This window comes from Oncorhynchus keta, chromosome 11 (assembly GCF_023373465.1).
Source record: "Oncorhynchus keta strain PuntledgeMale-10-30-2019 chromosome 11, Oket_V2, whole genome shotgun sequence".
NCBI classification, from domain to species: domain Eukaryota; kingdom Metazoa; phylum Chordata; class Actinopteri; order Salmoniformes; family Salmonidae; genus Oncorhynchus; species Oncorhynchus keta.
The window spans coordinates 46477084-46549093 of NC_068431.1; the positions used below are offsets into that span (position 1 = coordinate 46477084).

At 42.7% G+C, this 72010-nt stretch overlaps 3 protein-coding genes and 1 pseudogene across 5 annotated transcripts; 3 read left to right on the forward strand and 1 right to left on the reverse strand.

Annotated features, from left to right (window-relative positions):
• The first annotated feature begins 2307 nt into the window (after positions 1-2307).
• On the forward strand, positions 2308-17876 carry LOC118390386 (stress-induced-phosphoprotein 1-like). Of its 2 annotated transcripts, none has more exons than XM_035780881.2 (14): positions 2308-2578; positions 3570-3779; positions 3883-4024; positions 4145-4286; positions 4517-4682; positions 5002-5128; positions 5702-5804; positions 6068-6188; positions 6317-6413; positions 10610-10734; positions 10899-10935; positions 12596-12699; positions 16813-16988; positions 17123-17876. In XM_035780881.2, the coding sequence occupies exons 1-14, from the start codon at positions 2570-2572 to the stop codon at positions 17193-17195; spliced, it is 1632 nt and encodes a 543-aa protein (XP_035636774.1). In that variant the 5' UTR covers positions 2308-2569; the 3' UTR covers positions 17196-17876. The 2 variants fall into 2 exon arrangements, with proteins under 2 accessions (XP_035636774.1, XP_035636773.1); XM_035780880.2 differs by lacking the exon at positions 2308-2578 and adding an exon at positions 2829-2873.
• A 5057-nt stretch (positions 17877-22933) lies between these two features.
• LOC127906234 (fermitin family homolog 3-like) lies at positions 22934-31512 on the forward strand (annotated as a pseudogene).
• Positions 31513-41385: 9873 nt separating this feature from the next.
• On the forward strand, positions 41386-50036 carry LOC118390387 (histone acetyltransferase KAT5-like). Of its 2 annotated transcripts, XM_035780882.1 has the most exons (15): positions 41386-41463; positions 41571-41637; positions 42038-42106; positions 42262-42524; positions 44741-44809; positions 45189-45371; positions 45482-45562; positions 46339-46404; positions 46659-46907; positions 47054-47143; positions 47241-47381; positions 47543-47636; positions 48447-48606; positions 48706-48787; positions 48894-50036. In XM_035780882.1, exons 1-15 carry the CDS (start codon positions 41440-41442, stop codon positions 49026-49028), a joined length of 1773 nt encoding a protein of 590 aa, XP_035636775.1. In that variant the 5' UTR covers positions 41386-41439; the 3' UTR covers positions 49029-50036. The 2 variants fall into 2 exon arrangements, with proteins under 2 accessions (XP_035636775.1, XP_035636776.1); XM_035780883.2 differs by lacking the exon at positions 46339-46404 and having other exon boundaries at positions 41425-41463.
• Positions 50037-58569: 8533 nt separating this feature from the next.
• LOC118390388 (insulinoma-associated protein 1a-like) lies at positions 58570-60448 on the reverse strand. The gene has a single exon (XM_035780884.2). The coding sequence runs from the start codon at positions 60257-60259 to the stop codon at positions 59000-59002; it is 1260 nt and encodes a 419-aa protein (XP_035636777.1). The 5' UTR covers positions 60260-60448; the 3' UTR covers positions 58570-58999.
• Positions 60449-72010: the final 11562 nt, after the last annotated feature.

A 72010-nucleotide genomic window follows, 5' to 3' on the forward strand; every position in this document is an offset into this window, starting at 1 on the left:
AACCGAAGAGAATTCTCTTGGGAGATAATATGGTCAGCATAAGATTGTGTGGTATTCTAGGTCGGGTGAACAAAAGGACTTGAGTTCCTGCATGCTATCACAATAACACCATGAGTCATTAACCATGAAACATACACGCCCACCCTTCTATTTATTTCTGTTTGCGCGATGAACTGAGAACCCAACTGGCTGGTCGGACTCAGATAGTATATCCCGAAAGAGCCATGTTTCCATGAAACAGAGACTGAACATTGGCGAGTATTATACTTGGAAGTGGTGGGTAGTGTGCACGCCTCTAAGTCGGACTAGAAATCCCCTCCAAGTACCTCTCCTCCATAGTTCTTCCCAGCTGTACGTAATAATACCCCAAAAAATCTGGACTAATAATGTAAGAAATAATACATAAAAACTAAATTTTGCAAAGTTTCCTAAGAGCTATATGCACAGCAGCCCTCTGTCAGCACCATTTTCAGTCAACATGTCTCATGTTGACTGTTCCCTTGCCAGTTGGTCAGCGCAAGATCTAGGTACTCATCCTGGATATCCATCTGGCCCTGCAGCCTTGTGAATGTTGACCTGTTTATAGGTCTTATTAACATTGGCTACAGAGTGTGAAATAATACAGTCGTCCAGATCAGGTGGTGCCCTCATGCATGGTTCGTCAGAGGGCATGGCAGGATTTCTTATAAGCGTCCGGATTAGAGTCCCACTCCTTGAAAGTGGCAGCTCTAGCCTTTAGCTCAGTACAGATGTTGCCTGTAATCCTTGGCTTCTGGTTGGGATATGTACGTATGGTCACTGTGGGGACGACGTCGTCGATGCACTTATTGAGGAAGCAGGTGATGGATGTGGTATACTCCTCAATGCCATCGGAAGAATCCCGGAACATATTCCCAGTGGTGGGAAACGTAACAAATTGTGATACTTAAGTAAAAGTATAGAGACCATAATTAATAGAAAGTCACCCAGTAAAATACTACTTGAATAAAAGTCTAAAAGTATTTGGTTCTAAATATACTTATTATCAAATGTAAAAGTATAAATCACTTCAAATTCCTTATGTTAAGCAAACCAGATGACACCATTTATTGTTTTTAAAATTTACGGATAGCGAGGGGCACACCCAAACATAGACAAATTATGCATTTGTGTTTATTGAGCCCAGCAGATCAGAGGCTGACCACGTGTTCACTTGATAAGTGCATGAATTTTACAATTATCCTGTCCTGTTAAGCATTCAAAATGTAACGAGTACTTTGGGTGTCAGGGAAAATGTATGAAGTAAAAAGTACATTATTTTCAAGGAATGTAGTGAAGTAAAATTAAAAGTGTTCAAAAAAATTAAAGTACAGATACCCCAAAAAACGACATAAGTAGTACTTGAAATGATTTACTTTACACCACTGCATATTCCAATCTGTGCTAGCAAAACAGTCCTGTAGTCTGACCACTTCCGTATTGAGCGAGACACTGGTACTTCCTGCTTTAGATTGTCCTTGTAAACAGGAGTCAGGATAGAATTCTGGTCAGATTTGCCTCTGTGTGTGAAGTAAAGGTGGTCTGGAGTTTTTTTTCCTCTGGTTGCACATGTGACATGCTCGTAGAAATTAGATAAAACGAATTGAAGTTTTCCTGCATCACATGTACATGCCATTTTTTATTATATACTCAGGGCTTTCTAAGAGGAGATTTGGCTCTAAATTATTTTGTCCATTTGTCATTACAGGACAACTGACAACATATCACACTCAACTGATTATTGATAAGAACAACCAGTGTTTAGCAATACGTTTAGATATAATTATCTAGAAATGATTAGGATATTAACCCGTTTAGGGAATATTAAAAAACACCAGAAAGCAAACGTGTGCCCTATTTCACCTCCCTCCTATCCGGCACAACTAGTGAAGAGGTTCTAGATCCCTAAATAAAATATCAATAGAAAACATCTAGTGAACAGTCGTTAATGTGATTTTTCTATTGTTATTATTTGTTCACTTTAGTTTATTTTAGTAAATACTTTAACACTTATGCACAATTGGCCCAGCGTCATCCGGGTTTGCCGGGGTAAGCCGTCATTGTAAATAAAAATGAGTTCTTAACTGACTTGCCTGGTTAAATAAAAAATAAAAACCTACAGAGCCTTCTAGAACAAGGTAACTTGACGCTTGTTTTACTCGTCGCACTCAACGCGAACTAGCCTCTGGTTTGCTGAGATTTCCTCGATTCACTCAACTAAACCAATCACACATCGTAACGCAATATTCCAGAAATATATGGGAAAGCAATAGCGTTACAATGCATACCAGAGTGATCATAAGGTTAGTGTATGAGCACAGTTTGGTTCTCAACCTCATCTTCATAAACACTTTAATATTGATACATTTTCTAATACACAGCTACATACCATATAAATAAGACGAACCAATTAGAAGAAACTGAGACTGTTGGATTTAAACAAGTAAAAATTATATTGCATAGAATCTGGCAACCAAGATTCATATTCTGCAGGGGGTGGAGCTCTCATCCTGTCGTCTCACAGTAGTTTCTGGAACCTCATGGTTACAACATGGAGAAAGTGAGTATCTAGCAATTATCAATGTTATGGTCAAACTATTTTCTCTGCGAGATTTACAGTATTGTCGCACCGTTTATAACGATATTGGTGATCAATAAGGGGTGTTTAACTTATTTTACGATTGACAAAGCAGTAGCTAGATATTTTACTATGCGGACTCAAGTGCTATTGTTAGCTGGCTAACCGGTAATGTTTCTATATTATTAGCTGGCTATACAACCGAGTTCAATTGTATCTACAATCGAATCTAATTTAGACGGCAAATATGTTTTGTCCACAGCGAGTGTCATTTACAGTGAGTATAACCAAACAGTTTAGCCAGCCGATTAGATAGTTAGCTAACTAACGTTACTGATAGCTTATGTATGTACCTAGCTAATATAACGTTAACTAGCTAACGTAGGCCTGTTCTGTCGCTCCGGTGCAGCCACGATGACCATGCTCTGAAATTGCTATCATTACTGCTAGCTAGGTAGCTCGCTAATTCAAGTTTACTAACGTTATCACGATTATATATCAAGCTAGCTAGGGTACTGGTTAGCGAGCAAGAGGACATGGCTGACAAATTAACCAGCTAGCTAACAGTTCGCGTTGCGCATGAGTACAAGACCGTCAAATCGCATTTACTAGCTAGCTATCAAATAGCAGTTCACCTCAGGAAATCATCTTTCAAATGTGCGTTAACCTACATGGTTTAGCTGAAACATGGCTAATGTGCATCATGGTAAAGGATAGGTTTCTGCGTTCATCGTCATGGCATATAAGTGTCAGGAACAGGTGACTGGCTTGGGACGGGTTAAACCTTACAGCTAGTTCCTACAGGCCTTGTCTGCTTTAGGAATCAGATTGGTGTTTACAGATCTCAAATAGGCCCAAACTAGATTACGTTTTTTTTCACTAAGCTGACAAGTAAAGAAGTACTATTATACCAGGCAATATGTTTACAATTTTGCTAAAGTGAATTTATCAAAGTCCCTTTTTCCACTCACAGGTGTCACAGTTGAAAGATCAGGGCAACAAGGCACTGAGTGCAGGGAAAATCGACGAGGCCATACGCTGCTACACCGAAGCATTGGCCCTCGACCCCTCAAACCACGTCCTTTTCAGCAATCGCTCGGCTGCCCATGCCAAGAATGGTAACTACGAGAGCGCTCTGGAGGACGCCTGCCAGACCATCAAGATTAAACCTGACTGGGGAAAGGTGAGACGACATCACAGCAGTTGTCCAGAGAGGGCGTCGTAGATTTGCACTAGCTGTTGTCAAAAGTGACATGCCTCCATTACCATGATCTTTGCTTGCACAGGGGTACTCGAGGAAAGCAGCAGCCCAGGAGTTCCTTGGAAGGTTTGAGGATGCTAAAGCGACTTACCAAGAGGGATTCAGACAAGAACCCACTAATCAGCAGCTCAAGGAGGGACTGCAGAACATAGAAGCCCGGCTAGCAGGTAGAAACATTTGAACGTCACACTCCCTCACATGATTATGACGAAAGCACAATGGGATCTTGTTTGCACACCATTCTTTATTTGGCCTGTGGTGGATTTCACCTCATCTTGCCTCACCAGAAAAAAAGATGATGAACCCCTTTGCCATGCCCAACATGTTTGCGAAGCTGGAGAGTGACTCTCGAACCCATGCCCTGATGAAAGATCCAGAGTACAGAGCGCTACTGGAGCGGCTGAGGGATAAACCGTCTGAGCTTGGCTCGTGAGTGTTCCCATGGATACCACTGGTCTTGTTGCACTACATCTGTACATTTAGAAATATACTGCATACTTTGATGCAGTCCCCTTCCTAATGCAAAATTAATTCAGCACAAAGATCATGCCAGACTGTCTGACTAGTAATATGCCCCAGAACACTAAATTCATTTGTAGCTCCTATTACTTTTCTGTGATCTGAATCAAATACTCTTTGCCTCGTCCCTCTTCCTGTAGGAAGCTCCAGGACCCGAGAGTAATGACCACCCTGTCAGTCCTACTGGGGTTAGACTTGGCAGGCATGGATGAAGACGACGAGCCCACTCCACCCCCTCCTCCCAAACCCAAAGAGACTCAGCCACCTCCTCCCAAGGAGGAAGACTTACCTGAGAACAAGAGACAGGTAAGTAGATGTACCAGGGGTATTCAACTTCTACCCTACAAGTTCTGGAGCCTGCTGCTTTTCTGGTCTACCAAATAATTAATTGCACACACCTGGTGTCCCAGGTCTAAAGCAGTCCCTGATTAGAGTAACAATTTTTTTTTTTAAATCTAGTGCAACTGGCTTCGGGGTCCAGAGTTTGAGGGCTATAGACCTTCAGTCTGGGGGAAATAGTCATTCATGCATGCATCTCCTCTCTGCACACAGACTGACTTGCAGTATTTATTGCCCTCTCAGCACTTTGTCTTTTACAGCTTAAATGTCCATTCTGCTTTCACAGGCTCTGAAGGAGAAGGACCTGGGGAACGAGGCATACAAGAAGAAAGACTTTGCCACTGCACTGAAACATTATGAAGAAGCCCTCACGCACGACCCAACCAACATGACGTATATTTCAAACCAAGCAGGTATAGAATCATCACTACACAGGCCGAGACGATAGTGTGCAAGTGAATTCTAGAATCTTCTACAACTCGCTCTAGCTGCCGCCTTAGACTCAAATATGGTTTTAGGTGAGGCGTTAATATTTCATGACTTGCTGTACTTACCATTTTAACTATCCACAGTGATGCATTTCTGAAGTCTGTATAGTTAAGTCATTTTATCCATGATATAACTAATTAGCTGTGGAATTATTTGGCTTAATCAGAATTGTGATTAACTGAGTGAACATTTCTACCCCTTAATCCGGGGTAAATGTATTTCCATGTGATCAAGGGCAGATAAAATGATTAAATGTTATGCTGCTTTATGTGAATCCTCAGCAAGTGATTTTGCAGAATAGTTGTCTGGTTTATACGAATAATTATTGTCAAAAGGCTAAACGGTACTCAATAACTTTCCAAGTGAGAGCTTTTCCTACCATGGCACCATCATACAGTCAATGTAATGCCATATGATTGTTTTTGTAATCTTTAAAATCAGATTGATAATGAATTAGTTGCATTGGTTTCTAAAGTGTCTCTCTGTGTCCATCCTAGCTGTGTTCTTTGAGAAGGCAGAGTATGAGAAGTGTAGGGAGCTGTGTGACAAGGCCATCGAGGTGGGCAGAGAGAACCGGGAGGACTACAGACAGATTGCCAAGTGAGTTCCTTCTCAATTCACTGAAAGTAATTATACATGCGAGTCACCCTCTAGGTTATAAACTGCTAGGTGTCTGCTGGGGACAAACAATCATGGGATGAGGGAAGATGAGGTCTCCTGAATAAGCAGCCAATTAAGTCGTATTCACCATTGCCGGGTAATGGTGGGCTCTGCTACAAACCAGGGAAATGTAAATGTCAGCATGAGTCATCCAGCTTTCCAGCAATGCTTAATGTCTCTTTATCCCCATCCTCCTCTCTCAGGGCCTTGGCTAGGATTGGCAACTCGTACTTCAAGCAGGAGAAATACAAAGAAGCAGTCCAATTTTACAACAAGAGTCTGACAGAGCATCGCACTCCTGATGTCCTTAAGAAGTGCCAGCAGGTACAGAACGTGTTGCCCGTATTGAATGAGGGTTGACGGGATGTATTGTTCTGGGGTAGATGACCAATCCGACCAATCGTTGCTCACTAGCCCCTCACTGTCTCACTATCCCATCGTTGTGTCTGCAGGCGGAGAAGGTATTGAAGGAACAGGAGAAGCTGGCCTACATCAACCCAGAGCAGGCCTTGGAAGAGAAGAACAAGGGCAACGAGTCCTTCCAGAAAGGTGTGTTTTGAGCTACATTGGTTGAAAGTATGTCATTCCTATTGGTGCGCTCTAGTTGTCTGCATACCATTTTAGATTATCAACGAGCAGTTGTGCAGAGCTGCGAAGTCTCACGCATTGGCCGTGACACACGTTTGACCGTTCTCATGTCACCTCTATCGCACGCATTGGAAAGTACTGCTTTTTTATTTGTCTAATTAGTCCGTTGTATATAGTGCGTTTAACTTTTCAACTGTGCTCTAAATCGTTGCATCCGTTCCTGCAATTTAACATCACGAGCGGATCCTCTCATTGTCCCCTCTTGCCACAGCATTGTGAACCGCTGCACATTGAATAATATGATCGGTCTAGTTGTGTAAGGGATCATTGGGATTGGACGCGTACGTTTTAAAGAAACGCCCCTCAAGATTAGAGTGGAGTTTAATGGAGAAAATAAACGTTCTCTGCTGAGTTTATAAAACTGGAAAAGGGGCAGCACGGTAGCGCTGTTTTATGTACAATGTTGTCAACAATATGAGGTTGCTGTAATTCCCGTCCCTATTGCAGAATGCAGCCTTTTGACAGCATGTACTAAATAAAGCCTGTTTAATTCTCATTTACATTAGTCCCCTCGTTTCGAGATGGGCTTTTAGACTGTGACAATGAAAAGGCAGCAAACAGACCTACAGTATGTTTTAGCAGGGAAGTTTGGCAGAGTGACCTGTTTTGGAACTATGAAAATAATTTTGTCAAACATTGTGAACCCAAAAGTGTAAGTCTGATTATAGAGGGATAAATGGACAAATAATTTGGTTGGGTGTAGGGGAAGATTATTAATCTTGTCTTCAGGAGATTTATTTATACTGAACAACAACATGAACGCAACAATTTCAGTTAAAAGTTCATAAGGAAATCAGTCAATTGAAATAAATCCATTAGGCCCTAATCTATGGATTTCATATGACTGGGCAGGGGCGCAGCCAAACCCACATACTGAGGAGCCAGGCCCAGCCAGTCAGAATGACTTCATCCCCACAACAGGGCATTTTTACAAACAAATACTTGTGTCATCAGCTGTCTGGGTAGCTAAGATATAGGGTCATTATTGTTGTCAGCAAGAACACTTCCCCACACTTGTCTTATTATTCCACTACCCAATTTTGCCAGTGTAATCACATTTGAAATCAGATATGCCGACTTAATGTTCAAAGTATTCTGAATACACCTGACCTGTGGTTAAAATTATAAAAAAATAAAAAAAAGGAAGCGTCCTCTCATTGTCAACTGCATTTCTTTTCAGCAAACTTGACGTGTAAATATTTGTATGAAGATTCAACAACTGAGACAAACTTGACATGTGACTAACATAAATGGAATAATGTGTCCCTGGACAAAGGAGGGGGAAAAAGTAACAGTCAGCATCTGGTGTGGCCACCAGCTGCATTAACTACTGTAGTGTATCTCCTCGTGGACTGCACCAGATTTGCCCGTTCTTGCTCTGAGATGTTACCCCTCTCTTCCACCAAGGCACCTGCAAATTCCTGGATATTTCTGGTGGAAATGGCCCTAGCCCTCACCCTCCGATCCAACAGGTCCCAGACGTGCTCAATGGGATTGAGATCGATTTCCGGGCTCTTCACTGGACATGGCAGAACACTGACATTCCTGTCTTGCAGGAAATCACGCACAGAACGAGCAATATGGCTGGTGGCATTGTCATGCTGGGGGGGGTCATGTCAGGATGAGCCTGCAGGAAAGGTAACACATGAGGGAGGAGGATGTCTTCCCTGTAACACACAGCGTTGAGATTGCCTGCAATGACAACAAGCTCAGTCCGATGATGCTTTGATGCACCGTCCCAAACCATGGTGGACCCTCCACCTCCAAATCGATCCCGCTCCAGAGTATAGGCCTCGGTGTAACGATAAACGCGAATCTGACCATCACCCCTGATGAGACAAAACCGCGACTCATCAGTGAAGAGCACTTTGTGCTAGTCCTGTCTGGTCCAGCGGTGGGTTTGTGCCCACAGGTGACATTGTTGCCAGTGATGTCTGGTGAGGACCTGCCTTACAACAGACCTACAAGCACTCAGTCTAGCCTCTCAGCCTATTGTGGACAGTCTTAGCACTGATGGAGGGATTGTGCGTTCCTGGTGTAACTCTGGCAGTTGTTCTTGCCATCCTGTACTTGTCCCGAAGGTGTGCTGTTCGGATGTACCGATCCTGTGCAGGTGTTGTTACACGTGGTCTGCCACTGCAAGGACGATCAGCTGTCCGCCCTGTCTCCCTGTAGTGCTGTCCTATGCGTCTCACCGTACGGACATGGCAATTTATTGCCCTGGCCACATCTGCAGTCCCCATGCCTCCTTGCAGCATGCTCTAAGGCAGAGACGCAGGGACCCTAGGCATCTTTCTTTTGGTGTTTTTCCAGAGTCAGTAGAAAGGCCTCTTTAGTGTCCTAAGTTTTCATAACTGTGACCTTAATTGCCTACTGTCTGTAAGCTGTTACTGTCTTAACCACGGTTCCACAGGTGCATGTTCATTAATTGTTTCTGGTTCATTGAACAAGCATGGGAAACAGTGTTTAAACCCTTTACAATGAAGATCTGTGGTTATTTGAAGTTTTTATATATATATATATACATATATACATATATACTGCTCAAAAAAACAAAGGGAACACTAAAATAACACATCCTAGATCTGAATGAATTAAATATTCTTATTAAATACTTTGTTCTTTACATAGTTGAATGTGCTGACAACAAAATCACGCAAAAATTATCAATGGAAATCAAATTTATCAACCCATGGAGTTCTGGATTTGGAGTCACACTCAAAATTTAAGTGGAAAACCACACTACAGGCTGATCCAACTTTGATGTAATGTCCTTAAAACAAGTCAAAATGAGGCTCAGTAGTGTGTGTGTGTGTGTGGCCTCCACGTGCCTGTATGACCTCCCTACAACGCCTGGGCATACTCCTGATGAGGTGACGGATGGTCTCCTGAGGGATCTCCTCCCAGACCTGGACTAAAGCGTCCGCCAACTCCTGGAGAGTCTGGTGCAACGTGGCATTGGTGGATGGAGCGAGACATGATGTCCCAGATGTGCTCAATTGGATTCAGGTCTGGGGAATGGGCGGGCCAGTCCATAGCATCAATGCCTTCCTCTTGCAGGAACTGCTGACACTCCAGCCACATGAGGTCCAGCATTGTCTTGCTTTAGGAGGAACCCAAGGCCAACCGCACCAGCATATGGTCTCACAAGGGGTCTGAGGATCTCATCTCGGTACCTAATGGCAGTCAGGCTACCTCTGGCGAGCACATGGAGGGCTGTGCCAGTGGCGAATTTGCCAATCTTGGTGTTCTCTGGCAAATTCCACCTGTGGACGTCGGGCCCTCATACCACCCTCATGGAGTCTGTTTCTGACCGTTTGAACAGACACATGCACGTTTGTGGCCTGCTGGAGGTAATTTTGCAGGGCTCTGGCAGTGCTCCTCCTGCTCCTCCTTGCACAAAGGCGGAGGTAGCGGTCCTGCTGCTGGGTTGTTTCCCTCCTACGGCCTCCTCCACGTCTCCTGATGTACTGGCCTGTCTCCTGGTAGCGCCTCCATGCTCTGGACACTACGCTGACAGACACAGCAAACCTTCTTACCACAGCTCGCATTGATGTTCCATCCTGGATGAGCTGCACTACCCGAGCCAATTGTGTGGGTTGTAGACTCCGTCCCATGCTACCACTAGAGTGAAAGCACCGCCAGCATTCAAAAGTGACAAACATCAGCCAGGAAGCATAGGAACTGAGAAGTGGTCTATTGTCACCACCTGCAGAACCACTCCTTTATTGGGTCTTGCTAATTGCCTATAATTTCCACCTGTTGTCTATTCCATTTGCACAACAGCATGTGAAATTTATTGTCAATCAGTGTTGCTTCCTAAGTGGACAGTTTTTGAGCAATGTATATATATTAATTACACACCCTGGTCATGGGCCTAAGCCATGTCAAAATATATAGAATTGCAGGAAATTTGCTTTAACACAGTAAAATATTCTGGTCTTGGGGTTGTGCCAGGGGGTAATGAAATTCACATAGCAAATCTCACTCTGAACTTTCTTCAAATGTTGGCAGCCCTGAGTTGTGCGTGTGATCCAAAGATTCCCTGGTAGTGTGAGGATATCTGACATGATGCGTTTATCCTCTCTGTTCTACAGGAGACTATCCTTCAGCCATGAGACATTACTCAGAGGCCATCAAGAGGAACCCCAATGACGCCAAGCTCTTCAGCAACAGAGCTGCCTGCTACACGAAGCTGCTGGAGTTCCAGCTTGCCCTGAAGGTACAGCACACTTCACTACAGTCGTGCCATGCATGTATGAGCTTCATCCTCTCCATTACTCATTTATAAACACCAGCTTGATTATCGTATTATATGTTATATCCACTGTAGTACTTCATCAATCAAAAAGGACTGACTGATATTTCCTTTCTCCTATCTTTTAGGATTGCGAGGACTGTATCAAACTTGACCCTGCCTTCAGTATGTATTGAGCTTTGAAACGGCTTTATATTTGTGTTAAAGATGTGTTATTAAGGTTTTGTCGACTTTATGCCAGTAGTTTTGAAAGTACCACTCAAGACCCAAAAAGAGTCTCTGAAAATTGTGAATTTTGTGTAACACGTCATGGCTCTCTAGCCCTGCTGGTGTGTGCACAATGAGATGTTTTGGGCCCACCCCACAACCTCATTGGACAATACTCGGCAACTTTTTAAATTTTTTTTATTTTTATTTTATTTGACCCTTTTTTCCTCCCAGATTTCGTGGTATCCGATTGTTTTAGTAGCTACTATCTTGTCTCATCGCTACAACTCCCGTACGGTTGAAAGGTTGAAAGTCATGCGTCCTCCGATACACAGCGCGTCGCCAACCCGGAAGCCAGCCGCACCAATGTGTCAGAGGAAACACAGTGCACCTGGTTAGCGTGCACTGCGCCCGGCCCGCCACAGGAGTCACTGGTGCACGATGAGACAAGGATATCCCTACCGGCCAAGCCCTCCCTAACCCAGACGACGCTAGGCCAATTGTGCGTCGCCCCACGGACCTCCCGGTCGCGGCCGGTTGCGACAGCCTGGGCGCGAACCCAAGGTCTCTGATGGCACAGCTGGCGCTGCAGTACAGCGCCCTTAACCATTGCGCAACCTGGAAGGTCTCATACTCGGCCAACTTTAACCTTGCATCCTCATTGGGCATGATTCCATCAGGTTAGGTTGATGTAGGGTACTAGCCAGCGAACGAGTGAGGTGACTGGGAGTTAATAATGATAATGTAATTTTGTAGGCTACATTGGAAAAGTTATAGGCTACTTCTATGTTTGCATCAAATACCCTACTCTCTGCAAGTCCGGTAGCCTATATATTGTAGATAAGCCTTAGGCTACATGATGGACAGCTGGAGTAATCGATAGCTGCAGTGTGTTTTGGACTATCATTGGATAGCCGTTTGGTGTTGATAAACTCACAAAGGACAAATGCAATTATTGATTTGGGTTATTGACATTACAGGAAACACTTCTATAGCCAATGCTTGTGTGGCGCGAATAAAAATGTGTGTTGCGAACGGGTTCTCTAAATGGATGGAAGTAAGCAAAATCCTTAGCACCCAAATTCATCAAGACACATCAGTGATACCATTTAGGAAGCCAGATTGTGACCAATACTTCTGATCGGGTTGAAATGATCTTCTAATGTATTTGCTGCTGAAATGCCAACTCATCTGTAGCCTACATATTTGCTGGTCCAAAAAGCATATTTTTTTTGAGTGGGCTACTTTGTTTGCGGATCAATGCATTGACAGATAAGTGACGTTAACTGTCAAGTTCTACTATATCTAACTGTTAATTTGTGATGCGTTCAACTTTGGATGCCTTCATATAGTTATATTAATTTATTCTCGCTTTGAGTTGATTTCAAACCTTGATAATACCTCCTTTTTTTCATCACTTTTACTTTGCACATACAGGTCCCATAGCTTTTCTAATAGCAGGCCTATTTACATTTTGCTCTTACTTGATTTTGGGCATCAGGAGACTGAAAGCAATAGGCTGTGTCTTGAGTACTTGAATGCTGACGTGCAGTTGTTTTGAACTGCATCGAACGGGGGCCCTTTAAAAGCATAGACCTCTTAACTTCTCTCTCCACAGTAAAGGGATACACACGGAAGGCAGCAGCTTTGGAGGCCATGAAAGATTTCACTAAAGCGATGGTTGCCTACGAGAAGGCTCTGGAGCTTGACTCTACCTCCAAGGTACAGTATGACAGATTTATATTGGTACACTAGCAGGATCTCCTTTACTCTATTTGAACAAACATAACGCAACGGTAAATCTAATAGGTCCGGGGGGGTGTGTCAGAAATATTTTAGTAGTTTTCACAGCCAGTTATTATGAGCACAATCGCTGTTGGTGGTGCTGCGAAAGAGCTGGGTTCTGATGAAAAACAAGTTGTAGGTGTGACGAGGGCTTGGCCACTCACTGGCCAATCAAGGTGTTCCATGGCTTAATACTGCATGTGCTCGTCTCAAGTTCTGTAGATTGTTGACGGGCTTTATGTTGTCATCAATTTCAAATCGTCTGCGGGCACGGAATTTTCTCGTCCACTGTGGACTGATATGACAGTTTATTTAATAGCGTAGGCTACAGTAACAGGTAATTAAAATAAAAAACATCCAGTGTTGGGATCCCTACTGGCTGTAAGCGAACAAGTAATGCGCGTTTGGAGCAATACTAGTGGCTGTATCCAAGGCTCAGCCAATCGTTCACATAACAGAATGCAGAGCAGCACCCGACTTGAAGAAAGAAGAGACAACTAATTTACTAGTTGCAGCATAAGTGCGCGCTAACTCACTTTTGTTTATCACGCTGGTCTGTACACTTGACCTTAATTTTAGCGCCCAAAAAACGTAATACTTCCAGATCAACTGTAATATCAATACCATTGTAAAGCACAATTTCTCCCCTTTCCAACAAAATCAATGACGAGACCTTCATGATACCCATCTCTACATGATTCAAGAAGGCAATGAGCTCCGTCGGGTCTTTTTAAAAATGGCGGGTGGGAAAGCTAATGCGTGATAGTGAGAAGGAGAGATGTCGTGTGGGAAAATGGCCTTTTTTCACTCGATCTGTCCAACTTATCACCTTATCGCCTCTAAAATGTAAATAAAACACTATAAAGAGTTTATATAATGTGTCATTACATACCTATTAAGGTTTGTGTCAAATTTGAATCGGGTGTTTAGGGCAGTGCTAAAGTGATCTTCAGAAGTAAACAGCGGCTTTTGAGTCATGATAGCTTGCAGTGATGACGCAAAAAATGACTAGGTATCCCACCTTACCCCCGTCACTGTCCATTTCTTGTTTTTAAATGGTGAGAGAAGTGCTACACCTGGTGGAGAGAGGCTGTAAGCAGAATTAGTTGCTTTATGCATGCTGTATGTTACGATGTAACGTACCGCGTCAGTTTACACTATAGAGCCATTACCATGTCAGTCAACGCTTGAATAGAAACCTAGTTCACACCCCAGATTTTGATGTCAACACAGTCGCTACAGTCCCATTCGTTTTCTTTTGCAGCCTCGTTTGAATGTCGCGGTTGCGCACATTTGTACGGAATGGGGTTAGCGTACGTTACGTCATGAGCTGTAACTGAAAAACAACTGGCATTTGGAAAGTTTGAGGTGAGGGAGAAAGTATGGTGGAACAAGTATTAGCATTGTTAAGTATCTTGCTAGCTTGATTGAATTATCCGTTAGCTAGCCAGAGTAATGTTGAGCAACATTAGCCAATTTAACGGATCAAATAATTGAGTTTATGGTGTGAAATTAGCTTGCTAATAAAGTCAGGTGGCTCAGATGAGCTAACATTAGTAACCTAACCAATTCGCTATAGTATTAATTGGTATACGACTCCTTGCCGGTCCTCGAGTTCTAACTCGTTAGTTGCTTACTGGACCCTGGCAATCTGTGTGAAACTAGCTAACGAACTAACCCACTATCTGTTATGGGGTAGCCCCCCCCCCCCTCTCTTTTTTTTTCTTCTCCAATTTTTGCCTAAAATTACATACCCAAATCTAACTGCATGTAGCTCAGGCCCTGAAGCAAGGATATGCGTATTATTGGTACCATTTGAAAGGAAGTGAAGTTTGTGGAAATGTGAATTGAATGTAGGAGAATATAACACAATAGATCTGGTACCACCATCTTTGAAATGCAACAAAGGTCCCTATTCTAACCATCACTCTGGTTGTAATTCCAATGGTGTGAAGTCACCCAGGTACATTTGGGCAAATCGTGAAGGAGACATTTGCATTTATATAAAACAATTCTGCAAGAATATTGTCAAATCTGTAAACTTTGATTTGGCTTTTCCAGTATTAGTAGCCATATTATAAGTTCAACTTTTGCAAAACAACCCGTTTTCATAACTCTGAATATTCTTATAATTTTTGTCCAAAAGGAAAAGGCATGCTGTCGCACATGGTTAGCAGCTACATTTTCCAGATACTCCCGTAAAGCCCAGCTCATTGGCTATCTAGATTGCATTGTTTGACCCCGATTGGAGCTTATTTGACAAAGTCAGAGTCGATCAAGTGAAGAGCGCCCTCGTCAACGGTGTGCAATGAAGGCATCGCTCTCTGACCAAATGTGATGTCCTATAGGATATACTACACCCCCGATGATATAATGAAGTCTGGTTACATTCTAGGTTCTCTGAGGAATACATACGAATGTGATTTGACTGGTTGAAACAACGTTTAGGTTTAGATTTTCACCGATTCCTTTCTTTGCAAATTGAACGAGTGGAAATACAAAATCGATCGTGCATGCTATATGGACCTTTTTTGGGATATGAAAAGTTATTTTATCTAACAAAACGACACTTCATGTTATCTCTGGGACCCTTTGGAGGATAAATCAGAGCAAGATTTCAGAATATAAGTACACATTTCACCTTCAGAGGTGAATTTATCAAACCTATCGCTGTGGGAAAAGTATTTTGATGTTCGGAGCTCTCCTCAAACGATAGCATGCCATTTTTTTTTTTCACAGTAAAAGCTTCTGTAAATTGGACAGTGCAGTTATATTATCAAGAATTTAAGCTTTCAGCTGATATAAGACACTTAAATGTTTTCCCTCAACAGTATGTGGTTAAGCTGGATGCCACTAGAGTTGAAAAGAACACCACACACTTCCCTCTTTCCCTCTTCTTCAATACAGTGGATAAAAGGGGTATGCCAGGTGTACTCTCTGCCTGAAAGAGATCTATTATGCTGACAAAGGGTATCATGCTCTGCTGGGACATTGTACAGTAGAACACATGTCCACAGGCAGAAAGTGTATAATGTGCAGTGTAGCCCAAAGACATAGTTTTTGTTATGTTGAACTTGACCGTAACACGTGTGAGTGAGGGGGGGATTATAATTTTGTAAATCTCTGACCTTTATTTTTGCACACATGTAGCCTTGTGCACTTGATCAATGTCTACTATATAGTGGCCACTATAATAGAGCAAAAATAGAATGCCTGTTTCATTCTATTCTACTTTAAAATGTTTTTATCCCAATTGCAATATTTAGTTGTGTGTGGTCACAAGCGTTCTATTATAAAGGCTATCATGACTAACTGCAATAATGTATTGTTTTTTTTCTCAAGACTTGAGTGTCATTTGCAGTAAGGTCTAGGAAACAAATAACATCGGGTTGTTTTCTTTGCATTTTTTTAGCTGTGAGTTGGGTTCACATTAACCACTTTTTATTTTACACACATGTAGATCATATTCTTTGTTTAATTAGTTAAACCTGCATATCCCCATAGCAGGGATATTTTTTGCACGTTTCAGTGCAAAAAAAAAGTGTCGCTTTTTTTGGGCCCTCAGCAGTTTACATCCCTGTCTATTCCATGTGCGCCGCGGCTGGATAGGCTGCGCTTCTGTTGTCAAAATCCATGCGTTACCTCAAAGACCAGCTTTCGGTTGGTCTTAAATACCCCCACCAGTGCATGCTGAAATTGGTACTTTGGTGCATGATTTGTAAGGACACGCTGTAGATATTTCCACCCCTCCCACCTCAGCGCAAGCGAGCTCATTATAAAACAAGTAAAAACAAATCCTGGCACTAGGGTTTGAAATTAGGAGCGCTGGCTTTAACTGGTTGAAAATTGCAAACCATCGTGCGTTTGACAATTGCGCCGACTTAACGCTGAAAGTATAGCCCTAGAAATATCTATTAAATATGACTCCATGGCTTTTAGTTATTCTACCTTTTTTGTTTGTTGTTGGTGTCACTGACCAAGCTGAGGCTAACCGCTGAGGCTAACCGCTGAGGCTAACTGTTGAACTATCTGGCTCCATTCTGGGTACAGGAGGCCACAGAGGGCATTCAGCGCTGCCTGATGAGCCAGCACGTGAGGAACGACGACAGTCCAGAGGATGTGAAGAGGAGGGCCATGGCTGACCCGGAAGTGCAGCAGATCATGAGTGACCCAGCCATGCGCATGATCCTGGAGCAGATGCAGAAGGATCCACAGGCACTCAGCGAGTAAGCGGGCCAGCTCTATGCATCATCACACGCATATGTACACACTCACTACACAGTATACAACACATGCACCATAATCACACACTAATTGGCTTTTTAAAATTGGTTTTCCCTCCCTTATTTCTCCCTCTCAGTCACCTTAAGAATCCAGGCATTGCTCAGAAGATCCAGAAACTGATAGATGTGGGACTTATAGCCATCCGGTGATGAGTAAGGAGAGAACAGGCCCAGACCCATGAAGAACAGCAAGACCACAGTGGATCAAGATTCCGTTCCCTCCAGTTCTAACACCCCCTCCCACCCTCAAAATTATACTGTACGCCATCTTCCCGACACTTCAACCAACAAAGGGTATCATTTTTACTTTGTCCATCTTATGGCCTTTAATGAAATTGTACTTAATCTATTCCTCATCATAGAACTTTCTGAAAGAAATAATTGAATTAGGAAAAGGTATCAAAGCCCTGTTGAAGTAGCTGAAGACAAGGCTAGAGCTTTGTTTGGTACGATGATACTGCAGCTAATAACAAAAATACTTCAGCTAAATAAGTTATGCTCTAATTTGTGGTCTCTTTTGGGTGTTCAAAGAATGTCACGGTGCAATATGACTGCTTCGTTTTTCACTTCCTTTGCGTATTTAAAACTGCTGGTTCCTGCTTGGATCAGATAGCCAGTCAATATCTATGTAGGGTGCCTGACTATGATGCCCCCCGGGATATCTTTCATAACTTGAGGTCAATGTAGTTTTGCTACCGGTGTACAGAGACGGGCTTACAATCTCACATTACTGTGCTTTCCAGATCTTTAGAATTAAATGTTGTTCGGTCTTGTAAGTACTGATCTTGGGATCAGGTGTTCAAACTGGATTAAAGGTGATTGAACGTTGAATCTCTTCTCCCTTCATTAAACCCCTTTGACTGACAATACAGAGCTGGGAAAAGTAGCCTCTGTAGTTGAGTGTTTTGTATAAAAGCTCTTCTACTTCACATGGTGCACAAAATGGCTGCCAGCCAACAACCGCAGGACACCGTTTCCTGAAGGTCTGCGATGTCATACCCATAGATGTTTTGTCTTGTTTCAAAGAGTAATGGGGGGAGGATTGTGTTTAAAATATATGTACTGTTCCCTTCAAGCTTTTATTTTTTTCATTTCAGCGTCTCACCAAAGCCATTGGTCTGCTGGAGTTCATGACACTGGATGCCACTAAATTGAACTAGAGTAGAAATATGGGAGATTTTATCATATTTTAGTCCTATGATTACACAACTCGCCCATTCTCAGAAGTGGCACTCTCACACATGATGTTAGTCACACACAAAGTTAGTCACATGGTGTACAAGTGAAATTAATCCTGTTATGCAAAATGTATCTCAATGTAAACTCAGCAAAAAAAGAAACGTCCCCTTTTCAGGACCCTGTCTTTCAAAGAATTTGTCAAATTCCAAGTAACTTCACAGATCTTCATTGTAAAGGGTTTAAACACTGTTTGTCATGCTTATTCAATGACCCATAAACAATTAATGAACATGCACCTGTGGAACGGTTGTTAAGACACTAACAGCTTACAGACAGACGGTAGTCAAGGTCACAGTTATGAAAACTTAGGATGCTATAAAGAGGCCTTTCTACTGACTCTGAAAAACACCAAAATAAAGATGTCCAGGGTCCCTGCTTGAATGTGCCTTAGGCATGCTGCAAGGGGGAATGAGGACTGCATATGTGACCAGAGCAATAAATTGCAATGTCCGTACTGTGGGACGCCTAAGACAGCGCTACAGGAAGACAGGACAGACAGCTGATCATCCTTGCAGTGGCAGACCACGTGTAACAACACCTGCACAGGATCCGTACATCTGAACATCACACCTGTGGGACAGGTACAGGATGGCAACAATTGCCCAAGTTACATCAGGAACTCATAATCCCTCCATCAGTGCTCAGACTGTCTGCAATAGGCTGAGAGAGGCTGGACTGACAGCTTGTATGCCTGTTGTAATTCAGGTCCTAACCAGACATCACAGGCAACAACGTTGCCTATGAGCACAAACCCACCTTTGCTGGACCAGACAGGACTGGCAAAAAGTGCTCTACTGACATGTCGCAGTTTTGTCTCACCAGGGGGTGATGATCAGATTTGTGTTTATCATCGATGGAATGATTGTTACACTGAGGCCTGTACTTTGAAGCACGATCGATTTGGAGGTGAAGGGTCCGTCATGGTCTGGGGCGGTGTGTCACAGCATCATCGGACTGAGCTTGTTGTCATTGCAGGCAATCTCAACGCTGTGCGTTACAGGGAAGACATCCTCCCTCTTGTTACCTTTCCTGCAGGCTCATCCTGACATGACCCTCCAGCATGACAATGCCACCAGCCATACTGCTCGTTCTGTGCGTGATTTCCTGCAAGACAGGAATGTCAGTGTTCTGCCATGGCCAACGAAGAGCCCGGATCTCAATCCCATTGAGCAACATGCCTGTTGGATCGGAGGGTGAGGGCTAGGGCCATTCCCCCCAGAAATATCCAGGAATTTGCAGGTGCCTTGGTGGAAGAGGGGGTAACATCTCATCGAAAGAACGGGCAAATCTGGCGCAGTCCATGAGGAGATACACTACAGTAGTTAATGCAGCTGGTGGCCACACCAGATACTGACTGTTACTTTTGATTTTGACCCCCCTTTGTTTATGTCTCAGTTGTTGAATCTTATGTTCATACAAATATTTACACATGTTAAGTTTGCTGAAAATAAACGCAGTTGACAGTGAGAGGACGTTTATATCTATATTGACCCGTGTCTGTGGTTATGCATCCTTCTGCTTCTATTTTCTTCCTTTCCAAACTGGGAAAAACCTTCATCAAGCATGTTCCACTTTTGCTAATCAGTATGGCTTTTTTGTACTGCTTGGTTAAAAAAAAGTTACCGTTCTTTCTAAATGTACGGGAAAGTATTTCCCTAATGCCCTGAAAACAAACCTTGCATCTCATGATTAACCTGTAATTGACCACTAGAGGGTCTTCCTCAGGAGTGTCTAAACTCCGCCGACCCATTAAGACTATAATTTTTTCCAGTAGTTTTGTAAGTAGTGCTCGAGTCAAAAACGTGTCCCTGAACATTGTGTGCTACGTCATCCATTTCGTATGATATGTTACGTCCTGCATAAAATATGTTACAATTTCCAATTCGTACAATATTTTAAATGTATAAGCGCTTAAGATCCTGGATTGCATCTTTAACCATCCATTTTTTTCTCTCCAATTTTTATTGTAGAATATATATTTTTTAGATGGCAATTAATCAAGTTGTTCTTATAACTATCCCAATACCAATATGTGTTTACACATATGGAAAATGATTATTGCATGTTTGTCAAAACAATAGTTGCTCAGCAACAGTATCTGATAACTCCCCCTTTAAAACAACCACCTACAGCCCTGATGGTATGTGAAAGAGGAACAGTCCTCTATCTCTTGACATTTTACACAGGATATGACCGCAGCCACTAAGACCGAGAGGGAGATAGACAGACAGGAGGAAGTGACCAAGATATTTCACAAGCTGCAATGACCACCCAACAGTGGTAGAGACTGAGGGCACCTGGTGTTTGACTCTAAAGAACATTTGGTTTGGGACTACAACTAGGTAAGGGAACAACAATGTCCTCCCGGGGCAGAGACTATAGAGATACTCTATGAAAATGGAGATAGACAGGGTGATGTTGAGGCACAGGCCAGTAATAGAATTGCCCAAACTGAATAGTGGCTTACTGGTGTAACGTTTTATGATAATCAAATCAAATGTATTTATATAGCCCTTCGTACATCAGCTGATATCTCAAAGTGCTGTACAGAAACCCAGCCTAAAACCCCAAACAGCAAGCAATGCAGGTGCAGCAATGCAGAAGCATGGTGGCTAGGAAAAACTCCCTAGAAAGGCCTAAACCTAGGAAGAAACCTAGAGAGGAACCAGGCTATGTGGGGTGGCCAGTCCTCTTCTGGCTGTGCCGGGTGGAGATTATAACAGAACATGGCCAAGATGTTCAAATGTTCATAAATGACCAGCATGGTCCAATAATAATAAGGCAGAACAGTTGAAACTGGAGCAGCAGCACGGCCAGGTGGACTGGGGACAGCAAGGAGTCATCATGTCAGGTAGTCCTGAGGCATGGTCCTAGGGCTCAGGTCCTCCGAGAGAAAGAGAGAACACACTTAAATTCACACAGGACACTGAATAGGACAGGAGAAGTACTCCAGATATAACAAACTGACCCTAGCCCCCCGACACATAAACTACTGCAGCATAAATACTGGAGGCTGAGACAGGAGGGGTCAGGAGACACTGTGGCCCCATCCGAGGACACCCCCGGACAGGGCCAAACAGGAAGGATATAACCTCACCCACTTTGCCAAAGCACAGCCCCCACTTAAATGGCCCCCACTTAAATTCACACAGGACACCGAATAGGACAGGAGAGGGATATCTTCAACCACCAACTTACCATCCTGAGACAAGGCTGAATATAGCCCACAAAGATCTCCGCCATGGCACAACCCAAAGGGGGGGGGGGCGCCAACCCAGACAGGATGATCACATCATTGACTCAACCCACTCAGGTGACGCACCCCTCCCAGGGACGGTATGAGAGAGCCCCAGTAAGCCAGTGACTCAGCCCCTGTAATAGGGTTAGAGGCAGAGAATCCCAGGGGAAAGAGGGGAACCGGCCAGGCAGAGACAGCAAGGGCGGTTCGCTGCTCCAGAGCCTTTCCATTCACCTTCCCACTCCTGGGCCAGACTACACTCAATCATATGACCCACTGAAGAGATGAGTCTTCAGTAAAGACTTAAAGGTTGAGACTGAGTTTGAGTCTCTGACATGGGTAGGCAGACCGTTCCATAAAAATGGAGCTCTATAGGAGAAAGCCCTGCCTCCAGCTGTTTGCTTAGAAATTCTAGGGACAATTAGGAGGCCTGCGTCTTGTGACCGTACCGTACTTGTAGGTATGTACGGCAGGACCAAATCAGAGAGATAGGTAGGAGCAAGCCCATGTAATGCTTTGTAGGTTAGCAGTAAAACCTTGAAATCAGCCCTTGCTTTGACAGGAAGCCAGTGTAGGGAAGCTAGCACTGGAGTAATATGATCAAATGTTTTGGTTCTAGTCAGGATTCTAGCAGCTGTATTTAGCACTAACTGAAGTTTATTTAGTGCTTTATCCGGGTAGCCGGAAAGTAGAGCATTGCAGTAGTCTAACCTAGAAGTGACAAAAACGTGGATTATTTTTTCTGCATAATTTTTGGACAGAAAGTTTCTGATTTTTGCAATGTTACGTAGATGGAAAAAAGCTTTCCTTGAAATGGTCTTGATATGTTCTTCAAAAGAGAGATCAGGGTCCAGAGTAACGCCTAGGTCCTTCACAGTTTTATTTGAGACGACTGTACAACCATTAAGATGAATTGTCAGATTCAATATTCTAACAGTCCAATTGGCCTTGTCCTAAAAGGAGGGGCAGATATAAAGCTTGGATAGAGGGTATGGGGGTAATTGAACCGATGACTAAGAAAGGAGTCATTCATTTACAGGAAGGAATATGATTTTGCTCTGTCTTATTATAATGTGTTGGTGGAGTACATTATTACAATATATTTTAATGTGGGGAATAGCCAAGACTAGGGTTGCCTAAGATTTGACCTGTAGTTTGATTCAGGGCATTACCATGTTCTGTTTATAAATAACCGTACACTAACAGAATTCAGCATTTTACTTTACTTTTTGCTTTAATTGAAAAAATGTGTTAATGTGTGTTACTATCTTAAATGTGGCATAACCCGATGGTTGTATTACCACATTGTAATACAGCGTCTTCAAGCGAGAGTTTATTGTTAAAGCCATAATGTAGCATCACAATTAATACCAATAATAAAAGATGAGTGCTATATTTTCCCTCTGTAAGTATGGCTGCTTGGGTAAGTGATTATAGATGTACTCCACAATCTGTAAATCAGAACATGAATATCAAATCAAATCAAATCAAATTTATTTATATAGCCCTTCGTACATCAGCTGATATCTCAAAGTGCTGTACAGAAACCCAGCCTAAAAACCCCAAACAGCAAGCATTGCAGGGGTAGAAGCACGGTGGCTAGGAAAAACTCCCTAGAAAGGCCAAAACCTAGGAAGAAACCTAGAGAGGAACCAGGCTATGTGGGGTGGCCAGTCCTCTTCTGGCTGTGCCGGGTGGAGATTATAACAGAACATGGCCAAGATGTTAAAATGTTCATAAATGACCAGCATGGTCGAATAATAACAAGGCAGAACAGTTGAAACTGGAGCAGCAGCATGGCCAGGTGGACTGGGGACAGCAAGGAGTCATCATGTCAGGTAGTCCTGGGGCACGGTCCTAGGGCTCAGGTCCTCCGAGAGAGAGAAAGAAAGAAAGAGAGAATTAGAGAGAGCATATGTGGGGTGGCCCGTCCTCTTCTGGCTGTGCCGGGTGGAGATTATAACAGAACATGGCCAAGATGTTAAAATGTTCATAAATGACCAGCATGGTCGAATAATAGTAAGGCAGAACAGTTGAAACTGGAGCAGCAGCATGGCCAGGTGGACTGGGGACAGCAAGGAGTCATCATGTCAGGTAGTCCTGGGGCATGGTCCTAGGGCTCAGGTCCTCCGAGAGAGAGAAAGAAAGAAGGAGAGAATTAGAGAACGCACACTTAGATTCACACAGGACACCGAATTAGGACAGGAGGGGTACTCCAGATATAACAAACTGACCCTAGACACAAACTACTGCAGCATAAATACTGGAGGCTGAGACAGGAGGGGACAGGAGACACTGTGGCCCCATCCGAGGACACCCCCGGACAGGGCCAAACAGGAAGGATATAACCCCACCCACTTTGCCAAAGCACAGCCCCCACACCACTAGAGGGATATCTTCAACCACCAACTTACCATCCTGAGACAAGGCTGAGTATAGCTGCTCAATATTGATTTCAAAACGAGATTCAAAGTGTCTATGAGACACGCTATAAATGTGTTCATATAAAGCACCGACAGACTCCTCTGTCCACCCCAGAGATAAACTGGTCAGACCATGCCCTGTTGTGGGAGCAGAAGCAGCAGTAGCTGCTCCAGCTCTCGTGGACCCTTGAGAAGTATGAGATCCATGCCGATGTTCACCTGAGCCCCCAGCATAAGACCCTGACACTGGGCCTACCCAACGGGACCACTCTGAGGCTTCAGGCCTGCTTCTCTCGTCCAGTCTTCCAAACTGTTATGGGAGTCTGTCGTCTGCTGAGTAAGTACATGTGTGAGGAGTTCCTACCTAAATAAACGTAAGAAGTTATTGTTGCAGATATTATTGTAATTGGAACACATAAAAGCAGAACATTATCTACAGTAACAAACATGATACAACATCAGGTACAATAACTAAATTCCCCTGTTACACCTGGACGCATCAATTAATATTACATGGGTACTATCCTATGGAACCGCTGGGTGGAAATTAAGGAGAGAAACAACCAAATATAATAAGACAAGGGGGGTGCAGGGGCTACATTAAGTTCTCAGCAGAGAGGTTGCTCTCAAAGTAGTCGAGGAATGGCTGCCAGACCTTGTAAAACTAACTTTTGAGTGGAGCCACGGGTGAAATATTTGAGCTTTGAGATGGGCCATAACATTCCATTACCCAGTGAGCATGTGATGGCTTGGTATCGGACTTCCAATTAAAAACAAGAAGGCATAAAAATTGTGATTGAAATCAATGATGTATATAAACCCTGGATTGCTGATGCTACGTATGTATTGGCCAATTAGTTATATATGAAACAATCAAATATTCTGGTAAACGTTTTTATACACTGAACAAAAATATAAACGCAAAGTGTAACAAATTAAAAGACTTTACTGAGTTACAGTTCACATAAGCAAATCAGTCCATTAAAATAAATTCAATAGGCCCTAATCTACTGTGTGGATTTCACATTTCTGGGAATACAGATATGCATCTAATGGTCACAGATACCTTTAAAAAAATGTCTTCAATTGCTTTGTGAACACAATTGCTTTGTGAACACAATGGCTTTGTGAACACAATGGCTTTGTGAACACCATCTACTGCATCTTGCCTATGCCGTTCTGTACCATCACTCATTCATATATCTTTATGTACATATTCTTTATCCCTTTACACTTGTGTGTATAAGGTAGTAGTTGTGGAATTGTTAGGTTAGATTACTCGTTTGTTATTACTGCATTGTCGGAACTAGAAGCACAAGCATTTCTCTACACTCGCATTGACATCTGCTAACCATATGTATGTGACAAATAAAATGTGATTTGAAGTTGCTGAATATTGGCGGGAACAGGAACACGCTGCCGTACACGTCGATCCAGAGCATCCCAAACATGCTCAATGGATAACATGTCTGGTGAGTATGCAGGCCATGAAAAAACTGGGCCATTTTCAGCTTCCAGGAATTGTGCACAGATTCTCATGACATGGGGCCGTGCATTATCATGCTGAAACGTGAGGTGATGGCGGCAGATGATTGGCACGACAATGGGCCTCAGGATCTCGTCAAGGTATCTCTGTGCATTCAAATTGCCATTGATAAAATGTAAAATGCCTGTCCATATCATAACCCCACCGCCACCATGGGGCACTCTGTTTACAATGTTGACATCAGCAAACCGCACGCCCACATGACACCATCTGTCCGGTACAGTTGAAACCGAGATTCATACTTGAAGAGCACACTTCTCCACCATGCCAGTGGTCATCGTAGGTGAGCATTTGTCCACTGAAGTGGGTTACATTGCCGAACTTCTGCCAGGTCAAGACCCTGGGTAGGATGACGAGCAGGCAGATGAGCTTCCCTGAGACGGTTTATGACAGTTTGTGCAGAAGTTCTTTGGTTGTGCAAACCCACAGTTTCATCAGCTGTCTGGGTGATTGGTCTATGACCATCCCACATGTGAAGAAATCGCATGTGGAGGTGCTGGGCTGGCGTGGTTACACGTGGTCTGCGATTGTGAGGCCGGTTGGATGTACTGCCAAATTTGCTGTTTAATCAGCTTCTTGATATGCCACACCTGTCAGATGAATGGCTTGGCTTGTCTTGGCAAAGGAAAAATACTCACTAACTGGTATGTAAACGAATTTGTGCACAAAATTCAAGCAAAATAAGGTTTTTGAGCATATGGAACATTTCTGGGATCTTTTATTTCAGCACATTAAACATGGGCCTAACACTTTACATGTTGCGTTTATATTTTTAGCTCACAGTACGTTTTTTCATGTATTATTTGTTTGTTTAATATAATGTAAAAGTATGCATTAAGGTGTCTAATAGAATAAACGTGGCAAAAACAAATTTCCATAGCTTGATGGGGGAGTGCCAAGATGGAGGCGCGGAGGTTTCAAAACAGCGCTGTCTGTCAGAAATCTAGTGTATATATAAAACATTGAGTAAAATAGACACAATAAAAATGAACATTCTTCCACATATTTTTACATTTTATTTAACCAGGTAGGCCAGTTGAGAACAAGTTATCATTTACAACTGCGACCTGGCCAAGATAATGCAAAGCAGTGTGATTAAAAACAACAACACAGTTACACATAAACAAACGTACAGTCAATAATACAATATAAAAATCTATGTACAGTGTGTTCAAATGTAGTAGAGTAGGGAGGTAAGGCAATAAATAGGCCATAGAGGTGAAATAATTACAATTTAGTATTAACACTGGAGTGATAGATGTGCAGATGATGATGTGCAAGTAGAGATTCTGGGGTGCAAAAGAGCAAGAGGATAAATAACAATATGGGGATGAGGTAGTTGGGTGTGCTATTTACAGATTGGCTGTGTACAGGTACAGTGATCGGTAAGCTGCTCCGACAGCTGATGCTTAAAGTTAGAGAGGGAGATATAAGACTCCAGCTTCAGTGATTTTTGCAATTCGTTCCAGTTATTGGCAGCAGAGAAATGGAAGAAAAGGCGGCCAAAGTAAGTGTTGGCTTTGGGGATGACCAGTGAAATATACCTGCTGGAGCGCGTGCTATGGGTTGGTGTTGCTATGGTGACCAGTGAGCTGAGATAAGGCGGGGCTTTACCTAGCAAAGACTTAGATGACCTGGAGCCAGTGGGTTTGGCAACAATTATGTAGTGAGGGCCAGCCAACGAGAGCATACAGGTCGCAGTGGTGGGTAGTATATGGTGCTTTGGTGACAAAACGGATGTCACTGTATTAGACTACATCCAGTTTGCTGAGTAGAGTGTTGGAGGCTATTTTGTAAATGACATCGCCGAAGTCAAGGATCGGTAGGATAGTCAGTTTTACGAGGGTATGTTTGGCAGCATGAGTGAAGGAGGCTTTGCTGTGAAATTGGAAGCTGATACTAGATTTAATTTTGGATTGGAGATGCTTAATGTGAGTCTGGAAGAAGAGTTTACAGTCTAACCAGACACCTAGATATTTGTAGTTGTCCACATATTCTAAGTCAGAACCGTCCAGAGTAGTGATGCTAGTCGGGCGGGCGGGTGTGGGCAGTAATCGGTTGAAGAGCATGCATTTAGTTTAACTAGCATTTAAAAGCAGTTGGAGGCCACGGAAGGAGTGTTGTATGGCATTGAAGCTTGTTTGGAGGTATGTTAACACAGTGTCCAAAGAAGGGCCAGATGTATACAGAATGATATCGTCTGCGTAGAGGTGGATCAGAGAAACACCAGCAGCAAGAGCGACATCATTGATATATACTGAGAAAAGAGTCAGCCTGAGAATTGAACCCTGTGGCACACCCATAGAGACAGCAACAGGTCCAGACAACAGACCCTCCGATTTGACACAATGAACTGTCTGTGAAGTAGTTGGTGAACAAGGCGAGGCAGTCATTTGAGAAGCCAAGGCTATTGAGTCTGCCGATAAAAATGCGGTGATTGACTGAGACGAAAGCCTTGGCCAGGTCGCTGAAAACGGCTGCACAGTACAGTCTTTTATCGATGGCGGTTATGATATCATTTAGGACCTTGATCGTGGCTGAGATGTACCAATGACCAGCTCGGAAACCAGATTGCATAGTGGAGAATGTGCGGTGGGATTTGAAATGGTCGGTGATCTGTTTGTTAACTTGGCTTTCAAAGATTTTTAGAAAGGCATGGCAGGATGGATATATGTCTATAACAGTTTGGGTCTAGAGTGTCTCCCCTTTGAAGAAGGGGATGACCACGGCAGCTTTCCAATCTTTGGGGATCTCAGACGATGCGAAAGATTGATCAGGCTAGCAATAACGGTTGCAACAATTTCGGTGGATAATTTTAGAAAGAGAGGGTCCAGATTGTCTAGTCCAGCTATAACATACCTCCTCAGTGTAATCCCTCTCCCCCTTTTGGGAGAATGGTTCAAGAAGTTCATAACTTTTTTCAGGAAGTTTCTCTGGCGAGAGAAACAAACCCCCTTGAGTCAGCCATTCAAAATGATCAATGGACAGAAATAGAGGTGGCCTGGGCCTTCCTGATATTCAGAAAAAACGATGTGTTATTTATTGCAAGGTACCCTCTTAAATGGGCTTATAACAACAATCCCACTCCTTGGAAGGTCATAGAACAAGAGGTCTTTGACATTAACAAATGTTCGTTGTTTCTTCGGGCCCTGTGGTACAATCCAAAGTACTGGGAAGGAATAAAGAATCTAATTTTAAAATGTTTCTGTGAGATTATACATACATACAACTTTGAGCTTTGTTGGAATCATTCTTCCCAAGCCCCTCTTTGGTGAAATTGGGGTTTGTTGAATAATGGGAAAACCTTGTGGTAAATAGAGAATTTATTTGATGAGAACAATATGGGATCATTTGAACAAATCAGAAATTAATTACATTTTCCCAATAACGTCTTCCTACTCTACTTACAAATCAGGTCACATTTTTCTAAACATGTGGGAGAGAAGATCTCCAAAGTCTACTGAATTGGAAAACTGAAATGTTAAGTACAATAGTCACTTAGCTAATCAATTTGATTAGATCCTTTCTCACTCCAGATCTTGTGTATGCCACGTGTAGAATTGTGCTGGGAGAATGATTTAGGTGTCCACCTTTCTTCTGAAACATGGGAACATATCTGGAGAAAAAAATTATGTTTTGAATAATTGTATCCATTTCAAATTTCTGTACAGAGAATATTTGACCCCTAGGAAATTGAAACTCATGCAAACCTTCTGTGTCTGACAAATGTTGGCACTGTTGTAGGGGCTATGGACAATTTATACATATGGTCTGGAAATGCCCTAAATGTATTCGATATTGGTCCATGGTATTGAAATCATTTTTAGTCATTACCGGAATACAGGAATACAGTGCATTTGGAAAGTATTCAGATCCCTCAACTTTTTTCCACATGTTGTTATGTTTACAGTTTTTTTTCTAAAATGGATTAAATATGTTTTCCCCCCTTATCAATCTACACACAATACCAGATGATTACAAAGCAAAAACAGGCTTTCAGAAATTTTAGCAAATGTATTAAAAATAAAAAACTGAAATACCTTATTTACATAAGTATTCAGACCCTTTACTCAGAAATCTCACCTCCAATCTCACCTCCCATGAATGCTTTGCATTGTCAAGAGTGGGGCATATCATATTCTGAATAATGTCTTACACCATAGAAAGACTGTATGTCCCTTTACATGCGGATCCAGGATCAAACATTCATCAAGCCAGCTGGTGGGTGGGAGAGATGGGAAAGAGGGGAAATCTTTTTTGTAAAGTTGCGAATCTGCAGGTACCTGAAGAAGTGCAGGTACCTGAAGAAGTGCATCTGGGCTATACCGAGCTCTCTAACTAGAGGTTTATTGTTGCAGGTGTTAATCAGTATTCCCTCGCACTGCTCATTCTCAGACATGCGTCACCCAGAGGAGCGGTCGTTGTTACGGCCAGTGGAGGAGAAGAAAAAGGAGAAAGACACAGAGGAGGAAGTAGTAGTATATGATCTAACAAGCCTTCGTATCTCATCAGGTAGGTCCAGTGGAATTGGTGGTACACATCAAATTTCAAAATGGATGGGCAACATTAAGTACAATAGCTTTCGCTGTACAGTACATACCAAATGTCATGTAACATATCCCAACTGCATGTGTAATAACGACAGGTCCAGCTCACACCCTGTCCAATGGCATGCCTGTGCACTTTGCTGACTCACCCCAGACTGAGGCTGTGTATAAGATGTTGTCTGTCAGCCTACCTGCTCCTGAGACTATCACCACGATGCCCCGTCCCACCAGCCTTGTGGACAAGGCCCAAGTTCACAGCAGGTGAGTGTCTGTGTGTTCACAACACACATAGATATGTTTAGGTATGCGTATGTTACTCTGTGTATTGTTAGTGAAAAAGTGTAAAGTGTAAATTCAATGAATTACATGTGTTTTATTGTGGACTGGATTCGTCTCGTTCTCTGCTCCAACAGGGAGTGCAGGAGCATGACAGGCTGCTGCTACACTTCAAATACTACTGCTTCCATGACCTGCAGCCCAAGGTAGGCCTGCAACATGCTTTCTGAGGGGCTATCGATTATTTCCTTCTTCTACCTCATGGTGGCCATGAATTGTGCTGTGTGTAATCGGTCACTTTATCTACCTTGTCTCCGTCTCCAGTATGACGCAGTCCTTCTGACCCAGATGTTTGAGCAGGCTCGCTGGGCCATCTTGTTGGAGGATGTTGGCTGCACAGAGGGAGAGATGATGCTCTTTGCTGCCCTTCAGGTAAACAAACAAGAACTGTCCCCAAAGGTTATTCTCTGTCTATGACACATTGCTCACCTTATCTTTCACACTGTTATACATTTGTGCGTGTGCTATCCTCAGGACCAGATTGGTAAAGGTGTCTCTGTCAGAGCCCCAGCTGATGACATCATGTCCTGCCATGGATGACCTTAACTCCGCCTTTCAGTGTTTGGAGGTGAAGATGGATGCAGAGGAGAGCAGCGCTGAAGACATGCTGGTTAGTCCTTCTGATTCTCCACCATACTGTAGCAGTCTGTAATGGTGATTAGGGCTGGTTTGTAAGGAAGCAAAACAAGTGACATGGAAAAAGTTGAATTTCAACCGTACATGACACAAAATAGACACAGGGTTTTATTTCTTCGCAGGAAACAATGAGGGTAGCACCAGAGCTGCATGACTACTTGAACATCTTCAGGTAAGATGGGTTGAGAACATACATCACTGCTGGCTGGCTGAACGCCCTCTGACTCACATCCATCTTTCTGCCGGTGACCACCTTTTCCTGCCATGGATTTTAGATTGGATATCGATCACACAAGATATATGAGACTCTGATAGTCTGGATGAGTTTTTATAGACACACACACACACACACACAAGCAAACACACACTAACCGCAGCTGCGGTTATATTGACATGCTCACTCACACAGACATACAACTGCGTACCTTTTCCAATGTTGCTGAAAACCCTTAGCATTCTAGTTTGTTTCATCTCACTCTCTCCTAGACCAAAGAGACCTCTCTCTCTCTCTCTCTCTCTCTCTCTCTCTCTCTCTCTCTCTCTCTCTGTTTTGGTTATAGTGGATAGTTCAGAGTGACATTCATTCAAGTTGTTGTAGAATGGATGTTTCAGCGGTTGTCGTTCTTCACGTTCAATGATACCGAATTCCTTGCTGCAGACTAGTAATTAATATCAAAGACTTGTTCTTATTCTGTCGGTATCGATAGTCTAAGAGTTTAACCACGTGGTATGGTTAAAAGATTCAGCAATTGTCTGCAACCTTTGTACTCCTGTGATTGAGAGAAACATGGTCTGCCTGAGGATTTCTCAAAGTTGGGTTTTGTTCGGAATTGCAGAAAAGGGGCTGTCCCAGGATGCCTGACCCCAATTGGGCTCATGGGCGGTCCTCTGATTTAGTTCAACTCAAAAGGGAATTGGAGTTTCCTTCATTAAACATTCCAAAATCACATTACACAATTTTACAAACAGTATCATACTCACTCATTCATCTTATACAACAATAAGAAATAAACCTCATATCTGAGGCTATTATTTAAACAGGGTTATGGTAATGTGGCCACACTGTCTCCCATGAGCTTCCCCAAGTTGTAACAAACGGACCAGTTAGTAGCTGGATTCTTCACCGATCTTTTATACCTTCTCCGGAACATGAAATTTGTTCGGACCTCAAGTTCTGTGAGGTGGAAGAAATTCCTATGTTCTCTATGAAAATGTACTCTGTCTCTTATACTGTGGCCATGAGGCAGGGTCTTCTCCTCAGGAATTTACGACCTCTCTCTCTGACCACAGCAGTCTGGTTGTAGAAGCAGAGAGCGGGGGATGGTGCTCGCTGTACCCAAAGAGGGCAACGTCATGACAGTAGGCTATTTATATTTTAATGCAGTGATCTCAGTTTTTCATTTGAAGCATCTTTTTGTGCTTCTCTTGTTTGGAACAATTGCAAAGACATTGGCAGCTTTGGATTTGTCGTCGACTTCGTTGTGAAGTTATGGGTGGTCACCGAGAGACAGATAAACATATTTATTTTATGTTTAGCAGTGATCTTCTGTGTATAAAGTGATGCGGTAAGGGGGAAAATGCATCTAACAACTCACTTAGCTGTTATGATAATACATGGGACTCACTGCACTTTTCAATTACCCAAAATCGCTTTACAGTTGTAGAAAGGAAATGAAAAACAGGAGTCAAAACAAAACATCAGAATATGAGTAAAGAGAGGGGCTGGCTCAAAGAAGGGAAAGAGTGTGATGTATCAGTATGGGGAGGGGAGTATTGGGATTTGGATACAAACCTGGTTTAGGATAAGGGGCGGGATTGGTCGTTAGGATAAGGGGTAGAGTAAGGGTTAGGTGCTGCTCAGTATGTTGAAAAAAGGAGTGTCTTTGTAGTGTATTTCTTAGCTTGTGTGTGTGTGTGTGGAGGGGGGAGGGGCTTAAGGGTAGGCCTTATCAAAGAGGTGGGGCTTTAGGAGAGACTGAAAGATAGTGATGGACTCATGGATGGCTAGAGGGAGGGAGTTCCAGAGCCTAGGAGAAACCCTGGAGAAGGCCCTGTCGCCGAAGTTCTGGAGCTTCGACCTGGGAATGACAAGGTGGCCTGTTTTGGTGGAACCGAGTGCGTGTGTGGGTTGGCAGGGGAAACGAAGGTCTGAGAGGATCTTGTAATCGGCGTTGGGAGACAGGGAACCAGTGAAGTTGATGGAAGAACAGGGGGGGAGATGTGCTGCCAGGACTGTGGGTGAGGAGTCGGGCTGCAGGGTTTTGAAGATTTTGGAGCTTATGGAGGGAGCTTGAGTTGATGCCGGAGAGAAGTGAATTGTAGTAGTCAAGACGGAAGGAGATGAATGCATGTATGCAGGTTTCAGGGGCAGGACGGGAGAGGGAGGACCTGACTTTGGCAATGTTGTGGAGGTGGAAGAATGAGGATTTGACAGTCTCTTATGTGGTGGTCAAAGGAGAGGGTGGAGTCCAGGATGACGCCACGGTTGCGTGCATGGAGGGAGGAAGAGACAATGGTGTCATCAATGATGAGGGTGAGGTTGCCAGCTTTGGTGAAGGTGGATTTGGTGCCTATGAGGAGTTCCATTTTATCACTGTTGAGCTTGAGGAAGTTGTTTTGCATTTATGTTTTTATTGCAGAGAGGCAGGATTCAATGTGGGTTAGAGGTGGGTTAGAGGTGGGTTAGAGGACTCCCGAGTTTGTACAGTGGTCTAAGGCACTGTATCGCAGTGTTGCGGCGTCACTACAGCCTTGGGTTTGATCCCAGGCTGTGTCACAACCGGCCGTGAACGGGAGTTCCATAGGGTGGCACACAATTGGACCAGCGTCAATAGGGTTAGGGGAGGGTTTGGCCGAGGGGGCTTAACTTGGCTCATTGCACTCTAGCGACTCCTTGTGGTGGGCCGGGTGCAGGGAGGCTGACTTCGGTCATCAGTTGAACAGTGTTTCAACTGAGTTAGGCAAGCAGATGTTTACTCGACCTTTGCCTCTCCCGTGCCCGTTGGGGAGTTGCAGCGATGACACAAGATCCTAATTGGATATGGCGAAATTGGAGAGAAAAAGGTGGTAAAAAAAGAAAGTTAAAAAATAAAAGTTGTGGGTTGTCAGTAGAATGGCCTTAGTGAAGAGCTCAGTGACTTTCAACGTGGCACCGTCATAGGATGCCACCTTTCCAACGAGTCAGTTCATCAAATTCCTGGTTTGCTAGAGCTGCCCCGGTCAACTGTAAGTGCTGTTATTGTGAAGTGGAAATGTCTAGGAGCAACAACGGCTCAGCCGCGAAGTGGTAAGCCACACAAGCTCACAGAACGGGACCGCCGAGTGCTGAAGCGCTTAGCGTATAAAAATCATCTGTCCTCGGTGAGGTTGCCAGCTTTGGTGAAGGTAGATTTGGTGCCTATGAGGAGTTCCATTTTATCACTGTTGAGCTTGAGGAAGTTTTTTTGCATTTATGTTTTTATTACAGAGAGGCAGGATTCAATGGAACACTCACTACAGAGTTCCAAACTGTCTCTAGAAGCAACGTCAGCACAAGAACTGTTCGTCAGAAACTTCATGAAATGGGGTTCCATGGCCGAGCAGCTGCACACAAGCCTAAGGTCACAATGCGCAACTCCAAGCATCGGCTGGAGTGGTGTAAAGCTCGCTGCCATTGGTCTCCGGAGCAGTGGAAACACGTTCTCTGGAGTGATGAATCACGTTTCACCATCTGGCAGTCCGACGGACTGGTTTGGCGGATGCCAGGAGAACGCTACCTGCCCGAATGAATAGTGCCAACTGTAAAGTTTAGTGGAGGAGGAATAATGGTCTGGGGCTGTTTTTCATTATTCAGGCAAGGCCCCTTATTTCTAGTGAAGAGACACATTAACACTACAGCATATAATGGCATTCTAGATGATTCTGTGCTTCCAACTTTGTGGCAACAGTTTAGGGAAGGCCCTTTCCTGTTTTAGCATGACAATACTCCCCTGCACAAAGCGAGGTCCATACAGAAATGGTTTGTCGAGATCAGTGTGGAAGAACTTCACTGGCCTGCACAGAGCCATGACCACAACCCATCGAACACCTTTGGATTGAATTGGAACGCCAACTGCGAGCCAGGCCTAATCGCCCAACATCAGTGCCCGATCTCACTAATGCTCCCCACAGCAATGTTACAACATCTAGTGTAAAGCCATCCCAGAAGAGTGAAGGCTGTAATAGCAGCAAATGGGAGACCAACTCCATTTTTAATGCCCATGATTTTCGACATCCAGGTGTCTACACCTGCATTGCTTGCTGTTTGGGGTTTTAGGCTGGGTTTCTGTACAGCACTTTGAGATATAAGCTGATCTAAGAAGGGCTATATACGTTGATTTGATTTGATCCACATACTTTTCGTAATGTAGTGTATTTTTGTGTGTCATCTGCATAAATATTAAAGTTTCATCCAGATCTTCAGATTAGTATACCAAGTGCTAGCATGTATATAGAGAACAAGAGTGGCCCCCAGAACAGAGCCCTGTGGAACCCCTTGAGTGACTGTGGCAGGGTTGGATTTATAATTACCAAGAGTCACAAATTCTTGTCTGTCAGTCTCTGTGCCAGAGAATCCAAGCAAGTTCTTACGTCTGCTGATGAGAATCTCATGATTCGGTGTGTCAAATGCTGCTGTCATGCCCAGAAGTAAAAGGATACTAGTGTCTCCATCATCAGCTGCCATCAACAAGCTATTTGTTACTTTTACCAGGGCTGTCTTTGTTCTCTGCCATGCACAGAAGCCGGACTAGAAGGGTTCATGCAGATTGTTGGTTGAAAGGTATATATGCCATTTAAGTTAGTTATGTAGCTGTATTGAGACCACACATACAAGGACCTTTCATAGAAATGGCAAGTTGGAAATTGGTATGTAATTGCTTAGGGTGTTGGGGTCCAGTCCAGGTTTTTTCAATGTTAGTATAATGTAGGCAGTTTTCTGAGAAGAATGAGGCTGGATTTAATTATTGCTGTTAGAATAGGGACAGGGGCAGATAGTTTAACTCATAGTTTTGACAATTTCAGAGACAGATGTTGGGGTTGTCAATTAGAATTTGTTTAAACTACAGCTGGGAGGCTCAGTCTGAAGCAGAGGGGCAGGTCCTAAGCAAGGTGTAGTTTGTACAGTGCAGTAGATGTCCTTGATTTTGTATTGGGGAAATTAAATCAAACTGTTGCATTGCTCAATGGAGGGGGTAAAGGATCTGGGGTTTTAACTCATTTCTTTACAACAAAAATCTGGGTTTCCCCTCACCATTTGCAATGAGATCTGTATATTATGACTTGTGTACAGTGTTCAGTGTCTCTGTGTGTGTACATCTGACGATATGCCAGGGCCTGGCCCAACTAATTATGATTTAAATGTTTATCTGAAGACCATTAAAGGGATAGTTCAGGATTTTGGCAATGAAGCCCTTTATCTACTTCCCAGAGTCACTTGTGGATACCATTTTTATGCTTCTGTGTTTAGTTTGAAGGAAGTTGCTAACTAGCATAAGAGCAATTGCAAACTAGCGTTAGCACAATGACTGGAAATCTATGGTAACTGCTAGCATGGTAGTAGATATATACCATATACTTCTAGTAATTGTGCTAACGCTAGTTAGCATTGGCTCGAAAAACTACCTCTAACTTCCTTCATACTGGATGCCGAGATACATTTTTATCCATGAGTTTATATGACTCTGGTGATGTAGAGAAAGGGCTTCATTGCCAAAATCCCTATTCTTTATTCCAGGTGGCCATCGAGTTCAATGGCAATGTGAACATTGCCTTCAGCTGTGTGACTGCTACCTGCAAGATTGTGCATGAGTACATTGGGGGCGACATCTTCATTGCCACACACACCAGAGAGCAGACAGAGGTGTTGAACCAGGAGCTCTTTTACAAGCTGACCGGTGGCCATGAAGCCCTCTAAATATCCATGAGATGAAGCTCTGGAAGTCTCTTTATGGTTTCATCATACTGTCATAGACAGCTAGCTGGTCTGACCAGCATGGTCTAGCTGGTTATGCTTGTTGTACAGCATAGTCTAGCTGGTTATGCTTGTTGTCCAGCATGGTCTAGATGGTCTGACCAGCATGGTCTAGCTGGTTATGCTTGTTGTTCAGCATGGTCTAGCTGGTCTGACCTGCATGGTCTAGCTGGTTATGCTTGTTGTTCAGCATGGTCTAGCTGGTTATGCTTGTTGTTCAGCATGGTCTAGCTGGTCTGACCAGCATGGTCTAGCTGGTTATGCTTGTTGTTCAGCATGGTCTAGCTGGTCTGACCAGCATGGTCTAGCTGGTTATGCTTGTTGTTCAGCATGGTTTAGCTGGTCTGACCAGCATGGTCTAGCTGGTTATGCTTGTTGTTCAGCATGATCTAGCTGGTTATGCTTGTTGTTCAGCATGGTCTAGCTGGTCTGACCAGCATGGTCTAGCTGGTTATGCTTGTTGTTCAGCATGGTCTAGCTGGTCTGACCAGCATGGTCTAGCTGGTTATGCTTGTTGTTCAGCATGGTCTAGCTGGTCTGACCAGCATGGTCTAGCTGGTTATGCTTGTTGTTCAGCATGGTCTAGCTGGTCTGACCAGCATGGTCTAGCTGATTACCCATATGGAAAAGAATCATGAAAATCAAATAAGAATCTTGTATGGCAGAAGAAGAGTATTTGTACCAATATCTAATAAGTTATCTAATAAGGATCTGGTAAGATTTTGTATGTTTTCCCTTATATGTCAGTGATGTACTTGTATATGTTTTATATGCCTTATATGACATACACAATTGAATACATGATTGTGGTGAATTTACAACATAGATATGGTATGACCTATTTGAGCAAAATATATGAATTATGAGTCATCTATGAATATTATAAGAAAGGTGTATGTTCTACAAAATAAATGCTTTCCTTATGGGTTTCACATAGTATGTTTTACATGTCAACATATAAAAAACATGAGAATTACTATAAGAAAAATACAATATTTGTATATACATTTTCCAGTATGAGTTTCCATAGTTAAAGCTGGGCAGCACCTCCTATCCAGGGTTTTAACCAAGCCCAGCTTAGCTTTGATATTTGTCACTGACTACTACCAATGTGCTATTGTGAGAATGATAGTTGAGAGAGCACCACTATCTAAATAGATTCACTGCTGCTATCAAAGTCATTCTTCCCCTTCCTCCTCCTCCTCCTGCTTTCCCCGTCCCCTTCCTCCTCCTCCTCCTGCTTTCCCCCGTCCGCTTCCTCCTCCTGCTTCCCCTGTCCCCTTCCCCCTCCTCCTCCTGCTTTCCCCCGTCCCCTTCCTCCTCCTCCTGCTTTCCCCAGTCCCCTTCCTCCCCCTCCTCCTGCTTTCCCCAGTCCCCTTCCTCCCCCTCCTCCTGCTTTCCCGTGTCCCCCTTCCTCCCCTTCCTCCCCCTCCTCCTGCTTTCCCCAGTCCCCTTCCTCCCTCTCCTCCTGCTTTCCCGTGTCCCCCTTCCTCCCTCTTGCTCCTCCTCTTCTCCCCCTCCTGCTTTCCCCCTTCCTCCAGCTGCTCCTCCTCCCCATTCTACTTTCCCCCATCCCACTTCCTCCTCCACCTGCTCCTCCTCCTCTCCTCTCCTCCCCCTCCTTCCTCCTCCTCCTGCTCTCCCCATCCTGCTTTCCCCCGTCCCCTTCCTCCACCTGCTCCTCCTCCTCTCCTCCCACTCCTTCCCACTCCTGCTCCTCCTCTTCTTTTCCCCCCTTTCTTCCTCCTGCTCCTCCTCGCGGCGGACTCTCCATCTTTCTTGAATTAGTGTGTTGTTGCGTGCGCTAGTGACGTCAGACAGTGGCATGCAAGTCATTTGAAATGTGTATGTCCCATATGTGAGACCTTAGAAGGCTAAATTAAAATGTCTGTTGTTGTTTTTTTATAGAATACACTTAAAATGTATGTTATGTCTAAATGTTACCCACCCATATACTGTAATTCAGATATTACAAGAATTTCCTATGATTATTGTAAGTATATTTGCTGCCATATGTATTTCTTACAAGTTCCAGGTAGAACATATAAAATATTGTTAAATTCTTCTATATCTTTTCCATATGGTTATGCTGGTATGTCATTTATTGTCTTAAATAATTCCTTTTTTAGATGCCTTCAGCTGTGTGACTGCTACCTGCAAGATTGTGCACGTGTACATTGGGGGCTACATCTTCATTGCCACACGCACCAGAGAGCAGACAGAGGTGTTGAACCAGGAGCTCTTTTACAAGCTGACTGGTGGCCATGAAGCCCTCTAAATATCCATGAGATGAAGCTCTGGAACTCTCTTTATGGTTTCATCATACTGTCATAGACAGCTAGCTGGTGTGTCAATCTAAGTAACACAGACAGCTAGCGGGTGCGTCAATCTGTGTCAATCTAAGTAACATAATAAAAATCCTTCAGTTTAAGCTACAGATATCAGTTTCTCAATCCACCACGGCCTCCTATGTCAGCCTTCAGCATCTGCGGTGGAAGGTGGCAGTGTGTCACGAAACTTGTCTGAAGGTAAGCCATACAGACAAATGGAGGTAGTTTTGTGTCCCCCCAAAAATTCAGTTAAATATGTGTTTAAAAAAATATATATATACAGTATGTATATTTCCTGAGCATTCACAAATGTGGGAAAGACACTTCAAAAATGTATTCCTTATGATACATTTTTTTACTGTCTATTTTGCCATTTATGTATGTGTTATTCAATGTGTTTCTATGGACTAGACCAAATTCAATATTTCATCAAATAATTTAGTAATATTATTTTTGGAAACCTACCTTTTTGGATACCCCCCTCTACAGCTCAGACTTTTACAGGTTAAACACTTTGATGCTGGTTTTGCTGGTGGCCAGTTTAAGCTGGTATGCTGCAGCATCACCAGCATACCAGCATCAAAGTGTCTAAAACACAATGAAGGCTGGTCACCAGCAAAACCAGCACGTTAGTTACCCAGCCTGGCCTCATAGACTAGATGTAGCAAAGTAAATGAAAATCCAGGACATTCAAATGAGTATGATATGTTACGTTTGGTATTGTTACATAAAACAGAAGGTTACTTACATGAAAGTCTACCAACCCAAAGGTTGCGTGTTTGAATCTCATCACGGACAACTTTAGCATTTTAGCTAATTAGTAAAATTACCAGCATCACCAGCTTATCCAGCTAGTCGACCAGCCTAACCAGTCTACCACCCAAAGGTTGTGTGTTCAAATATCATCACGGACAACTTTAACATTTGAGCTAATTAGCAACTTTGCAACCATTGTTCCCTCTAAACTGCGCGAATCACAAGAACTTCACTCAGCTTTCTAGAGTTTTCCCACTATCAATGTTTCCCTTTACTGTGGCAATTGTGATTGAATCAACGCAATATTAGCCACTTTCAATGCAACATACCGAAACAAAACCAACTATGCAAGACTTAGTATGCACAACTAACTATGCAAGACAATTTGTTGTAAGCACAGAGCATTGGAATAGGATTCTATTGCATTGACAGGTGCAACTCAGGCCTATACTCTACACAGACTAATGTGCTATGACCAATCAGAGCTGCAGTAGGCTTATATGCAAATAGACCATTGCCCAATATGGATTTGTGCCATTCACTGGACTGTCTTACAGCATGAGCGGGTGCGATTATTACGAGCTTGTTTTGAGATCAAAGCGAAGGCTGCATGTAGCCACGTGCACATTTGTTAATATTCTTTGCTAGTTAGTGAATTATTAGCCCACCTGTCGGACTGTATCACAGTCTGATATGGCAATTCTACCGTCTACAACTGCAGAGGGTGGTACGGTCTGCCCAACTCATCTTTGTGGGCACACTGACTGCCTGCCAGGACATCTACAGCACCTGCCATCACAGGAAGGCCAAGAAGGTCATCAAGGACCTCAGCCACCCAAGCCACGGCCTTTTCACCCCACTTCCATCCAGCAATGTCAGAGTCTGTAATATATATTATTCCGGACTCTGACATCTGACATTCTTCGTTCTGATATTCTTTTTAAAAAATGTAAAAAACTTTTTGGATTATGTGCGTATTGCTAAGAATTATTACTGCACTGTCAGAGATAGAAACGCAAGCATTTCGCTGCACCTGCGATAACATCTGCAAATCTGTGTATGTGACCAATAAACTTTGATTTAACTATGCATACTGCCTAAATGACTAAAAGAAAGGTTTCTATTTGTGTTAAGGACTCACTGCTTTATTTATTCGTTTAAGTTTAAGACTGCGGATATGGTTCTTGTGATTATGTACATGTAGCCAGTACTTTTAGTAGTCTTCCAATGATAGTGAAGTAAACGACCCGCATCAATGCTGCGTAAACAATTGACTCCCTCGAACATACCCACAACCATTGAGCAGGCCATTTTCCCATAACTACTTGCGCGCTTCTACATTGTACGTTCGCAGATGACCAAAATGGCGGATTCGTCGGTGGGTACTCGATAGTCCCAAGTCATTATACAACTACAACGTTTTTATCCAGATATGTTCCCTCAACTTTCGTGAATATATATTTTCAATATATTATCTTTCGACAGGTCGATGTTGTCGAGGGCTGTAGGCTCCCTGTTCTCCGAAAAAATCAGGAAAACGAAGATGAGTGGCGTGAGTATCGTCCTCTTGGCTACCACTAGGGTAACTGGCGCAAAGGTTAATAGCTGCTTAATAAAACAACTGGCATGACTGAATGTTTGAAAACACAGGCGGCTAGTTACGGTCGTGGCACATAGTAAACAAAGGCACTGGTGACGTTTAATGGAGATTTCAATTGTTTACTAATTGTCTTATCAGTTACGAAAGCATTAACGTTAGCTAGATAAGTATTTCGATTCTGTAGCTATGCTGAAGTTAGTTACATTTAACGTAACGATGTTGTTTTGTAGACAACTTTGCTAGCTTGCTTCGTAGCCAATGTATATATTCAGATAGCGAAGAAACCCACCGATTGATATTCAGATTGGATAGGTTTCTAGATCTGTCATGTCGTGTGATGTTTTCCTTGCAGCCTTGGCTGAAATTCTCAGTGTGAAAGAGATCCCTGGGAGAAAACTCTACTATGTCCACTATATTGACTGTGAGTAGCCTATACTTCATGTGAATGTATAACTCCAACATTGCCATCAGTGATATTGACAGAAGAAGCCGATATGGGTAAATGTCAAGTTGGCAAACATTTGACTAGAGATCAACTCAGGTGTGTTATGTGTTTGTGCTTCTGCTTGTTTAAAGTCAACAAGCGTCTGGATGAGTGGGTTACGCCGGACAGGCTTGACATGAAGAAGCTCCAGTTCCCTAAGAAGGAAGCTAAAACGCCCACTAAGAACGGGCTTCCGGGGTCGCGGCCCAGCTCCCCGGAGAGTGAAGTGGTAAGAGTGGCCGGAGCTGGCCCCCAACATACCCCCAGCAGGCCCCCACAGCCGCAAGCCCAGCAGAAGTCTATACCCACCAAAACTTCTCTACCAGACTTTCAAGTGTTGCAACAACAAGCTCAGGTTTGGTAGTAGTGTCTTAAGCCCAGTCCTGGCAATTGTACCCTGTTTGCTTGCTATCTACATTATAACCAATGTTCTTTTCCTGCAGTCTTGGGTCATACTTAATGCTGAGATCTTGGAAAGCTGTTTTTGTTAAACAACTACTCTACTGTACAACCAAATTGTTATCACCACCATTTGGTCTGCAGTCTTTTGTAGCTATGATGTTTTAGTTAAATTAGACCAATGAACATGATGAAATGATAGACCTTGCAATTTGTGCTTCATAAATCATTTCAAAGATCTGTGAAATGCTACTTCCAGTAGCTTAATTCAAGATTTCTGTGAAATAACATTTCTCTGGTCTTGTCTCTGAGAGACAGAATTGTCAAAATAAGGGTGTCGTATGTCTTCAGTTGGATGATATACAAATGCATTTACATATGTTTTAGTCTAAGGCCAGACAAAAGTGATTCTGTGTTTAACGGATTTTCCCCCCAGAAAAGTGGCGGCAAGCAACAAAACAAAACGGTGATAATGAATAACAGTACTTTACCACATTGTGGTAGTCTAAAAAATACAAGAGTGGTTAACAAATAATTTTAATAAAATTTAAATGTTGATGCATAATAATGAGTTCATGACCTGAATGCATCTCTATAGCCTATAGGTGTTATCAAAATATTCATACAAATATGATTAGGCCTCTCAGGCTAGGCCTTGTAGAAAGAGGGTCAATCAAGTTAGGTCTGCCAAATGAATGTAGCATTGGAAATATATACATAAATCCAGCTATAGTGTATAACTCATCATCATCAAAAACAAATGTTGTTTATAACCTGCACAATTGGAAGCATCAATCTATATAGATCAAGCGTGAATAAATTCGAGCCCAGTAACGTCTCACCGCATCCTCCTTCAATTGTCTTGTCTGGCGGCCACGAAAAGCCCCCACCTGCTGATTTGTGTGCGCGCCACTGGCGATGTACTTTACTGGATATGCTAGCTGTTCTCGGCGGTGCATCATCACTTCAAACGCATTCCGTCGTGGTATTATCGGTTGGCCTACTACTACTGGTAGTACCGGTAAAATGTAAGTTATGAATTGCAAATCACCATACAGCTGACACACTTCGATTTCATCGATCATTTTGACTTCAATTTGGTTGTCCAAAATACTATCGGCTTGCACTGCGTCTTTGCTGATGAATGCCCTAATCTCTCGCCAGCCAATTGGTTAAATTACATTGTTTCATCTATTAATCGCTTCCAATAGATCTGAAAATGATGCAAGAACCATGGATTTAATTGACTGTTTGTTTATAATGAGGGACGTCCCACGTTTAACCTGGACACATAAGTAGTAGGACTTTGCGCTGACTTCCGTCATGAGCGAGAAATGAAACATCTGCACGTCGCCTGCAGGTGCCAGCGTGTGTTTCACTGTCCAATCCAAGGCTCGAACATGATCTGAGGCTGTTTGGTCTCTTGGGCATCAACTTGGGAAAGCCTCAAGGGAGAACGGACAGTGCATTATAAACAAAGTGCCGCATACAGTTGAAGTCGGAAGTTTACATACACTTAGGTTGGAGTCATTAAAACTAGTTTTTCAACCACTCCACAAATGTATTGTTAACAAATTATAGTTTTGACAAGTCGGTTAGGACATCTATTTTGTTTACAGTCGGATTATTTCACTTATAATTCACTGTATTACAATTCCAGTGGGTCAGAAGTTTACATGCACTAAGTTGACTGTGCCTTTAAACAGCTTGGAAAATTCCAGAAAAGGATGTCATGGCTTTAGAAGCTTATGATAGGCTAATTGACATAATTTGAGTCAATTGGAGGTGTACCTGTGGATGTATTTCAAGGCCTACCTTCAAACTCAGTGCCTCTTTGCTTATTATTTTTCTATTTGGGGGGGTGGAGATAAGTGAGGCGGGGCATCCGTTGAACAGTAATTCAACGTTGTCCGGCCTAAGTTTATTATGAAACATAAACAGGTTTGTATTGTCTTGACCTTTTATTAGGTCATTCTATTTTTAAATCATGCTCAGTCTCTATGCAAAACATGTGTTTTTGTTTTGATCTACTCAAGTATATGCTATCTTGACTGGATTATTGATTAGGCTTTTATTACAATGTTCAATGAATAACATATGTTGAAGCGAAAATACAGCGCATTGTTTGAGTGTGACTGTCAGTTAATCCCCCTTCTTTCTGTTCAAATTCAGAGGAAGAGTCTAGACCTCAATCTTCAAACTGCCACAGCTCCTTCCAGAGGCAAAACTCTCCCCACACCGGTACAGCATCAATTTACCCATTCTACACAGCCATGATTAAGACCTGTTTGGTCCATAAAGTCAGAATGGGTTCATAGCTACACTTGAATAGTAACGACAACAAACACATTTATGTAAGAACTCCTACAGTTGTATAATTCTAAAATCAAGGAGAAACATCTTAAAGTAGATGATTTCTAAGTAAGTGATATTGATAACTGTGGGGGGTTTGTCCCGGACCTAGTATATAACTGGTAATGTAAAATATAGCTAGAACACCTGTTATGTCTGTGGTGTGGTTGGGATTTGAAATCCCATCAACATAATCTTTAAATATTCATTATTTTCAGTTGCTCCAGAGCTTTTTCTCATGTCTGCCCATGTCTCATCTCTCATACAGAAGAGGAAAGCAGAGTCTGTGTCCCTGGCAACACAAGTGTCCCCAGCAACCCCCGTGCCATCCTTGCCAGGTTTGGCTGAAGCCTCCCAGGCATCTGTTTACCCTGCTGTAAGGGACACCAACACCTTCAACCTCAAATCCAACGCCCGTGATGACCATGAGCAGCTTACCTCTCTCACCACGGTAAACCAACATTTGATAACTTTGCGTTTCAGTAATGATCAATCGCTAGTCTCCCACTATTACTCTGTTGGTGTTTGGTTTCTTATCTCCCCCTTTTCAAATGATCCCAGAATGGTACTGCCCGTCGCCCCATGCCCAATCAGCCAGGCAGGAAGAGGAAGCAGCCTCCCAACTGCGGGGGAACCGATGAGGTATGGAACACTTTAGGGATTATGGGAATTGCTTCTTTAACCAAGTCATTATTTGCCCTCATTTCAACTGTAGACCGCCGTATCTGCTCCCATCATTCACATTTGTAGAGTAACACACTTTAGCGACTTACTGGCATAAACAAGTCATTCTTCTGTTTTCAGAAATTGCGTCAGCATCCTTTTAGCTTGATCAGCATCCTTTTAGCTTGAATAGGTCAAAAAGAAAACTGATTTGAATACAGGACAAACTTCTTATGGATGTCACTAATACCCAGTTAGCGATAGGACCCTTACTATGCTAGACTAGTATGAGCCGGGATACTAGATTAGCGTTGACTAACAGGATCGTACTTTCCTAGTCCTATACGTTTACCTTTCATGGTTATATGCTTTCATTTAGACAGTAATCTGAGCAAGCCGAGTCAATTCAATGTTGGTATCAGCACAAGCACATTTTCAACAATGTTACTTGCATCATTGTAGCGAGTGATAGTGTGAGAAGGCGGAACTGCGTTTTACATAATTATGTGTGAATTCTGGAATTATTGACCATTGTGAATTATTGCCTTCCCCTTTCTGTTTTAATGTTAAGATATCCCTCCCAAATTAACAAGTAAATAAAGAACAGGTCAATATAATGTATGCAGAAATATCCCTGGTGACCTTTAACTCCTGAATCTTCCCACATTGATAAAATTAGTATAAGCAATAATAATTTTCCTTCCCTTTTTAAATCAGTGTCCAAAAGCCCTCGTCCGCTTGTGTTTTTCTGCTAGATAATAAAGGTTTTCCAGTATAACAACAGCCCTCGATGTGCCAATGTCTATCTGCAGCCAGGAGAGGTCCGTCTCATTTCCTTCTCATTGCCTGTTTGCCTGTCTCTCTTTGTTTATGGAATTATTTCAAGGTTATGGCCTTCAATCAGACCTTTGGTATCTCATGTGAGAGCTTTGTAAGGAATGCTCCCTATTTTTAATCAGTTATTTCATCTTTATTAGTTGCCTTTTTAATTTGACAAGATTCTAAGCGATGTGTCAGATATTGTAATAATATCGTTCTTCCTTTCCGCTGCTCCCTTCCTACCATCTTGCATCAGGACTCGCAAGACAGCTCTGATGGCATCCCCTCCACCCCTCGCATGACTGGCAGTCTGGTGTCGGACCGTAGCCATGACGACATTGTCACGCGTATGAAGAACATTGACTGCATTGAACTGGGCCGCCACAGGCTGAAGCCCTGGTACTTCTCGCCCTACCCACAGGAACTGACCACATTGCCTATTCTCTATCTCTGTGAGTTCTGCTTGAAGTACCTCAAGAGCCTCAAGTGTCTGCAGAGGCATCTGGTGAGATACTAGATTGGAATATCTCAATGAAATGTATGTAACACCAATACAAGAGCCAGAGGGGAGAGAGTTGCTGTGCAGTCGTAGTATTGTGTTTGAGCTGCAGAACATGTCGTCACATATTATTCTCCTCCTCTCTCATTCAGACCAAGTGTAATCTTCGGCATCCACCTGGCAATGAGATCTACCGCAAGGGCACTATCTCCTTTTTTGAAATAGATGGCAGAAAAAACAAAGTGAGTAATGTCCATGATCCTCCCTGCTGCCTGGTCACACCTCGTCACTGTAATGAGTTTCTCGCTTAACAACTCTTGTTTCTTCCATGTTTGCCAGACATACTCTCAGAACCTGTGTTTACTGGCCAAGTGTTTCCTGGACCACAAGACGCTGTACTATGACACAGACCCCTTCCTCTTCTACGTCATGACAGAGTACGACGCCAAGGGCTTCCACATAGTGGGCTACTTCTCAAAGGTACATGAAAGGCTTCTTATCACCTGGTGCTTGCAGTTAAACCCGTTGCTCATGAAGATCAGCAATAATACTGTGTAATACTTGACATTTACAACTAAACCCTTAGACATGTTGAAAATGCAGCCAACTTACTCTTTTTTTCTCCTCTCTTCTGTGCGCAGGAGAAAGAGTCGACGGAAGATTACAACGTGGCCTGTATCCTCACCTTACCTCCCTACCAGCGGAGAGGCTACGGCAAATTGCTCATTGAGTTCAGTAAGTGAACCAGAAAGAAGTTACTGAATTTAAAACGTGGATTTTTATTTTGGATCTAGGGCGTTCAAACCCACTGGCTCCAGGTCATCTATAAGTCTTTGCTAGGTAAAGCCCCGCCTTATCTCGGCTCACTAGTCACCATAGCAACAACCACCCGTAGCATGCGCTCCAGCAGGTATATTGCACTTGTCATCCCCAAAGCCAAAACTCCCGCCTTTCCTTCCAGTTCTCTGCTGCAAATGACTGGAACAAATTGCAAAAATCTCTGAAGCTGGAGACTTATATCTCCCGCTCTAACTTTAAGCATCAGCTTACCGATCACTGTACCTGTACACAGCCAATCTGTAATAGCACACCCAACTACCTCATCCCGATATTATTACACCCTCTTGCTCTTTTGCACCCCAGAATCTCTACTTGCACATCATCATCTGCATATCTATCACTACAATATTAATGCTACATTTGAATTATTTTTGCCTCTAGGGCCTATTTATTGCCTACCTCCCTACTCGTCTACATTTGCACACACTACATAGATTTTTCAATTTTTCTTTTCTTTTGTGTTATTGACTGTGCGTTTGTTTGTGTAACTGTGTTGTTTTTGTCGCACTGCTTTGCTTTATCTTGGCCAGGTTGCAGTTGTAAATGAGAACTTGTTCTCAACTGGCCTACCTGGTTTAAATAAAGGTGAAATAAACATTTTAAATCTGTAAAAACAGTCTACACAGTGTTCTACCTGTGTGGGAGTGTGTTGAAATGTGGCCATTCATTATGCCATAACTGAAGGTGTTGTCTTTTGGTCATCAGGTTATGAGCTGTCTAAGGTAGAGGGGAAGACGGGCACACCAGAGAAGCCTCTGTCTGATCTGGGGCTGCTCTCCTACCGCTCCTACTGGTCCCAGACCATCCTGGAGATACTCATGGACCTCAAGCCTGACAACGGGGAGCGGCCGCAGATCACCATCAAGTACGCCTCTGTCCTGTTGTTCTCCCAGCTTGTTCTCTCTTATAGCTCAATCTGCTGTTATTTCTGTAACCTAATATCATGCGTCTTGTGTATTTCCAGTGACATCAGCGAGATCACCAGTGTGAAGAAAGAGGATGTCATATCTACACTTCAGTACCTTAACCTAATTAATTACTATAAGGTGAGGGATACTAGTGCAGGGAACAGCACTTCACTTTTAATTTTTTTTATGAAAGGGCAATCTTGATCTGCATATTTGAACCTCTTCTCTTCCTGTGGCTTCTCAGGGCCAGTATATCCTCACTCTTTCGGAGGACATAGTGGAGGGGCATGAGAGGGCAATGCAGAAGCGTCACCTGCGCATTGACTCCAAATGCCTTCACTTCACCCCTAAAGACTGGAGCAAGAGGGGCAAGTGGTAGGACCCTATCTGGTTCTCCTGGTCTCTTTCTCTCTTACCGCATACTTTCCTGAAGCACTCCGGGTGAAGAGCACCACACAGGTCTCCCCAGAGAGGATCAAAGATTTAAAAATGAACAAGAACTGTGTTTATATTAAGCATCATTTTTCTGAATCATGTCAATCCTCCTATTGCCCTCACCAGATTCTCTCTGTCATTAGCAACAGTAGATCCATTTGCTTAGTCTCAGTAGTAGGAATTGTCATCTATTAATGTTAGATAGATGACTCCTACCTTCTGTTTCTTTGCCTTCCTGGCATTTGTCTTACTCAGCTTTCAACACTCTTGGACTAGTCAGTAATTAGTTAGTTATTTTTCACCTACATAAGCACATAATACTATTATTGTTTTGCATGTGATCTTGAATAATGACTGCACATATCCAGTCTCATTGATCCAACGCACTATGAGAATTACAGATCTAACCCCTAACTGCTTGGGACCAGTAGTAATTGTATATACTGTGATATACTTTTTTATAAAGGATTTTTTTTAAGGTGTGATTCATTTCTGTATGTTAAATGAGATGTGCGGGGATGCTCAGTACAGAAAATAAGCCATGTTGAACTCTTACAAGAATGTATATTTGGATACCTCTACAGTTGTTTGTCCTTTAAAAAAATGGAATGTAAACTAACACGTTTGGCACAATAGTGTGTCATTTAATTTAATGAGACTATTTACTGTACATTTGTGTGTGTTCATTTGTAACAAGTGATTCATACTTTGTTATTGTGTTCAATGGTTAGACAGCTATTCTATTTCCCTCCATATTTAAGTGTAAATTCTACATGGAGTCATCTTCTCTTTGTAAGTGGTTTAGAGTTAAGGAATGGGTGATTCAAATTGTTGTATTAGATGTTTGGCTATATATTGAAAAAGACTAAATCTGACCAACAGATGGAATTTGATATAAGAGCCTTACGGAGAGATGGCTTTACACATCTAATAAACCAGGACACTTACTGTGTTTCATGGCTTTAATGAGTTCTCAAAGGATAAAATCTGACTGAGTTGTCATCACTCACATGGAGAAATTTTGTTTTTTAAAGTTTTGTCCATGTCATTCCCCTGAATGTCCTCATTTGACTGAAAAGGAGGTCAAAACAACAGTTTAGGAACAGAATCAAAGATCTATTCCTGGGCTGTTTAGACATTCTTAGGCAGCAGACACATACATTTATATGGAAGTAAAATGTATCTAGTGTGCTCTGCTGTCTTTGTGTACAAAGAAAATAACGCTTAGTCTCTTATCTCTTTCCATACTTCTTGTCACTTTAGGTCAATTTGAGGAACTCAATTTCATAGAACGAACTCTCGTCTGTGGTTTACTGGAGCTCTACAGGCAGGTACCGTGAAGGGGAGTCAGTTCGGTCTTCTGCCTATTGGTTGCATTTAGCCTCGCCCACGTGCTATGTGGGAGCCTTTTGAAATTGTAGGACCAACCTAACTTCTTCATTGACTGCATCTCGTCCTCATATAAGCTCAGCAAAAAAAGAAACGTCCTCTCACTGTCGACTGCGTTTATTTTCAGCAAACATCACGTGTAAATATTTGTATAAACATAAGATTCAACAGCTGAGACATAAACAGAACAAGTTCCACAGACGTGGGACTAACAGAAATGGAATAATGTGTCCCAGAACAAAGGAGGGGTCAAAAGTAATAGTATCTGGTGTGGCCACCAGCTGCATTAAGTACTGCAGTGCATCTCCTCATGGACTGCACCAGATTTGCCAGTTCTTACTGTGAGATGTTACCCCACTCTTCCACCAAGGCACCTGCAAGTTCCCGGACATTTCTGGGGAGGAATGGCCCTAGCCCTCACACTCCGATCCAATAGGTCCCAGGCGTGCTCAATAGGATTGAGATCCAGGCTCTTCGCTGGCCATGGCAGAACACTGACATTCCTGTCTTGCAGGAAATCCCACACAAAACGAGCAGTATGGCTGGTGGCATTGTCATGCTGGAGGGTCATATCAGGATGAGCCTGCAGGAAGGGTACCGCATGAGGGAGGAGGATGTCTTCCCTGTAACGCACAGCGTTGAGAATGCCTGCAATGTCAACAAGCTCAGTCCGATGATGCTGTGACACACCGCCCCAGACCATGACGGACCCTCCAAATCGATCCCGCTCCGGAGTACAGGCCTCAGTGTAATGCTCATCCCTTCAACGATAAACGCGAATCCGACCATCACCTCTGGTGAGGCAAAAACGCAACTCGTCAGTGAAGAGCACTTCTTGCCAGTCCTGTCTGGTCCAACGACAGTGGGTTTATGCCCATAGGCAACGTTGTTGCCTGTAATGTCTGGTGAGGACCTGCCTTACAATAGGCCTACAAGCCCTTGGGCCTCTCACAGTACGGACATTGCAATATATTGCCCTGGTCACATCTGCAGTCCTCATGCCTCCTTGCAGAATGCCTAAGGCAAGTTTACGCAGATGAGCAGGGACCCTGGGCATCTTTCTTTTTGTGTTTTTCAGAGTAAGTAGAAAGGCCTCTTTAGTGTCCTAAGTTTTCTTAACTGTGACCTTAATTGCCTACCGTCTGTAAGCTGTTAGTGTGTTAACGACCGTTCCACAGGTGCATGTTCATTAGTTGTTTATGGTTCATTGAACAAGCATGGGAAACAGTGTTTAATCCCTTTACAATGAAGATCTGTGAAGTTATTTGGATTTTTATGAATTATCTTTGAAAGACAGGGTCCTGAAATAGGTCCGTTTCCTTTTTTTGCTGAGTTTATGTCCTCTAAAGTAGAAAAGAATAGAGAAAGAATGTAATGTTCAGCTAAATCTACTCCAGTATCTGTCTTGCCTTATTGTTTGTCATGGTCTGAATAGCTTTTGGATCTTTTGACGTTATCCGTTTCTTGATTGTCAGTTGGAAGTTGTCGACAAGGACAGCAGTGAATAGACTATGCAGGGAAAATCACAATGTACAATAAACATACGGTAGTGTCTTTGTTGCAACATTTCTAAGCTTACTCACTTGAGGAAAGTGAAGTATTCCACCACAATGTACAGGACAATGAAGATTAGAATGTGGGTTGACCTTTCATAAAAATTAAAGAAAATGTACGTCATGAACTCAGGTATTTACATGGTGATGATGACTGATGATGCCCATCTTCTAGACCATGCTTCACACAAACAGTAGTGTTTCCTCACCGAGGTCTTGGCGGGTAGAGGAGATGAAAACCCAGTCATCCAGTGTGAGCAGCTGGAACAGGGTGCGAAGCTCTCCGGGTCAGGCTCATTGAACATCTCTCGGAAAATGGCAGCAAACATGAAAAGGAATGTGAACATGAGGATGATGGACTGGATGCGGGTTGACATGATGGACTGGAGATTTTGGAGAAAGATGTCAAGGAAAGAATGACGTTACTGAACCGTTATGAAAGATATACAGAACACAAGGTTACATTCTGAAAGTATGTAGACTCCATGACTTTTTGCACACGTTACAGCCTTATTATAAAATTGACCAACAGATGGGATTGATCATCAGCCACACATTACCCCATAATGACAGAGCGAAAACAGATTTTAAGACATTTTTGCAAATGTGTTCAAAATGAAAACAGAAATACTTTAAATACACAAGTATTCAGATCATTTGCTATGAGACTTGAAATTGAACTCAGGTGCATCCTGTTTCGATTGGTCATCCTTGAGATGTTTCTACAACTTGATTGGAGTCCATCTGTGGTAAAGTAACATGATTTGGAAAGGCACACACCTGTCTATGTAAGGTCCCACAGTTGACAGTGCATGTCAGAGCAAGAACCAAGCCATGACCTCGAAGGAATTGTGACGAGGCACAGATCTGGGGAAGGGTACCAAAAAATGTCTGCAGCATTGAAGGTCCCCAAGAACACAGTGGCTTCCATCATTCTTAAATGGAAGAAGTTTGGAACCACCAAGACTCTTCCTAGAGCTGGCCGCCCAGCCAAATTGAGCAATCGGGAGAAGGGCCTTGGTCAGGGAGATGACCAAGAACCCGATGATCACTCTGACAGAGCTCCAGAGTTCCTCTGTGGAGTTGGGAGGCCACCAATCAGGCCTTTATGGTAAGGTGGCCAGACAGAAGCCACTCCTCAGTAAAAGGCACATGACAGCCCACTTGGAGTTTGCCAAAAAGGCACCTAAAGGACTTTCAGACCATTAGAAACAAGATTCTCTGGTCTGATGAAACCAAGAACGAACTATTGTGCCTGAATACCAAGCATCATATCTGGAGGAAACCTGGCACCATCCCTATGGTGAAGCATGGTGATGGCAGCATCATGCTGCGGGGATGTTTTTCAGTGGCGGGAACTGGAAGGCTAGTCAGGATAGAGGGACCAGCTCAGGACCTCAGAATGGGGCGAAGGTTCACCTTCCAACAAGACAACGACCCTAAACACACAGCTAAGACAATGCAGGAGTGGCTTCGGGACAAGTCTCTGAATGTCTGTGAGTGGCCCAGCCGGAGCCCGGACTTGAACCCGATCGAAACATCTCTGGAGAGACCTGAAAATAGCTGTGCAGCGACACTCCCCATCCAACCTGACAGAGCTTGAGAGGATCAGCAGAGAAGAATGGCAGAAACATTTCTAAAAATCTGTTTTTGCTTTGTCATTATGGGGTATTGTGATGTCATTATGTGGTATTGTGTGTAGATTGATGAGGGAAACATTTTTTTAATCAATTTTAGAATAACAAAACGTGGAAGAAGTCAAGGGGTCTTTATTTTATTTATTTATTTTTATTTCACCTTTATTTAACCAGGTAGGCTAGTTGAGAACAAGTTCTCATTTGCAACTGCGACCTGGCCAAGATAAAGCATAGCAGTGTGAACAGACAACACAGAGTTACACATGGAGTAAACAATTAACAAGTCAATAACATAGTAGAAACAAAAAGGGGAGTCTATATACATTGTGTGCAAAAGGCATGAGGAGGTAGGTGAATAATTACAATTTTGCAGATTAACACTAGAGTGATAAATGATCAGATGGTCATGTACAGGTAGAGATAGTGGTGTGCAAAAGAGCAGAAAAGTAAATAAATAAAAACAGTATGGGGATGAGGTAGGAGAAAATGGGTGGGCTATTTACCAATAGACTATGTACAGCTGCAGCGATCGGTTAGCTGCTCAGATAGCAGATGTTTGAAGTTGGTGAGGGAGATAAAAGTCTCCAACTTCAGCGATTTTTGCAATTCGTTCCAGTCACAGGCAGCAGAGAACTGGAACGAAAGGCGGCCAAATGAGGTGTTGGCTTTAGGGATGATCAGTGAGATACACCTGCTGGAGCGCGTGCTACGGATGGGTGTTGCCATCGTGACCAGTGAACTGAATTCTTGTAAACATTGAATTCTTGTACATTGTAAAATTGCAAATATTTTGCTGAATTACAGTTTATATAAGGATATCAGTCAATTGAAATGAATTCATTAGGTCCTAATCTATGGATTTCACGTGACTGGGCAGGGATGCAGCCATGGGTGGTACTGGGAGTGCATAGGCCAAACAACTTGGGAGCCAGGCCCACCCACTGGGGAGCCAGGCCCAGCCAATCAGAATGAGATTTTCCCCCACAAAAGGGCCAAATTCTCTGACAACAGCTCTGGTGGACACTCCTGCAGTCAACATGCCAATTGTATGCTCCCTCAAAACTTGAGATATCTGTGGCATTGTGTTGTGTGATAAAACGGCACATTTTTAGTGTCCATTTATTGTCTCCAGCACAAGTTGGACCTGTGGAATGATCATGCTGTTTAATCAGCATCTTGATAGGCCACACCTGTCAGGTGGATGGAGTATCTTGACTTATATTTTTTATTTAACCTTTATTTAATTAGGCATGTCAGTTAAGAACAAATTCTTATTTAAAATGATGACCTACTTCGGCCAAACCCTCCCATAACCCGGACAATGCTGGGGTACCCTATTGGACTCCCGATCACAGCCGGTTGTGATACAGCCCGGGATCAAACCCAGTTCTGTAGTGACAACTCTAGCACTGCAGTACCTTAGACCGCTGCGCCACTCAGGATTGCCTCATGATTGCCATCCCAAAGGATAAAATGCTCACCAACAGGGCTGTAAACAAATTGAGAGAAATAAGCTGTTTGTGAGTATGGAACATTTCTGGGATCTTTTATTTCAGCTCATGAAACATGGGACCAGCGCTTTACGTGTTGCATTTATATTTTTGTTCAGTATAGATAGGGATGTATTCATACAGTTGAAGTCAGAAGTGTACGTACACTTAGGTTGGAGTTATTAAAACTCATTTTTCAACCACTCCACAAATTTCTTAGTAACAAACTATAGTTTTGGCAAGTTGTTTAGGCCATCTACTTTGTGCATGACACAAGTAATCTTTCCAACCATTGTTTACAGACCGATTATTTTACTTAAAAGTCATTGTATCACAATTCCAGTGGGTCAGAAGTTTACATACACTAAGTTGACTGTGCCTTTAAACTGCTTGGAAAATTCCAGAAAATTATGTCATGGCTTTAGAAGCTTCTGATAGACTAATTGACATAATTTTAGCCAATTGTAGGTGTACCTGTGGATGTATTTCAAGGCCTACCTTCAAACTCAGAGCCTCTCTGCTTGACATCATGGGAAAATCAAAAGAAATCATCCAAAACCTCAGAAACAAAATTGTAGACCTCCACAAGTCTAGTTCATCATTGGGAGCAGTTTCCAACGGGACTGGTGCACTTCACAAAATAGATACAATCATGAAGAGGGAACATTATGTGGATATATTGAAGCAACATCTCAAGACATCAGTCAGGAAGTTAAAGCTTGGTCACAAATGGGTCTTCCAAATGGACAATGACCCCAAGCATACTTCCAAGGTTGTGGCAAAATGGCTGAAGGACAACAAAGTCAAGGTATTGGAGTGGCTATCACAAAGCCCTGACCTCAATCTTAAAATTTGTTGGCAGAACTGAAAAAGCATGTGCGAGCAAGGAGGCCTACAAACCTGACTCAGTTACACCAGCTCTGTCAGGAGGAATGGGCCAAAATTCACCCAACTTATTGTGGGAAGCTTGTGGAAGGCTACCTGAAACGTTTGACCCAAGTTAAACAATTTAAAGGCAATGCTACCAAATACTATTTGAGTGTATGTAAACTTCTGACCCACTGGAAATGTGATGAAAGAAATAAAAGCTGAAATAAATAATTATCTCTACTATTATTCTGACATTTCACATTCTTAAAATAAAGTGGTGATCCTAACTGACCTAAAACAGGGAATTTTTACTAGGATTGAATGTCAGGAATTGTTAAAAACTGAGTTTAAATGTATTTGGCTATGGTGTATGTAAACTTTCAACTTCAACTCTAGGTTATGTACTATAGGTTATTTACACCCATGGAAGTGCTATGATGAGAAATCAAGCAGGGGTGGTCGGCCTGAGTAATGAGTTAAGGCTGGAAGACACCTACCGGATGGTACGCAGGACCCAGGACGCTCAGATGGTCTAAACCTCTTTGAAGATTTTGAGGATGCAGAAGACTGTGGATGCCTGGCCTCCACTGGAGCTCCCTACTCAGACTCAATGAGTGGCAGCAGTAAGTCAACAAGGCTCATGATAATGATGAAAAAGTCAGAGGGAGAAAGATAGGCAGAGTACAGAGGTGAAAAATAGAAAGTAGGTGACACAGTGGGACACTCTTGTTGTAAAACATTGGAGAGGGTTTTGTGACTGCCCCCAATGCAAACAGCTACCAACCAGGTCATATCAATTTTTTTTTAAAGTAGAGTCGACCCCAGACAAGCATTTTCAAGCTTCCAGCACACATTCCATGAAATAGATTACCAGGAAAGCAGGAACTGGCTTGTTGAGCCTGCATAACAGATCATGAATGATGATGGTCGTACAGTAGACATGCAAACACAACAGTGTGAGAATTTTTATGACCGTGTGGATTGTAAATACTGGATTCTGAAGTCATTCTTCCATGTAAAAGTAAAATATTGTAGGTGAGTATGTAGGCTAAGTGAGTGCTCATGGGGTTATGGGGAGTCTTGACCTTTCCAGTCTCTGCCTGTATGTTAGTGATGGTTGACGTTCCATCTTGCACTCCAGGCTAAACACACACACCGCAGAGAAGAGTACCAGAGTATCGTGAAAACATGATCAAACCAGTAATCTCTTATTGTAACAACCTCTAATGCTACTGATGCCGTGGCCACCAAAAGGGTCATAGTGGGGAATCTTGAGCACTTTCTGATGGCGTCACAATTATATATTGTATTGCTTAGAGGAACGTCATTTTTCCCAGGGGAACATTACTTCATGCCATTACTACTTTATCTTCACAACAATTACCAGTTTAATTACAAACACTTGTAATTAAGGCATCTGTCAAATATTCATGAATACAAACAAGTAGCTAAGCATTTACCCGATTGTCTCTGGAAAGAAATGAAACCTTCAGCATGGAGGTAATGGTACAGAAAGCCACTGGAAAACATCAGTGCTTCATCAGGATTGATTTATTCTCAACACTTCTTTGACCATTCATTCTATTCCATGCATTCAATTCTACTCCACTATGCTCAAGTAGTCTTTGCCTTTGGCAAATGATAGGAGTGTAATGTTAGCTGAAAAGACTGGTATCCAGGCTACACAGGGAGAGGGGGAATTCCCTTTTCTGGGGGTGTAAAGCAAGCGGCAGCAATTATTTGTTGTACCACAAGGGCGCGGGATGATACCAGTGTAGCTTACAACAATCGTTTTCAGTTGATATGAGAGGATCTCTTGTGGCCAAAATGGATGAAGGACTCTTCCCTGGCTTTTTATAAGGAGCCATTTTAATTCCAACCATTTACATTTATTTTGGAATAGCGTTAAAAAAGTAGGACCTACTTATGTGCCAGATTTCCAACATATTTGAAATGGTAATATGGCTACATTTTCAAATGGATAATAGGCTAATCACTACGTTTTATGAAAACATGCGTATTTTCGTAAGTATAGCCAAAATACTTATTCCTGACTTTTTTTAAAACCATTTTACCTTCTGTCTGTAGAACGCTGCAACCTGGTCTCAGAACATTTCGTATTATTCTCTTCGTAAATACGAGACATTCCATTTATTATTATACAGTATCATATACATTTTAGTGTTCAGGATTACGTTTACTATGTTGTTTCTAGTCTATAAGACTAGGCTGAACTAAAGACAAACCTTTATCATATTGCACCTTGCCCCGCTTCCCCTGAACTTGAACCTAACGACCACTGTCAAGGTCGATGCTTAAAGTTGGAAATTGATTTGTCGGTTGGGCCCATTCTATATCAAATGGGGACATGGCATTGGCCATGTTATTCAATTGTCTATCTATCATATCACAAGTAGACCTGATCCATCAACTCTAAATAAAGGGCATATTTGGTGTTGGCATGTATGGAAAGTAGATGTTGCAGAAATGGATGTAGCCTAACAAAAAGTAAACACAATAAGATATTTTATATAATAAATAGACAATTGCAGAGTAGATTTATACTTTATTATTTTAGGAAGAAGTTGGCATGATAGTATTGTGTTTCAAGGAAAAGTATACACATTTGGTCAGAGGTCATTTGAGGCAATGCGTAATTGTTTTTTACGTCATGGCTCACATCAACCCAGTCAAAAGCAACATGATTAATACAAATCTGGGCAGATAAATAAATAAACAAACACATTATTAAATTAACAAATCAATAAATATCAAATAAATAATCGACTATAGATAAATATACATTTGTAAAAAATAAAAAATAAAAACATTTACACAAAAGTAGACTATTCAAGGAGGAACATGTGTGATTTCACATCAAAGAGGTTTGTCCGTTTGCGAGGTGAAACAAATGTTTACAATAACTCTGTCCAAACGGAATGAAGTCATTAATGCCGAAGCAAAAGCCTGAGGTCATTAAATAGTTTGGGACAAAACTATCACCTGTCTGCGCTCCGTTGGGTGATACTTGTTAATGTGTCTGGTGAGGCCAGGGGAGGAGAAGAAATTATCCCCACAAAATCGACACGGAAACACCTCTCCTGTCACCTTTGTGATACGCTCGGTCCCTGCGTATTTTGCGGAGGGCTGGGGTGATTCCCGGCCGGACTCGAGCAGGCAGCTGTGTTGTTGGTCTGTGACTATGGCCAAAGGAGAGGAAGGAGTCTGATTCTGGGGATGACTAGCTGCTTTCTTGTTGTGCAAGGCCAGGTGTTTCCTCAGGTATGCTTGTTTTCTGAATTTCTTTGAGCACTGAGGACAGCTGAACATCATTTCTTCATCCGAGCCCGAGTCTGAGGGTGGCGTGGAGGGTGGGAGCGTATATCTGGCTGTTGGTGTATGAGGTCGGCTCTCCTCTCTCTGTGACGAGACTCTCTCCACTTGGAAACCCTTTGGCTTGTGCCAACGTCGGTGGGAGGCCAGGTTAGCGGGACAACTAAACACTTTGTCACACTCGTCGCAGCGATATTCGACTCGGACGATGCGAGAGCACTTGTGGAAGGCCAAAGTTAGAGGGTCCGCGTACCGCTCCTTGCAAAGCTGACAGATAAACTCTCCGAGCGGACTACTGGTGTTGGACCGCTGCTTCACCTCATCCTCTGCCTCCTCCGTAATGCGCAACCCTAGGACGGGAGATGTGGTTACCTCATATCGGACGCTGGACTTCTTCTGTTGGTTTGGGGAGCTTGAGGACTTGCGCTTTTTAGAATTAGTATGGGGAGATCTGGCGTTGGAGAAGGCTGGCCGCTTCACTGCTGCATATTTAGCATTCCCGCACATGGTGTCCTGTCTGGTGGTCATCTCCGGAAGAGACGGCGACACTGGGGAGCCATCAATGGCAAAGCTTCCCAAATTTGCCTCTGGAAAGGTATCTGCTGGAGCAGGAGAAAGAGAGCTGAGCATTTGATGAGCGGAGTCCGCTGGTGGGTACTGATATCCCTCGCTGTCAGGTCGGGTCGGGCTCAGCGAGGGCGCGCAGTGAGACTCTGACATTCCACCGAAAATAACCCGGCTCGGAACTCTGATAAAGTTGTGGCACACCGAGGGCTGTGCATGAGCCGGGGCATTCTCGACTAGCGGTGAACAGTTGGCGACCAGCGCCAAGTCCTCCTCGCGCATCCTGTATGAAACAGGACCAGCCTTTTTAGAACGTTTTATAAGGAAACCCTTTGGCATGGTGACTGTCAGAAAGCACACACGACGCGTTATCTTCAACCTCAATACGTCTTCACTGTTAAAGTCGAGGCCAGGGATTGTAAAGAGGCGTGTGCGTAATCGTAATGCGTCCTGTTCTCTCTGCAGTACTTGTCCACACTGGCCCTCTTTCGTTTGTCTTGGTCTTTATAAAGCCCCCAAGCTGTCATTGTGCGTCAGTTAGGACGCAGATGGCAGCAGTCCAGCCGTCAATAGAAAGGCCCGGCAACATGATCCACCGGGAGTCTCTGAGGAGCACAGCGGCAGATGTCAGCCTCCCCCATTGCCTAGGCCCCTGTCTTCCCCCGCCCCACTCCCACCCCGACCACTTGCCCCGTCCTTGACGGTTCCTAGCCATTATGTAGATTACACAGAGCCATACCACCCTTATCCAGCCTTTATCTTCCCATGTCCTCTGAGACTCTATTCAACACACACGTGCCACAGCCGTCCGTCCATTCATCGAAACGCACAAATCAAAAGGAGGGGAAAAGTGCCTGTGGGGAGTCAGGTTTGTGTCAGTTTGGAGGCAAAGAAGCAGAGCAGACGAGGCACAGCACCAGTGAATCTAAGCAGATCAGTGTTCAATGCTCTGCCCAAATGCACCTTAGCCTACACTTAGGCGTCCAGGGGCATTCAACTATTTGAACATGTTAATTTCATGTAAAAAAATGTGTGATTGAACATTATGAGAAGAAAAAGCAAAATAACTCCACACAAAATAACTCCATATGGTTTGTTCAGTCCCTGGTGTGAAGGGTATCCTAATTATTTGAATAGTCGTCATCAACTCTGCTTCATCGTTGTGGCAAACTGCCCAGAACCAATACCCCCACTATCAAACGTCTCGACTCAACAATAGAAACAGTCTGTCGTGTCACTGTCAGCGAAATTAACCATTTCCATCACATGCCCACAATCTGGCACAAAAGCACATCACATATACAGACCCACCCAACCCCCACCCTTCTGAAACTAAATATTATTAGTGATACATTGGGAATAGCAGCAGGGCTATCTGCATCAGGGTTATATTGTAAAGGCAAACAAAACGGTTGAAATCAATCAACAGTAACGGTCACAGACCAAACATCTTCCTGTAAACTAAGGAGAGAGGTAAGGTTGGCTCTTAAACAATGCACATAAATCTAAGAAGTCAGTTGCATTGATTCATGTTTTGTAGCCTCTTTTGGGCTCAACACCAACATTTTGTGTATGCATATTGTCGCAATTCTATAAGTTCCTGAAATAAAAGTCAATAGGATATGTTATTGCAACATCCCCATTTCCTGTTTTGATAGATATTAGGCCTGTCAACTCAGGCAAAATAATACATTTTTACCTGTTTTCTTATAGGTCTTCTTTTCTTTCGCCTATAACTTGTCACCACTGATTTAAAATAGACATCACATAATATCGTTATGAAAAATAAGCATGTCCCATGCAGAAACAGACATTGTCTTGTACTCCGCAGCAAACTCATTTGGAATATGCTCAAGGCGCACACCCACAAACGCACGCACGCACGAACACACACATCCCCCAGCCGTTGTGCGGTGTCGCCCAACCGGTCTGTTGTCTCCGGGGAGCGTTGATTGTTATTGGATTTTTTTTCGTCCTTTGGGGATAGGAGACAACAACAAAAAAATTCGAGCGCGAGAAGGATTGCGGTATGGAGGGGCGAGGGGCGTGTATTTGTATATGTGTTGGGGGTCGAAGGGGGACATTCCCAATTCTTTTACTTTCCGCCTTTGTTGGAATTGGAAGTTTGAAGCGTGTGCCTTTGGAGGCACAAGCCACGCGCCCGCCCTGACCTCTGTGACACACCATTTGCATAAAGCTGGAGAATTGATTTCGGTCCTATTCTTTGACGTGACCTGCCTGACTTACCCCATTACTGGCGGCTCAGACGCACAATTCAGCAGCGGCATAATTAAACGGAATCACAAATGTGGCGCTTTTAAACTAACGGAATACCTATCTCCACTGAGGCATATGATGAATAACACGTTTTAAAAAGGCGCCATGGTCACGCACAATATAGCCTATAGACTCGTCAACCTGTTCAAACTAATTCCGTTAATTTAAATGAAATACTTCTGATACAACTAGACAATGTTCCACAATGTTGTTTTGAACATGTAGCCTAATCAAAAAGAGCAATGTGTTGCATGGCCCCTCAGGTTGTGTTTATGAGCCATATCTTGAGCTACATTGGACACGTGAATTCAGCCCCAGTAGGTAAAGGTTATAAGAATAATATAGAAACTTGTTTGAACATTCAGGCTAATAAGAACACAATCACAACCAGGGAATTAAACGTCTCAGACATGAGTCACAAAGAGCTGAGAGCAGCACCTTTTTAGAAACAGAAGTCATGAAGATAATGGCTAACCACCTCTGGAATGTTCGTGGTCAGAATTTGCTCCATATTAGGCTACCGACTAGACCTGTAATAGCAGGTTGACGTTTATTGTCATGAATCTTGCCCTGAGGGCAGATCTGAGCGATTTCCACTTGATGGGCCAGCTGCAAGTCAAAATTCATGAAAACAAAAATTTATTTTTTAGTCTTAATTTAAGGTTAGGTTTAGGCATTAGGGTTAGCAGTGTGGTTAAGGTTAGGTTAAAAAAATCAGATTGTATGCCTTTGTGGCTGCGCCAGCTAGTGACCACATTGCAGAGCTACCTACATGAGTCGTCCCAATAAATGCCACCTAGCATCATGCTCACGCACATCACTGATGATTCGACATAATAATCTTAGCAATTGCATGGAAACGTTTTTCGAAGAATATCCATTGCCTGGCCTACAGTAGCCTACAAGAGAGACACGTCACCCTATAGGACTATCCTCCCTTTGTTCAGTGCGCAGCCTGGGCAGGAGGAATTCGGAATGTGTAATCTTGTTGCTACCGGGAAGGATGCAGGAACGCCAGCGATTGGCCCGTATCGCTCGTTCCTCAGCCATGTGCAGTTCGTGCTGTCTTATTTACATACAGCTGTACAGTATTTGCTGAGGACATGAATACACAGCCTCCCAGTCCCCAATAACAATAGAATAAACAAACATGCAGCTACAGCGCCATGGTTCTCCATCCAATCCCTTTTCAACCAAATTAAATTGGGTAAAGGCGGGGTGTATATAGGGTGAGTATTGGTAAAGTGGGACACTTTCTGAAAAGTCGTTTTCCGGAACACCTTACGCAGAAGCATCTAATTGTCTTAACCCCCAAAATGATACAATTCTAAATAACTTAAGAACTCTACTACACTATACATAAAAATTATAATATTAAACACAGAGGACTCTTCAAACACAAACCGTCCTGAGCCCAAATGTTTTAAGTCAATACTGGTAAATTGCGACACCTTGATTGGCAAAGTGAGACACAAATCTTTCTCGTAAAGAATAATAAATTAAAGAGTATATGAGTAATTTCAAAATGTTCTTCATACAAATTAAATGTATAAAAACATTATGTATGTATTTTTGTGGAACATTAAGAAGGATAATTTATCATTATTATTATCATTATCATCATCATACTTGATTATAATTATATGATGTAGCCTATATGTAATTGTATAGCCTATTCATAAAATAAAATGCACTTCATTTAGGCCTATCAGCTCAACATCACACTCTAATGGACATTTTGTAGAACGAAACCAGAAAGACCTTACCTATCAAACATTTCAACGACTGTTTTATTGTTACCATAGTCAAATACAGTTATGAATATAGCTTGCTAGGATGTTTAATGTATTTTTTTAGCAAGCTAGCTGATTTGCAAATTTGAGGAAAATGAAATTGAACATTTGATCCTATTTAGAAAATAGATTTCTGTTAAGAAAACATGTCATTCATAATCCCCGGAAATATTTGTTCTGCATTAAAATGGCCTAGAGGGGTGTCCCATTTTGACAGTAGGCGATTGGCATACTGGCACACTGTCACAATATCACTATTCTAAAACGTGAGAGTAGTAAGAAAACCATTTACAGTCATTTGGATTTACAATTACATCCCATTACAACATACTTCGTAATGAGACACTGAAAATCCTTTCTTAGTGTTTTATAACCTTAACATTATTTACCTCAGAACCCTATGCCAATTTACTTACCATTATGCCTCGAGAAACGTGTCATTACACGGGATGCCACGCCCACAACGATGACGCCCTACCCATTTTTTAATCATCACATACTTCCTCACTAACACACAGGCGTTATGTTATAGTACACATTTAAACGTATCAATTACAAAGCTTAAGTGTCCCACTTTGCCAGGTGTTCCACTAACCAATGCTCTCCCTACTCTAAAGCCACAAATTGCATAAATTAGGAGGAGTAGGTCACATCTATAACACCCAGGCCTTCTCACCTGTTGTTTTTTAAATTTGTTATTTTTTTATTTAACTAGGCCAGTCAGTTAAGAACAAATTCTTATTTACAATGACGGCCTACCAGAAGGCAAAAGACCTCCTACGGGGATGGGGGCTGGGAGTACAAATAAAAAATATAGGACAAAACACACATCACGACAAGAAAGACAACACAACACTACATAAAGAGAGACCTAAGATGACAACATAGCATGGCAGCAACACATGACAACACAGCATGGTAGCAACACAACATGGCAGCAGCACATGGTAGCACCACAAAACAGGGTACAAACATTGTTGGGCACAGACAACCGCACAAAGGGCAAGAAGGTAGAGACAACAATACATCACACAAAGCAGCCACAACTGCCAGTAAGATGTGTCCATGATTGAGTCTTTGATTGAAGAGATTGCGATAAAACGGTCCAGTTTGAGTGTTTGTTGCTGCAGCGAACTGAAAAAACGAGTGACCCAGGGATGTGTGTGCTTTGAGGACCTGACTGGCAGAACAGGTGTTGTTTGTGGAGGATGAGGTGTGCAGTAGGTATCTCAGATAGGGGTCGTGAGGCCTAAGAGGGTTTTTATAAATAAGCAACAACCAGTGGGTCTTGCGACAGGTATACAGAGATGACCAGTTTACAGAGGAGTATAGAGTGCAGTGATGTGTATAGAGTGCAGTGCAATGACGTGTCCTATAAGGAGCATTGGTGTCAAATCTGATAGCGCTCTCTTTCCCAGCAATCTGTTGAATATCAAGGTAAGAAGAAATTATATAAAGTTAAAAAACAAAACATGTACCATAGTTTCAATGTGCAGGGATACTGGAGTAGTGAGGTAAATAGGCTATGTACATGTAAGCAGGGGTAAAACAAAAAGTGACTGTTAGCAGCAAGATAAAGTATAATAATAATAACAATAATAATAAATAGTAGCAGCAGATATAGTGAGTGTTTGCATGATGGTGTGTGTGTGTGTGTGGACATCAGTATGTGAGTGTGTGTGTGTGTGCGTGTGTGTGTGTGGACGTCAGTATGTGAGTTTGAGCGTGTAAGTGTCAGTGTAGGTATGTGTGAATGGGTGGGTGGATACCTGTGAGTATGCAGTCAGTGCAGAAAGGGTCAGTGCAGATAGTTTGTGGGTGAGGGTGGGCAGCCATTGATTAGCTGTTTAGCGGTCTTCTTTCTTGGGGATAGAAGCTGTCTTGGATCCTGTTAGTCTAAGACCTGATGCTCCAGTCATGCTTGCAGAAAGAACAGTCCATGGCTGAGGTGCCTGGAGTCTTTGTACATCTTTCTGGCCTTTCTAGGACACCTTTCCTTCCACAGAACCTTCTGAGAATAGAGCTAATGATGGCTAATAGGCCTGGAGAATTCAGAAAGGTCTCAAAATGGAACTTCACAAATGGACTTTCGCGATTCTTTTAAACCAATATACAAATAGCCGCAGAAAGTAGGGGTGCTGAGGGTGGAGCAGCACCCCCTTTAAAAATCTGAATTACAAAAGAAATCTGAATAATACAATTCAAAAAAGTTTTTTTGTTTCCCACAAAAGTACTGGGCCCTTGCTAGTCCTGTATTAGCGGACCGATATAGACATCTGTAGGGCGGGCAAAACCTCACATTATTTTTTAAGCTATACAGTTTTTGTGTACAATTAGGGTACATTGTTTACAAACAATGGAGTAAAACAATCTTGTATTTTTGGTTGTAATGGGGTAAGACAGTTGAACTAAGCTAATGAGGCATTTATATTATTATATAATCAATGGCTATATATCATTAATTTTAAAGTCCAAAAATGGATGTACCAACCACAGACTAGCTTTAACGGTGATACCATTAGGCTACTTTCTGTCAGTGTTTTTAATAGCCTATATTTTATAGGAAATACTTCACTAGAATTTTGGTAGTTTAGGCTATTACTTTCCATGGTCATATGTACAATTATTAGGGATCTATTTGAACAAAACGTATGCAATGGTCAATCTTAGTGCTGGTTGTAGAGCTATAGGTTGGGGATGTGTCAGAAATATTTTTGCTATTTTCACAAACGGAATTATGGGTGCAGTTTCTGGCAGTGGCGCGAAAGGGCTGGGTATTGAGGAGTAAACAAGTTGTAGGTGTGTCGAAGGCTTGACCCCTCACTGGCCAATCAGAACATGCTCCATGCATGGCTAAATATATGGTCAACTCCAAATCAAATGTTAGTCCATTATGGACTAGTTTGTTAAATAGCCTACAGAAACAAAATAACAAGATGTATGTAGGCATATCCTATCTTTGCTAAATATCTTGGAACATGTTTGCAGTCCACATTGTAAGAAGCCTAATTGCATGGCTTCAATATAGAAATATATTGTTAAACAAAGCCTTCACACTGATATTAGGGACTAGGGCTACTTTAAATTGCATTATGTCTGCCATGTCTGAGCCATGGACTAGCCAGAAGTTGTCAATAAGCAAGATTAAATTAATTAAAAAGAGAATGAATAATTTGAATACAATTGTAATTGAAACTAAACAATAACTTGTTTTAAATAGGCAATGTTTAAATAAAGTTACAGGCACCATACTTTCTCCCCGTGGGCATATAATATTAATGTAGACTGGATGATTTTACGTACATCCAAAATAACAACGGGAGCACGCTGTTTTGCTGCTCCCAAGCTCTTTTCATCAAGCTTTGGTGATTAATATTTATTTCAAAGCAGTCTCATGAGCCAAACCCTTTATTGATAGGCTGCTATTTGGCGAATGCATTGGCCATTGGACAAAAAAAAAATGCCTTCGTTAATCCTTAAAAGTCTATTGACACATCCGTGCTTCAATCTAAGTAACATAATTTAAAAAATCCCCATAAAAATCTGTCAGTTTAAGATAGAGATATCAGGTGTTTTGTATGGGCTGCGTCTCAATCCACCTCATCCGCTTATGTCGGCCTTCCGCATCTGCAATGGGAGTCATCTGAAGGTAACCCATACAAACAAATGGAAGTATGGAGGTAGTTTCAGGCTAACAAAAATAATGGGTTAAATATGTGTCCAAAACAACAAAAATATTTCCTGAGCTTTCTTATATCTCCTAGATATATGATAGACACATCAAAACCTTATTCCTTACGATACTTTTTTTGACCGTCTATATTTAGCATTTACAAATGTGTTGTAATTCCATGCATTTATATGGGCTATAGTAGTAAATGGCAAATTCAATACCTTTTTTTATACCTAAAGGGGTCCTAAAATTCAAAATCAAATAGCTAAGAATTTTAGAGGTTCATTCAGAAGAGGGGAGGCTATGCAATATTTCTAAATCGGATGGGGTCAGAAGCATGATATCAAAAATCCCATCTCTAGTTCCATGGCACTGTGCACAAACCTAGGAGTAAATCTCTCTATAACATTCACACGCCTATACAAAATACATGGCTCCTGTCAATTGTATTGTTGCCTATGTGCGAGGCACATTCTCAAAAAAATCTGCCGTTGATATGCATTATAGAAGGACTGAATAGCTTGGTCGAGCACGTCTTTGGTAATCGGCCCCTCTTTGTAAACGGGGATGTGTAAGCTACTTGAACAAGCAAAATGAAATATGCAGGTATGTGAATTGTGAATCATGAAAAAGCACGAGGGCAAAAACCTCCAAAATACTTCCAGCCACTGTCAGTAGACCATAAAAAAACTCTTTATTCATTGGCTACTTGGCTAATGCATGGACAGGATGAAAATACGCACTATGCAAAGCTGCTAAACTAGCCTTGATTAAGGGTAAGGTAGGCTAGCCTTGTATTTTTGAATCAAATGAAATGAAATGGGGGGAAACCATTCCAAAAGTCACAACTGTCATGGGCACACAGCAGGATAGGCTGCACTTCCGCTCTCAAAATCCATGTCATTATCAACTGCGTTACAGTTAAGAAAAGCTTTTGGTGGTTCTAAAAACTTCCCTTTAGCGCTGCATGAAATTATCACTTGTGTGCTTGTTTATATGGACACACCTCAAATATGGCCACCCTTCCCCCTCAGCGGAAGCGAGCTGATATTAGACAGGTAAATTGCTGAACCTGGCTTAAGGGTTTATGACCATTTACACCTGGATCTCGCAGCTAGCTAGCTGCTATCCGTGTGACTATTGGCTTACGTCGATTCCGGAGTAAACATCAATTATTCCGCTACAATCACCTATCAGGACCCGTTTTACTGCCGATGCTGAGCCCCACCGGGCCTTCACGACTGGAATACCGACGTTATCTGCCCGAGGGAGTTATCCAACTGGCCCCTCCGTCGCGACGTTACCTGAACGCCCATCTGTGGCCCGCTAATCGTTAGCTGTCTTATTGGCTGCTATCTGAATAGGTCTATTGGACAATTTTTCTTGGGTCACTATAACTATATCTATTTTGCCAATTGGATTGATTCCCTCTACCACACGGAACCCCACTAATCTACTGACGGAAACACATGAGGTGGCTAATAACAGACCTCCATCCTATGCTAGCTTGCTATCGATGGCCCGGCTAGCTGTCTGAATCGCCGTTACCCCCACTACTCACTGGACCCTTATGATCACTCGACTAAGCATGCCTTTCCTTAATGTCAATATGCCTTGTCCATTGCTGTTCTGGTTAGTGTTTATTGGCTTATTTCACTGTAGAGCCTCTAGCCCTGCTCATTATACATTATCCAACCTTTCCGTTCCACCACCCACACATGCAATGACATCACCTGGTTTCAATAATGTTTCTAGAGACAATATCTCTTTCATCATCACTCAATACCTAGGTTTACCTCCACTGTATTCACATCCTACCATACCTTTGTCTGTACATTATACCTTGAAGCTATTTTATCACCCCCAGAAACCTCCTTTTTACTCTGTGTTCGAGACATTCCAGACATTCCAGACGTTCTAGACGACCAATTCTCATAGCTTTTAGCCGTACCCTTATCCTACTCCTCCTCTGTTCCTCTATTCCCCAGGCGCTCTCTTTTGATGACTTCTGTAACCGTAATAGCCTTGGTTTCATGCATGTTAACATTAGAAGCCTCCTCCCTAAGTTTGTTTTATTCACTGCTTTAGCACACTCTGCCAACCCGGATGTTCTAGCCGTGTCTGAATCCTGGCTTAGGAAGACCACCAAAAATTCTGAAATCTCCATCCCAAACTAAAACATTTTCAGACAAGATAGAACGGCCAAAGGGGGCGGTGTTGCAATCTACTGCAAAGATAGCCTGCAGAGTTCTGTCCTACTATCCAGGTCTGTACCCAAACAATTTTAACTTCTACTTTTAAAAATACACCTCTCTAAAAACAAGTCTCTCCCCGTTGCTGCCTGCTATAGACCACCCTCTGCCCCCATCTGTGCTCTGGACACCATTTGTGAACTGGTTGCCCCCCATCTATCTTCAGAGCTCGTGCTGCTAGGCGACCTAATCTGGAACATGCTTAACACCCCAGCCATCCTACAATCTAAGCTTGATGCCCTCAATCTCACACAAATTATCAATGAACCTATCAGGTACCACCACAAAGCCGTAAACACGGGCACCCTCATATATATAATCCTAACCAACTTGCCCTCTAAATACACCTCTAAATACACCTCCACCTGGCTACCCCTACCCCGTTCAATAGCACTGCACCCCCCACAGCAACTCGCCCAAGCCTCCCCATTTCTCCTTCTCCCAAATCCAGTCAGCTGATGTTCTGAAAGAGCTGTAAAATCTGGACCCCTACAAATCAGCCGGACTAGACAATCTGGACCCTTTCTTTCTTGAATAATCTGCCAAAATTGTTGCAACCCCTATTATATATACTACCCATCACTGCGACCTGTACGCTCTTGTTGGCTGGCCCTCGCTTCCTACTCGTCACCAAACCCACTGGCTCCAGGTCATCTACAAGACCCTGCTAGGTAAAGTCCCCTCTTATCTCAGCTCGATAGTCACCATAGCAGCACCCTCCTGTAGCACGAGCTCCAGCAGATATATCTCTCTGGTCACCCCCAAAACCAATTCTTCCTTTGGCTGCCTCTCCTTACAGTTCTCTGCTGCCAAATGACTGGAACGAACTACAAAAATCTCTGAAACTGGAAACACTTATGTCCCTCACTAGCTTTAAGCACCAGCTGTCAGAGCAGCTCACAGATTACTGCACCTGTACGTAGCCCATCTATAATTTAGCCCAAACAACTACCCCTCCCCCTACTGTATTTATTTATTTATTTTGCTCCTTTGCACCCCATTATTTCTATCTTTACTTTGCTCTTTCTTCCTCTGCAAATCTACCACTCCAGTGTTTTACTTGCTATATTGTATTTACTTCGCCACCATGGCCTTTTTTTCCTTTACCTCCCTTATCTCACCTAATTTGCTCACATTGTATATAGACTTATTTTTTCTACTGTATTATTGACTGTATGTTTGTTTTACTCCATGTGTAACTTTGTGTTGTTGTATGTGTCAAACTGCTTTGCTTTATCTTGGCCAGGTCGCAATTGTACATGAGAACTTGTTCTCAACTTGCCTACCTGGTTAAATAAAGGTGAAATAAAATAAATAAAAGGGGATGGAAAATAGCAGTGCGCCAGTTTTTACATGGCGAAATTGCCAGCCGAAAATAGAGCCCACAGTTTTGTTATTACTGTGTAATTATTCTTATAAGTGCACTATAACAAGTATTGGTTTTACTCCCCGAGATTTGGACATGAAGCTAGGCTTAGGGTTGAACCGGGATGTGGACATGAAGCTAGAGTTAGGATTAGGTTTATTGCTAGGGTTAGGGTTGAACCAGGATGTGGACATGAAGCTAGAGTTAGGATTAGTTTTATTGCTAGGCTTAGGGTTGAACCGGGATGTGGACATGAAGCTAGAGTTAGGATTAGGTTTATTGCTAGGGTTAGGGTTGAACCGGGATGTGGACATGAAGCTAGAGTTAGGATTAGTTTTATTGCTAGGGTTAGGGTTGAACCAGGATGTGGACATGAAGCTAGAGTTAGGATTAGTTTTATTGCTAGGGTTAGGGTTGAACCAGGATGTGGACATGAAACTTGAGTTAGGATTAGGTTTATTGCTAGTGTTAGGGTTGAACCAGGATGTGGACATGAAGCTAGAGTTAGGATTAGGTTTATTGCTAAGGTTTGGGTTGAACCAGGATGTGGACATGAAGCTAGAGTTGGGATTAGTTTTATTGCTAGGGTTAGGGTTGAACCAGGATGTGGACATGAAACTTGAGTTAGGATTAGGTTTATTGCTAGTGTTAGGGTTGAACCAGGATGTGGACATGAAGCTAGAGTTAGGATTAGGTTTATTGCTAGTGTTAGGGTTGAACCAGGATGTG

What these genes read in the sequence shown, in the direction of transcription:
- LOC118390386 (XM_035780880.2), top strand. Translation starts at nt 2,844, where the DNA reads ATGTTTTGTCCACAGCGAGTGTCATTTACA. An exon ending in TACCTGAGAACAAGAGACAG is followed by an intron (nt 4,683 to 5,001) that starts GTAAGTAGATGT and finishes CTGCTTTCACAG; the next exon opens with GCTCTGAAGGAGAAGGACCT. An exon ending in AGTTCCAGCTTGCCCTGAAG is followed by an intron (nt 10,735 to 10,898) that starts GTACAGCACACT and finishes CCTATCTTTTAG; the next exon opens with GATTGCGAGGACTGTATCAA.
- LOC118390387 (XM_035780882.1), top strand. Translation starts at nt 41,440, where the DNA reads ATGACCAAAATGGCGGATTCGTCG. An exon ending in CTATGTCCACTATATTGACT is followed by an intron (nt 42,107 to 42,261) that starts GTGAGTAGCCTA and finishes GCTTGTTTAAAG; the next exon opens with TCAACAAGCGTCTGGATGAG. An exon ending in TAGATGGCAGAAAAAACAAA is followed by an intron (nt 47,144 to 47,240) that starts GTGAGTAATGTC and finishes CATGTTTGCCAG; the next exon opens with ACATACTCTCAGAACCTGTG.
- LOC118390388 (XM_035780884.2), bottom strand. Translation starts at nt 60,259, where the DNA reads ATGCCAAAGGGTTTCCTTATAAAACGTTCTAAAAAGGCTGGTCCTGTT.